Source organism: Muntiacus reevesi, chromosome 20 (genome assembly GCF_963930625.1).
Source record: "Muntiacus reevesi chromosome 20, mMunRee1.1, whole genome shotgun sequence".
NCBI lineage: Eukaryota > Metazoa > Chordata > Mammalia > Artiodactyla > Cervidae > Muntiacus > Muntiacus reevesi.
The window spans coordinates 31674889-31733954 of record NC_089268.1 but is presented as its reverse complement, the minus strand read 5'-3'; the positions used below and the strand labels follow the sequence as shown (position 1 = coordinate 31733954).

The 59066-nt window shown below is 42.0% G+C and overlaps 11 protein-coding genes and 2 non-coding genes across 13 annotated transcripts; 3 read left to right on the top strand and 10 right to left on the bottom strand.

The window, feature by feature from the left end:
* Positions 1 to 1262: 1262 nt before the first annotated feature.
* On the bottom strand, positions 1263 to 1661 carry LOC136151126 (histone H2A type 1-D). Its single transcript, XM_065912058.1, has one exon. It carries the CDS (start codon positions 1653 to 1655, stop codon positions 1263 to 1265), a length of 393 nt encoding a protein of 130 aa, XP_065768130.1. The 5' UTR covers positions 1656 to 1661.
* Positions 1662 to 1873: 212 nt separating this feature from the next.
* Positions 1874 to 5875, top strand: H2BC15 (H2B clustered histone 15). The gene is made up of 2 exons (XM_065912063.1): positions 1874 to 2371; positions 5181 to 5875. The coding sequence occupies exon 1, from the start codon at positions 1968 to 1970 to the stop codon at positions 2346 to 2348; it is 381 nt and encodes a 126-aa protein (XP_065768135.1). The 5' UTR covers positions 1874 to 1967; the 3' UTR covers positions 2349 to 2371; positions 5181 to 5875.
* A 4978-nt stretch (positions 5876 to 10853) lies between these two features.
* LOC136151134 (histone H2B type 1-C/E/F/G/I) lies at positions 10854 to 11249 on the bottom strand. The gene has a single exon (XM_065912065.1). It carries the CDS (start codon positions 11232 to 11234, stop codon positions 10854 to 10856), a length of 381 nt encoding a protein of 126 aa, XP_065768137.1. The 5' UTR covers positions 11235 to 11249.
* A 291-nt stretch (positions 11250 to 11540) lies between these two features.
* Positions 11541 to 11933, top strand: H2AC16 (H2A clustered histone 16). Its single transcript, XM_065912057.1, has one exon. The coding sequence runs from the start codon at positions 11541 to 11543 to the stop codon at positions 11931 to 11933; it is 393 nt and encodes a 130-aa protein (XP_065768129.1).
* A 490-nt stretch (positions 11934 to 12423) lies between these two features.
* On the bottom strand, positions 12424 to 13119 carry H1-5 (H1.5 linker histone, cluster member). Its single transcript, XM_065912049.1, has one exon. It carries the CDS (start codon positions 13117 to 13119, stop codon positions 12439 to 12441), a length of 681 nt encoding a protein of 226 aa, XP_065768121.1. The 3' UTR covers positions 12424 to 12438.
* A 2305-nt stretch (positions 13120 to 15424) lies between these two features.
* LOC136151122 (histone H3.1) lies at positions 15425 to 15835 on the bottom strand. Its single transcript, XM_065912054.1, has one exon. The coding sequence runs from the start codon at positions 15833 to 15835 to the stop codon at positions 15425 to 15427; it is 411 nt and encodes a 136-aa protein (XP_065768126.1).
* Positions 15836 to 17144: 1309 nt separating this feature from the next.
* H4C13 (H4 clustered histone 13) lies at positions 17145 to 17456 on the bottom strand. The gene has a single exon (XM_065912074.1). It carries the CDS (start codon positions 17454 to 17456, stop codon positions 17145 to 17147), a length of 312 nt encoding a protein of 103 aa, XP_065768146.1.
* Positions 17457 to 24157: 6701 nt separating this feature from the next.
* H3C12 (H3 clustered histone 12) lies at positions 24158 to 24578 on the bottom strand. Its single transcript, XM_065912053.1, has one exon. The coding sequence runs from the start codon at positions 24576 to 24578 to the stop codon at positions 24168 to 24170; it is 411 nt and encodes a 136-aa protein (XP_065768125.1). The 3' UTR covers positions 24158 to 24167.
* A 1307-nt stretch (positions 24579 to 25885) lies between these two features.
* Positions 25886 to 26278, bottom strand: H2AC17 (H2A clustered histone 17). The gene has a single exon (XM_065912060.1). The coding sequence runs from the start codon at positions 26276 to 26278 to the stop codon at positions 25886 to 25888; it is 393 nt and encodes a 130-aa protein (XP_065768132.1).
* A 295-nt stretch (positions 26279 to 26573) lies between these two features.
* Positions 26574 to 26954, top strand: LOC136151135 (histone H2B type 1-C/E/F/G/I). Its single transcript, XM_065912066.1, has one exon. It carries the CDS (start codon positions 26574 to 26576, stop codon positions 26952 to 26954), a length of 381 nt encoding a protein of 126 aa, XP_065768138.1.
* A 3512-nt stretch (positions 26955 to 30466) lies between these two features.
* Positions 30467 to 30538, bottom strand: TRNAM-CAU (transfer RNA methionine (anticodon CAU)). The gene has a single exon. It is a non-coding gene; the product is annotated as a tRNA-Met (tRNA).
* Positions 30539 to 30912: 374 nt separating this feature from the next.
* Positions 30913 to 30983, bottom strand: TRNAG-GCC (transfer RNA glycine (anticodon GCC)). The gene has a single exon. It is a non-coding gene; the product is annotated as a tRNA-Gly (tRNA).
* Positions 30984 to 48573: 17590 nt separating this feature from the next.
* LOC136151105 (olfactory receptor 2B2) lies at positions 48574 to 49918 on the bottom strand. The gene has a single exon (XM_065912038.1). The coding sequence runs from the start codon at positions 49916 to 49918 to the stop codon at positions 48977 to 48979; it is 942 nt and encodes a 313-aa protein (XP_065768110.1). The 3' UTR covers positions 48574 to 48976.
* Positions 49919 to 59066: the final 9148 nt, after the last annotated feature.

Here is a 59066-nt window from a genome sequence, read left to right as displayed (position 1 = left end):
CCTTGGAGCTGTATCATTTATTCTTGAGAGTTCTAGTTCTGAGATATAGATGTTTAAAATTTACAGACTCAAATAATGCACACGACTTTTTAAGAGGAAAAAACTGATTAGATTCACTGAAATCAGGATTCGATTCTTCCAACATCAAATAAATTTAAAAGAAAAAGGAAAAACTCCCGATTGTGATTGTTGTGGTCACTGTTATTAAAAAGAATATTATTTACATGTGATTGCAATGAGATTTAAATATAGGAAATAAAAATATTTCAGGAGACTCAGAAAACTTATTCCAGTGGACTAGGAGTGTGATAGTAATTCCTTTTATTAAAATGTATTCATAATGAAAATCAGATTAGCTGGTGTGGAGAATTGAAGGCCCTCTTAGTGGGCTTCCCTGGTGGCTCAGATGGTGAAGCATCTGCCCGCAATGCGGGAAACCAGGGTTCAGTCCCTGGGTCGAGAAGATCTCCTGGAGAAGGAAATGGCAGCCCACTCCAGTATTCTTGCCTGGAAAATCCCAAGGACAGAGGACCCTGGTAGGCTAGTTAATGGGGTCGCAAAGATTGGACACAACTGAGCTTTAGTTAGTCGATAGACTAACTCTAGTTAGACTCACTTTAGTGAGTTAGTAAAGTTACTCACTTTAGTTAGTATGACTTGATCTGACAGCAGGGTGACTGATGCTAGTGACAGCATTAGGACTCTAAGAATCTGGTTTGCTGATTTATCTTATAAATGTGATTTACGATGTCTACCTTGTCTATCTGTTAAGGCACATCCTCTTCCTAATGGGTGAATAATTCATGTCTTTTACTTCACCAGCATTGATGTAAACAGCCCACTATCAGGTGTAGTCTTTGCCTGAAGCTACTTGAAACAAGTAATTTACCTTGCTGAGTTACTATTCTATTCTCATTTAGGAGGGTGAGTAGTGCGCCCTAAGATTCAACTTAATTAGGAGAGCTAGGCCCGTCATACGGTCTTAAGATTTTGTCTCAGATAGCCACTTTACCCTGTAAAGAAATCACAGAAAGACGTTAATTTTGCTCTCATAGGTTTAACCTAAAACTTGAAAGCAAACATTTGACTTTTTAGAAGGCAATTTTAAGTGACTTTTAGCAAACTTCGTTACAGGATTACTTAACACCTTGCTATCCGAAACAATGGGGTTTTGAAAGTACAGGTCTTTCCTGATAAAGTGGGTGGCTCTGAAAAGAGCCTTTTGGTTTGGACAGATTTGAATTCTAAACAATGCCAGGCTTCTACTTGCCCTTGGCCTTGTGATGGCTCTCAGTCTTCTTGGGCAGCAGCACCGCCTGGATGTTGGGCAGGACGCCGCCCTGAGCGATGGTGACTTTGCCCAGCAGCTTGTTGAGCTCCTCGTCGTTGCGGATGGCCAGCTGCAGGTGGCGCGGGATGATGCGCGTCTTCTTGTTGTCCCGGGCCGCGTTGCCCGCCAGCTCCAGGATCTCGGCCGTCAGGTACTCCAGCACCGCCGCCAGGTACACCGGGGCCCCGGCCCCGACCCGCTCGGAGTAGTTGCCTTTGCGGAGCAGCCGGTGCACTCGGCCCACGGGGAACTGGAGCCCGGCCCGCGAGGAGCGAGTCTTGGCCTTTGCACGAGCCTTGCCTCCTTGCTTGCCACGACCAGACATGACGAAGGTGTACACTCACAAATGTGAAATATGAGTGCAGACAACCAGACCTGTCTTATAGTCTTTACTGGGCGCGAAAATGACGGTGGCCCATTGGCTAAAGCTGCAGTTCCACCTAATCCAATGAAACCGTGAGTTTGAAATACGCTTATTTTAATTGGACAAAACTACTATGTGACGTTTCCCGCATTCACCACCAATCAGACGCCTGGCATTACTCACTTCCTCCTTTAAGAAGCTGTGAAGGAAGTGGGTTCTTACAGCTTCTTTCTTCTGGTGGTTTTTGGGCCCTTTGGCAGTAAACTCCCGGCCATGCCTGAACCCTCTAAGTCCGCACCGGCCCCGAAGAAGGGTTCCAAGAAGGCGGTGACCAAGGCGCAGAAGAAGGACGGCAAGAAGCGCAAGCGCAGCCGCAAGGAGAGCTACTCCGTGTACGTGTACAAGGTGCTGAAGCAGGTCCACCCGGACACCGGCATCTCGTCCAAGGCCATGGGCATCATGAATTCATTCGTGAACGACATCTTCGAGCGCATCGCGGGCGAGGCGTCGCGCCTGGCGCATTACAACAAGCGCTCGACCATCACATCCAGGGAGATCCAGACGGCCGTGCGCCTGCTGCTGCCCGGGGAGCTGGCCAAACACGCGGTGTCCGAGGGCACCAAGGCCGTCACCAAGTACACCAGCTCCAAGTGAGCCGGCCCGCCCCGGAGTGATCGGTAAGCCTTGGCCTACACCCCAAAGGCTCTTTTCAGAGCCACTCAATCTTCTAAAGAGAACTGGCACTCACTTTATACAGTAGGTGTTTCTTAATATGCTGCAAAGTAATAAGTTCCAGAGAAATTTGTCACAGTTCTGGAAGCTAGAGGCCCAAGACTGCTGTTAACAGGGGTGGTTTCTTCATAGGCTTGTCTTTGGCTCCCAGGTGGCCATCTTTTCTGTCCTCACTAGGTATTCTTTCTGTTCACATTTCCTGTGATCTTGTTAGAAGTTGCTTCCTTTGTAATGTAGGTGGTGCTGCAGCAACGCTGGAGACGTTTTTGTTTATGCCGAGAAGGGTCAGGTTCATTATCAGACAAATGTAGTAAAGAAAGCAAAATACCGTTTGTCCCAAAGTAAAATCGACTCTCCTTTACGTTTGAAGTTGGCAAAAAGTTTCGTTGACCATGGCTTGTCCCCAGCATCCTTAATTTTAACGTGTGTGTGCCTGAGTAATGAGTTCCTTGGAACACAGTAAGAAAGTTACAAATCGTATTACTCACTTGTGTTTTCTTTGGGGAGCGCTGCTGGCTTTTTCCCCCTTTCCCTGAGTTTAAATGTGCCAAGTATTAAGGCAGAAGCAAAACAAACGGAAATGAGAATCTAATTTAAGTTAACGCACAGATCAGGCGGTTGCCACGTTTTGTCGATAGCCAATCCAGACGCTGCGCGCGCAGTTTGAAATTTACTAACGGTGTCGCTTGTGACTCCATCCTAACGGAGAGTTCTGGGCCAAGCGGCTTTATGGGAAGAACTCTGCCATTTTCTCTAAATCCTGGTTTCTTTTTTTCCAGCATGTCTCTGAGATTTACTTTTGCTGTATTAATTGAGATAAATTTTTTTTAAATAGAGAAGGACTGTTCCCCTATCCTCAATTCAGGAAGGTAAAATTCCATCTCTTCACTTTAGGCCCTTAGGAATGGCATATTTAAAATTATTTTGGTCTTTACCCGAAATCAAGGTGGCAATGCTCCCCCCCAAAAGTATGTTATTCTATCAAGTGACCACTTGATACAAAAATTACCATTTGTTCATATCGCGTATGAAAATGTATAGGTGACCTAACATTTAATTTGCAATATGCCAAGACATAAATGAGTAGCCATGAAAAGTTTAAGACTAAAGTCTTACTATGTGGAAAACTACTTCTTTGCTTAAGACCTCACATTCTTATTAGGTATTAATTAGGTAGCTATTTAATTAATTACTTAGGTATTAATTAATAGGTATAACCTACATCTTTGGAAACTTATTTTTTTCACACTAGGTGATTTATAATTTCAACTTTCTGACTTTTTATATTAGGCATATTAAAAAGAATAGTTTTAATGTAGGTTATATTAAAACAGACAAAATATTTCCCAGAGGATTTCCTCATGTGCTTAGAATGAAGAAAAATTTACATTAATTAAAGATCTTTTTTTTAACATGTTTTAATTCTTGAAAAATGACTTTATATCCTGTCTGCTTTAATTGTGAAAATAATGCAGAATATAAATTTGAGAGTATAGGCATGGCCCATTCATGCATAAAATGACAATGTTCACTATGAAGTTACACCTTAATACTAGGAATATGTATATGTGATGTGAATCTAGAGTTACATCTAACATATAGGTCAAATATATCAGTGTCTTTTACTTTTGAGAATGTGAGGTGACGCGGAATGGCAGAGAATAGCAAAGAGTGAAATTATCAGCTCAAGAAGAGTCTGATTTGAAAAAATTTTATTTTGTGAAAAGATTAAGAACTTTCAGTGAAAAGAGTAACAGGCCCTTAGCCTTTGAAAATACATTTTTTTAAGTTTGTTATTGCAGTGTTCTAAGTTCTCTAAGGCAGCCGGGCATCACACAAAGCAGTCTAACATAAATCATGGTCTGGAGATTTCCACCTCTATTCAGGAATCTAAAGTCCTTGAAGAGGAACTAATTACAAGTTTTGAGACAAAGGAAATCCTGATGGGTGTAAAATATGTATGCTGACTCAACACAAGGATGGTCTCTCATGTCTGGAGGAACAATAGAGTTAAGACGAGAGAGGCAAGAAAACCTGAAAGTAATGCTAACTTGAGATTTAAACTGAACAATTAATAGGCAACCACTGGAATAGTTTGGCATATAAAAAGCCATGAATCCATGATAATAAGCTATTGGAACAGATACTATATAATGAACTGAATAAGAAGTTTACATGATGTGTCATGTTGTCCCAAGTTCTTGTGCCCTGTCATGGAGATGAGTATTTTCTTCCCCAAAAGGTGACTGACTTTGCATTCTTAAGGTTTTAGTGTACTTACATTAGGGAAAACATTGGGGAAAATTTAACCTCCTGTGATGCTATAGGATCAAGTCTCAAAAAACATCTTCCTGAGAATCTCACTGATGATTTCACTAAAATTTCATTTCAGGAGAGCAAATTGCATTTTAATGATTTCCATTCTTGGAAATCCATCCAAGCTCTAATTCCCAAGGCAGTCTTAAATTATCCTGTGTATCAGCTTCTACCTTAGCCATCCCCAACACTGTGCATGCGTGCTCTGTCACTTCAGTCATGGAAATTGGATACATCTCAAAAAAGTGCACGCTGTATTTGAGTCAAATTTCTTGAACGTTAGGCATTTCATCTGGCTCTATATTTTTGCAGAGTTCACACTGAAGAGCTTAACACTCAGACACCTTCACCTCACTATCAAGGACACTTTTATCAAAGCTATCACCTCTGTGATCACATTTTTTTCCCTGAAACTTTGACTTATGCCTTGTTTTCCAGAACCACATCCATCATTTTGCGATCCTGCTGAAGCGATCAGCGCAATTAAACTCATCAGAGTACTCAGAGCAACGTCCACTGTGGATTCTTCACTTCTGTCATCCTGACAGTCCTCTGATACATTTTCATTGGATCCAAAATCTTGGTGGAGGAAAATCCCTGAACACCATCCTGACTTCTTAAGGTGGAATGCTTATAGGCTATGTGAGACTGTAGCTGTTGCTTCCTTCAAACCTAGTGTTAAATTTTGACAGTGGCCACACTGTGGAACATAGACTTCTAAAAGTCACAAACCATGACTTTGAATAGTTTTTCAGTTGTAATTTGATGGAGGTAAGAAATATAGAAGAATAGATGCCATTTATCTGTATCATGTGCTGCTGCTCTGTTTCAGACTTCAGTCCATCCTATGTAGGAAGGTGAAAGTTTACAATGATCCTTTAAGGCCACTCTCATTCCATATCTGTTTTCTAGATGAACAAACTAAAGCACAGAGAAGGGGAGTATTTTGTCTAAATAGCTAGAGGATCAATGACAGAGTCAGTTTTTAAGCCTCATGGTAGTGACCATCACTGTAAAAATGATGTATTTTGTGGTCTTTTGTTATCATTAAATTCCCTCAAAACAAATAAACAAATGGAGATGGGCCATTTGCATTTGTTTTAATAGTGAAAAAGTTGCCATTCTTTATTTGGGAGAAAAAAAAGTTTGTCCTTCTTGTTCCCAAGAACAAAAAAGAAAAAAAAGGACAGCTTATTATTTTTTTTCTTGGCAAACACTGGTCCAACTCTCTTTAGAGGTTCCTGTAGCCCTACTCCTATCATCATACAGTTAATAACTTTTGCCTTTCCTGTGGGAAACAAGCATGTATAGCAAAGTCTGCCTGTTGATTATAATATTGAAATAAAAAAAAAAAAAAACTGAAACCTGTTTCTAACTTTTCCAAAAGACAGTGTTTGAAAATTACAACTTAAATTCACATAGTGCTTGCACACAGACTGTATTTCATCTGTTGCAAATGTGTGCCAATTTGCTGTTACATCATGCTACCAAGGAGCAGAGAGAAACCTGCCCACTGAAACTGCTGTGAGAGACATGGAATTATACTTACGTCTTTTATCTGACCATCATTTCTGTCTTGAAAGCAGTAGCAATAATAAAATTGACAAGAGGTCCCTTCCTGAAGCAGCAGCCCAGCTGGGAAGACCCTTTATATTCATTTTCCTAGAGGGTCAGCAATTCAGATTTCCCCAAGTGAAAGGCTTAAACTTTCACTGTGGATGAGACCTGAATGCTGTTTAATTATTTGCAATGGATGCTATGTATCTACGTAATTATTTAAACATTAACCTATCCTTATTCTTAGTTTCTTTTGTCCTCATTCCAAAGGACCAAAACTAGGCCTAGTCCAGGGAAGGGAGTCATAAGGTCTTGATTTCTATGGGCTGTTTGACTTAAAGGAAGGCAGTTTTAATGGGGAAAAATCTTATCTTCTCCCCTATCAAAATGTAACCATATTTAGGGATAGAGTCTTTAATTAGGTAATTAAATTAAAATGAGGTCATTGGAGAGTGATTGGGTCCTGATCCAATATGACCAGTGTTCTCTTAAAAGAGGAAATTTGGACACAGACAGGCATAGAGGGAACATATGTGAAGACAGAGGGGGAAACATGGCCATCTGTGCTAAGGAGAGAGCCTAGAACCCATCCTTCCCTCATGGCCCTCAGAAGGAAGTAACCCTTTTGGCACTTTGATCTCAGACTTCTAGATTCCAGAAGAGTGAAAAAACAATTTTCTGTTTTTTCAACTACCCAGACGGGACTACCTTGTTAATGCCAGTGGTGAAAGTGAAGTTGCTCAGTCCTGTCCGACTCTGTGACCCCTTGGACTGCAGCTTACCAGGCTCCTCCGTCCAGGGGATTTTCCAGGCAAGCATACTGGAGTGGGTTGCAATTTCCTTCTCCAGGAGATCTTCCCTACCCAGGGATTGAGCCTGGGTCTCCCACATTGTAGGCAGACGCTTGAATGTCTAAGCCACCAGGACATCTGCCAGTAATAGTAACATAGCAGCCAGTAACATAAATATAATGCTACAATCCCAATCCTCTGTCTCTTTACCTGTAGACCAAAGATACTATTAGCACTTACCTCCTTAGGTTGAAAAGTTAACGCACAGTATCTAAAGATAATATGCACTTAACACATGGCAGCCAATAACTAACGTGACTTTTTTCCCCCTATATGCAAAAGCAAGATGTAAATGCCATATAATTTACTCCTTGAAGGCAGATCTTTGAGTAAAGAGCCATAACATAAACTCTGACGTTCAGCAATCCCCTAAATGACAAAATATTAGAGCAAATGAAATAAAAAAACTTACAGATGTATAAGGAGATAAAGCAAATGAAATATATGAGAATAAAATGCTTAAGATGGAAAAACTGAATAGAGTACCAAAGCAGGTCATTCTGATATGCTGAACTAATAAGAGTATACCTGAAAGCAACCTAAACAGGTAGAAGTGGAAGTCACAGGCAGAAGTAGCATAGGCCCCGGAAAACCATTTGAGACTGAAGTTATGCCAATACTTGCTAGCTGGGTATGTTGGATTTTACTTTAGTGAACCCATATGTATGATCAAGCCACACAAAAAATGGCTGTTCTCTTGCTCTGTACATTCCCTGCTTGAACAGCCCCTGCTTTACGTCATCCCACTCATAGGATAGGACTGACCTTTTTTTTTAATCATAGAGATTAAACTTCTCAAGTGCTTGTCCCCTGTTCCAACCAGTAATTGTTGTATTCTTAGAACAGAACACCTCTAGCATACTGGGTTAATAAAGAGAACCCTCGATGGTTGTTAACCAAAGGAATTGTGAAGGAGGTCATCTGTTTGTTTCCCTGTAGTTGAGAGCCCACATGACATCCATTCCCACTGTAACTGGTACACCTTGCCACCCTATCCCCATGAAGACTGCTGCCTTATCCTGTCTGCAGTTGGTACACATTGGGGAGTCATTCTAGAACTTTGCTTCAGACCTGTAAGATACCCTAGCCAATAAACTATTGATGTCTCTGTTGCTGTCTCCAGACATTTTCTTTGGTCTCAAGGTTGGGGGATTACAGGACTTGGAGGACTGCAGAGTACAGCCTAACATCGTGATTCTCCTGTAAAATGGAGATAATAATGTAGCCCCAGTTTTCTTAGGACCTTATGAGATGATAAACACTGCTTTCAAGTGTGTTCTTGGGAGCTGGATGAGATCCGCAAATGTTACTATGAAAGAGACATTACATAGATTTTTTTCTCTTTCAACAAAATAAGTAATTATTTAATTGGAGAAATTAAAAGTATAATAAATGTTTTACCACAGAGTGATCTTCTCTGGGTCATACAGTTAAATAGTACATTAATTAACTAGTATTTTTTTTCACAGCTGTACTAAGTACCATTGGGAGCATGGAAATTTATTGCTAAGTAGTATGTGGACTCTGGTATTTAAAATGTTGAAACAGAGTGAACATTGTGTTTTCTACTCTCTTTAAGTCTTTCTGATTAAGTAACGGGAAGTGTTAATTTGGTGCTGGTAGGTCTCCAAGGCCTAATACATATTAATCCTTGCTCGCTTCCCTGATCTTTCAATGTAATAACAAAGAACAATTTTCAGGCTCAAAGTGCATGCTCTTGTTCAATCACAGCTGACTCTGCAACCCCGTGAACTGCAGGCTGCCTGACTCCTCTATCCATGCAATTTTCCAGGCAAGAATAATGGAGTGAGTTGCCATTTCCTCCAGGAGATCTTCCCGACCCCGGGATCCAAACTCGAGTCTGAATTCTTATCACTGCACTACCTGGGAAGCCAAGCTAGTAGGCAGTAAATAGCATATAACTGAAGTTGAATAACGTATATGGGCTTCCCTGGTGGCTAAGTGGAATTGGCCTGCATCACAGGAAATACTGGTCCGATCCCTGGGTCAGGAAGATTCCCCTAAGAAGGAAATGGCAACCCACTCGTGTGCTTGCCTGGAAAATCCTATGGACAGAGAATCCTGGCGGCCTACAGTTCGTTTGGTCACAAAAGAGTGGCAAACAACTTAGCGAGTGGGAAACAACTTAGCAACTAAAGGACCACCACTGGGAGACTGAACCTTCCTCTGGGAGAAACAGTGGAAACAGTGGCTGACTTTATTTGGGGGGGCTCCAGAATCACTGCAGATGGTGATTGCAATCATGAGACTGGAAGATGTTTTTACTCCTTGGAATGAAAGATATGACCAACCTAGACAGCATATTAAAAAGCTGAGACATTACTTTGTCCTCAAAATTTCCGTCTAGTCAAGGCGACGGTTTTTCCAGTAGTCATGCATGGATGTGAGAATTGGACTATAAAGAAAGCTGAGTGCCAAAGAATTGATGCTTTTCAACTGTAGTGTTGGAGAAGACTACTGAGAGTCCCTTGGACTGGAAGGAGATCCAACCAGTCCATCCTAAAGCAGATCAATCCTGAGTGGTCACTGGAAGGAGTGATGCTGAAGCTGAAACTCCAATACTTTGGCCACCTGATACAAAGAGCTGACTCATTTAAAAAGACCCCGATGGTGGGAAAGATTGAGGGCAGGAAGAGAAGGGGACGACAGAGGATGAGATGGTTGGATGGCATCACCAACTCAATGGACATGGGTTTAGGTAGACTGGCAGTTGGTGATGGACAGGGAGGTCTGGCGTGCTGTGGTTCATGGGGTCGCAGAGTCGGATAAGACTGAGCGACTGAACTGAACTGGGAGAGAAAATGCCATCCTGCTACTCTCCTTCAGGTCTCAAAGACTGCCTTTTCATTTAGAATTTCTCCCTTATTACAAGGGGGAGAAAAGGTAAAGAAGAAATGAGTGAAATGAACTGTGGAGCTGACTCACAAAGAAACTGATATGTTCTAGATTTTTCCCTTATAGAATCTGACCATGTAAAAAAGTGAACAGAAGTGCCATTACCAAAAGGGGTGAAACATTTAAACTTAAGAACATGCAGCAGCATCAAACTATATGAAAAATCTAAAGGTAGGACAACCTACTTCTAAGCGTGCTCAGTCAATAAGTCATGTCCAACTCTTTGCGACCCCCATGGACTGTAGGCCACCAGGCTCCTCTATCCATAGGGTCCTCCAGGCAACAATACTGGAGTGGGGTGCCAAGCCCTTCTCCAGCAGGTCCTTCCGACCAAGGGATCAAAACCTCATCTCCCTGCATTGCAGGTAGATTCCTTGCCGCTGAGCCACTGGAGAATCCCAATACTGCTTTTATCTACTTCTAAAGGTAGAAGGCAATGGAACCCCACTCCAGTACTCTTGCCTGGAAAATCCCATAGATGGGTGAACCTGGTAGGCTGCAGTCCATGGGGTCGCTGAGTCGGACACAACTGAGCGACTTCCCTTTCATGCATTGGGAAAGGAAATGGCAACCCACTCCAGTGTCCTTGCCTGGAGAATCCCAGGGACGGAGGAGCCTGGTGGGCTTCTATCTATAGGGTCGCACAGAGTCGGACACGACTGAAGCGACTTAGCAGCAGCAGCAGCAGCAAAGTTAGATAAACTAAGTGCCAGTTCTCTTTGAAAACCGTGGGTGGCTCTGAAAAGAGCCGTTTTAAGTGTTGGAGCTTGACCAAGCAGCCAGTGGCTCACTTGGAGCTGGTGTACTTGGTGACGGCCTTGGTGCCCTCGGACACCGCGTGTTTGGCCAGCTCCCCGGGCAGCAGCAGGCGCACGGCCGTCTGGATCTCCCTGGATGTGATGGTCGAGCGCTTGTTGTAATGCGCCAGGCGCGACGCCTCGCCCGCGATGCGCTCGAAGATGTCGTTGACGAAGGAGTTCATGATGCCCATGGCCTTGGACGAGATGCCGGTGTCCGGGTGGACCTGCTTCAGCACCTTGTACACGTACACGGAGTAGCTCTCCTTGCGGCTGCGCTTGCGCTTCTTGCCGTCCTTCTTCTGCGCCTTGGTCACCGCCTTCTTGGAGCCCTTCTTCGGGGCCGGTGCGGACTTGGCTGGCTCAGGCATGACTGACAGGAATTACAAGATCGCAGAGAAAAATAGAGGCATCGCCCAGCGCGTCCATTTTATAATTCAATATGCAAATTAGATTTTGTACCGTTCTGTGTCTGATTGGTGAAAACTCGTAGTGACATCACTTTCAATTTTGTCCAATGAAAGCGCTCTCACTTAAAGGGCCTACAATTTACTCTGCAACTTTAACTGCAGCTTGACCCAATGGAATAGCTTCTTTTTCGCGCCCAACTACAGCTATAAAACTTGCAGTTTGCTTTCACTTTAACCTCTTCTGCTGTAGTCTTGAAGGGTTGTAGTATGTCTGGACGTGGTAAGCAGGGCGGCAAAGCTCGCGCCAAAGCCAAGACCCGCTCCTCGCGGGCCGGGCTCCAGTTCCCCGTAGGCCGAGTGCACCGGCTGCTCCGCAAAGGCAACTACGCCGAGCGGGTCGGAGCCGGGGCCCCGGTGTATCTGGCGGCGGTGCTGGAATACCTGACGGCCGAGATCCTGGAGCTGGCGGGCAACGCGGCCCGGGACAATAAGAAGACCCGCATCATCCCGCGCCACCTGCAGCTGGCCATCCGCAACGACGAGGAGCTCAACAAGCTGCTGGGCAAAGTCACCATCGCTCAGGGCGGCGTCCTGCCCAACATCCAGGCGGTGCTGCTGCCCAAGAAGACCGAGAGCCACCATAAGGCCAAGGGGAAGTAAGGCATCAAGAGCCACGCCTTCCAAACCAAAGGCTCTTTTAAGAGCCACCTACTTTTTCTGCTGAGGAGCTGGGACAGTAGTCTTCATTTAACTTACTTGTGGTTTCAAGATCACTAGCAGTAATCGCTTCAGTCGTGACCCCGTAGACGCCAAGAGGCTTCCCCTGTCTGGGATTCTCCAGGGAATCCTGGACACACTAGTTAGTGGGTCTTCGTAAGAAATTCGCACCGTCGTGTCCGACTCAGAGATCCCATGGACAAGGAGCCCACCAGGTTCCTCCGTCCATGAGATTTTAGGCAACAATATTGGAGAAGGGCTGTCAGTTTGCTGCTAAAAAGCCCTATGGACTTATACTCGGTAGGAGGAAATTGGGGGAAAAAAATATTTACAGAAGTGAAGAATGCTTTCTTGGCTACAGACTAGATCACAGTGCACAGCTGTTTCCAGAGATCTCTGGGTGGCTCTGAAAAGAGCCTTTGGGGTTTGCTTCTCAAGCGCCAACTTCCTACTTCTTCTTAGGAGCCGCCTTCTTCGCCTTTGCAGCTTTGGGTTTTGCTGCCTTAGGCTTGGAGGTTTTAGGTTTCGCTGCCTTTGGCTTAACTGCCTTGGGCTTCGCGGGGCTCTTAGCAGCCTTCTTTGGCTTTGCCGCGGTTTTGGCCTTCTTGGGGCTCTTGGCCACTTTTTTGACGCCAGAAGCCGCGGGCTTTTTCGCCTTCTTAGGCGTCTTCTTAACGGCTTTCTTCGCTCCCGCAGCCTTCTTGGGCTTCTTAGGAGTTGCCCCTGCGGGTTTCTTGGCTTTAGCAGCCCCCGCCTTCTTCGCCTTGGGCTTGGCTTCCCCGGCAGCCGCCTTCTTGTTGAGCTTGAAAGAGCCGGAAGCCCCGGTGCCCTTAGTCTGCACCAGAGTGCCCTTGCTCACCAGGCTCTTGAGACCCAGCTTGATGCGGCTGTTGTTCTTCTCCACATCGTAGCCGCCGGCTGCCAGCGCCTTCTTGAGCGCAGCCAAAGAAAGGCCATTGCGCTCTTTGGAGGCAGCGACAGCTTTAGTGATCAGCTCGGAAACTGGGGGCCCGGTAGCCTTGCGCTTCGCCGCCCCACCGCTCGCGGCCTTCTTGGTTGCTTTCTTCTTGGCAGGAGATTTTTCCACCGGCGCCGGGACGGCCGTCTCAGCAGGAGCGGTTTCCGACATGGCGAAAGGAGAACCTGCTAGAAGCAAAGAAACTCAAATTCCAAAGAGCAAGTTTTGCAATGCAGTCTTGCGCCGGCCCGGGCTTATATAAGTCGGTGCTGCCCTGTGATTGGTGGAGCGTCCGATCCACCGCCCTCAGGCAGTCGCCTGTCGTGGTTGGACTCCCAAACTTGTGTTTGTTAGTCCCCAAAATTTGATTAAATGTTAAAAACAGTGGTACAGAATTTGACTCTTTGAAGCTTCAAAGGAGGAAAACAACCTCCAAGTTCACATACTTGTTTGTGTTTTTATGAATCACGCGCAGTTAATGAAAGATATTTTTAAAAATCCCTTCAGCTTTTCCTATAGATCCACCGGACCTAAGGCATCGAGCTACATAGTTGCATATTGCAATAAAGTTTTAGTAAATATCAAGTGAATGCTTTTTAAAAGGCTTTGTCGACAAGTTCGGCCTTCGATTTTTGCAAGAGGAAAGACACTAGATTCCTTGGTTTTGCTTAAACTTTGCTTCGAACTGCAGCAAGTAACACAGGTGCATGTCGGCCAGTTGCCTACAGCCACAAATAAAGCATACAGATTTTACTTTAAAAACCGGTTTTGCCTTCCAAGGACTTTCCAGGTGCCAATATATTTAGAGAATGGGATTTCGCAGCTCGGACTAGTTCTGTGGTCAAAGTGACTTCTTCCATTAAGAGTAGAAATTGCTTTGGCTTCAGAATCCAATGACCTATCTTCAAATTCAAGCAGATTTAGTATGTTTTTGATTGAGATGCTTTTTCCCTTTAATTTGTAAGCAAATCCATTAAAGTAAGGAGAAAGAAATTTTTTTAACCCAGAGATGTATTTTAGAAAAAACCCTGAAATCTGTTAAAAAATATTCAGGGGCTTCCAGCAACACTGGAAAGGCTGTTTAGATGGCATGGGTCTCTCTCCGTCTTTCAGAAGCTGTTTTCCTCCTTTGGAGCTTCAGTACTTTCCACGGCTCTCCCTCAAACTCTAACTCCATCTCCACCAACATTTAACAAATTGAATGGTCAGGAACACCTTCTTTTGTAGGACCTCAGTGTGGATATTTCTGCATATTTAATGAGGATAGATTTGCATCTTTCAGTAAAATAATTGGCCTCTGACTATAAGCATGGATTGGATAGTAAGGGATTAAGTGGAGGTTATAAAATTTTAAGAAAATTTAGGAAAACATCAACATCCAAGGGACTGTGAGGTGAAATGGAGGGTGATGCTTGTTATTTATTGAGAGGGGGAAGCTTGGAGAGGATTTTGTCCATGGATGCAATGATGATTGGGATCTCTTATGCATTCCACAGTCAGTTCTTTCTTGTGAAAACCTGTAGGCTGACATGCTTCATGTCTTCAGGGGTTCCTGGAGTTGAAACTATAGCCTACTGTGGCCAAATCTAGACAGTGGCTTAGTTTTGTATGGCCAAGGTAAGTTTTTCTATTTTTAAGATGTGTCAGAGACTATGTTACCTGCAAAACCTAAAATATTTACTTTAAGGCTTTCACGGTCTTGAATTCCTCCTCAGATAGTTCATGTCATTCCTACAGGTCTGCCTTTTTCAGAATTATGCAAACCCAGATCTAAAGAAAAGGCGGTCTTAAGAAAACGTTCCAATCAAGCATTTCCCATTGTTTCAATCACAAAACTTTCAGAAAACTTAGGAAGGTTGGGGGGCGGGGGCGTCTGCTTTACAGAGGAGGGGCATAGTAGAGGTAACATTCACTGAGCATTTAGTGCCAGGTTCGTATGCCCTACGAACTAATTTATTGGCCACATTTTACAACTGTTCTGGGTGATTCCCAAAGAGAAGCTGAGTAATTGGGCAATTGGCTGCTGTGAAGCTCGAACCTCGACCACTATTTCTTCCTGCAACAGGGAGACCGGAGAGACACTATTTGGAGTCAAGTTGTATGGTACTGCTTGGCAAAAAGGTGGGGGGAAGGCGCTGCATTTGTCATTATAGAACTATCCGTAGAAAGCACCAGTTAACAAGGAATGGGCCACTTCAGTCACTTCCTTTAGCCAAGGATTAAATATCACTTTAAAAAATGCTTCCCCTAGAAACAGTTCAATAGACTGAGTAGGAGCCCAGGATATAGCCACTTCTGCAGAGTATTGACGTGGCACAGTACTGTGTCCACAATACGTTTCACTTAAAATTCACGGCGTTTTTCATGTTGGTAATATGTATACTGGACAATGAACAGCTCCTTTTTGCTGACAGTTGAGGGGCTCTTAAAAGAGCCTTTGGGGATAGGTATGTGTTAGTTGGAGGAGCCGTAAAACTTATGCTCTCTCCCCGCGGATGCGGCGGGCAAGCTGAATGTCCTTGGGCATGATGGTGACGCGCTTAGCGTGGATGGCGCACAGGTTAGTGTCCTCGAAGAGCCCCACCAGGTAGGCCTCGCACGCCTCCTGCAACGCCATCACGGCCGAGCTCTGGAAGCGCAGGTCGGTCTTGAAGTCCTGCGCGATCTCGCGCACCAGCCGCTGGAACGGCAGCTTGCGGATCAGCAGCTCGGTGGACTTCTGGTAGCGGCGGATCTCGCGCAGAGCTACCGTGCCGGGCCGGTAGCGGTGCGGCTTTTTCACGCCGCCGGTGGCCGGCGCGCTCTTGCGGGCCGCCTTGGTGGCCAGCTGCTTGCGCGGCGCCTTGCCGCCGGTGGACTTGCGAGCCGTCTGCTTAGTGCGAGCCATTGGTAAGTAGTGCCAACTACTTAACACTGATGGGAGCACTTGGTCGTCCCAGAATATATAGCGAACCTCGCGTTTTGATTGGACAATAGACTGCTGCCTCCCCGCCCTTCCACGCCCATTCTTTCTGGGTTTAGGACGCATTGTCCCGCCTCTACTTCGGACCCTAGGATTATGTGGTGAGGGAGGAAATATCTTGTTGGCTTTCAAAAAATAAAAAGCCTGCAGGATGTATCCAAATTCCTAAACTCATCTAGAGCAGGGGTCCCCAACCCCCGGGATCTAATTGGTGATCTGAGGTGGAACTGATGAAATAAAAGGAAGGATAAAGTGTGCTAGTCTCTCAGGAGTGTCCGGATCTGTGGTCCAATGGACTAGGCTACCAACCTCCTCTGTCCATGGGATTTTCCAGGCAAGAATACTCAAGTGGTTTGCCGTTTCCTACTCTAGAAAAAGTACACAATAAATTTTCGTCGCTCTTCGGTTACTTAGCCGTGTCCTACTCTTTGCGACCCCATGGACTACAGCATGCCAGGCTTCGCTGTTCTTCACTATCCTTTGGAGTTTGCTCAAACTCATCCGTTGTCAGTGATACATCCAAACATCTCATCTTCCATCGCTCCCTTCACCTCCTGCCTTCAATCTTTCTCAGTATCAGGATCTTTCCCGATGAGTGGGCTCTTCACATCACGGGGCCAAATTATTGGAGCTTCTAAATGAGCTTAAATCATCCCGAAACCATCCCCCTACCCAGGCGCGTGGAAAACTGTCTTCCACAAAACCGGTCGCTGCTGCCGAAAGGGTTGGGGACAGCTGGCCTAGAGAATCTCCAAGTGTCTTGTGTTTTATAGGATGTTATGACTGACAAGTTTGAGTAACATGAAAAGAGTGTTAGGTGGAGGATATGAAGTTAGTTTAAATCAATCCAGTCACCACGTTCTGTCCGAGGTCAGAAAGATTAAGAATCTAATAGCTTAGCAAAGCGAGGGTTGGTTACCTTTTCCCTTAAAACGACTTAATATTTTAGTTATTGCTAGCCATACTACTTGAGTTACTTTACCCTTGGAAGTGCGAGCAGATAGCACAAGGTTATTGTGCCTAGCTTACAGGAACACAGGAAACCATATCAAACTAAAATCTGCCACTGCAGGTGACAGAAATAAAGGACTGAAAGTTATGACCACACTCTATAACTGTACTTGAAAACTTAATGTTCCCCACAACCTAGCGACTTTAGCGCCTACAGCTCTTTTATAGAGTTAGTGGGTGGCCCTAAAAAGGGCCTTTAAGAAAATGACAGTTAAGTAGAAGTTTAACCTCCAAAACCATAAAGGGTACGTCCCTGGCGCTTAAGCGCATACACCACGTCCATGGCGGTGACAGTTTTGCGCTTGGCGTGCTCAGTGTAAGTGACAGCGTCCCGTATCACATTCTCCAGGAACACCTTCAGCACCCCACGAGTCTCTTCGTAGATGAGACCGGAGATTCGCTTTACACCACCACGACGAGCCAGACGACGAATGGCGGGCTTAGTGATCCCCTGGATATTGTCGCGCAGGACCTTGCGGTGGCGCTTAGCACCCCCTTTTCCGAGACCCTTACCACCTTTGCCACGACCAGACATATCTGCGAGTTGAGCTGCTACTGAGTCTTACCGCGCCAAGGCAGTGTTTTATATAGTGATGTTTCGGACCTGATTGGGAACCGCTCAGGCTAGCCGTGACGCCCCTGGGCGTGTCCAGACCCGAAGCCCCGCCCACATTTTCAGCAAAATGAAGAGAGGAGCTTAAAATACAGAGTCAAAAAAAGGGCCTAATAAAAATCCCTCCGTTCAGCTTCTACAAAACATTGTGTTGCCCTTGTCCACAACTGGAAAGCCATTCCTTTGTTTGTGTAGGCCTTGCTGTTCTTTTCTCTTTTTTTGCTCTGTTCGGCAATCATGCTCCGAGCGAGTTGTGGCTTCCGGAATGAATGGATCATCTGGAGAGCCGTGACTGTAGTCTTTTGGGGTTTTTTTTTGAAACCCCGTGGCTTGAGACTCTGACTATAAATAGCTTCAGGGTGGGCTTCCTCATCGTTCTCAGCGGTGGTCTCCCCTTTTCCTTACCTTTTACTCATCCTATCATCTTCCTTTCTCTTCCCTCGCTGCCACATTTTTGCTGGGAGAAGTGGCTTTTTCAAATTTTCTTCGTTTCACTTAGAAACAATTCAGGAAATTGAGGAAGCTCAGCTTTTACCCACCATTTCCTCTGGCGAGTCCATGAACAAGTGGAAATCCTTCTCAGGGACTCCTTTCCTGCCCTTACTCCACCCCTCCCCCGCCCCGCCATCACCACCTTCCTCTTTATCTCCTTTGTTGAACTGAGAAATCAAGTGCACCTAAAGTTCTGTGCTTTTAATAGTGTCTTTAATAAAGTGCTGAATGTAAAGACCAGGAACGATTTTATTTAAGGAATTTAAAAAATAAGAAACTTTCAAAGACTAAATGATAAGTGGTTTCCTTGACCCCTGGCTATTTGAAATGACCTTTCAGGCCCTGACTTGTCTGCCAGGTAGCAGATTTCATTTCTCCGGGAAAATGCCTTCTCTAACGATTAACGCATTTACTTTTTCTCTTTTTCCGAGCTTCAGTAATGTTTACCCTTTCTATTTCAAATGTGTGTGGTTGATTACTCCTTGAACAAATACCTAATATTCTCCAAGTACTTTATATATACTATATGTGCAAAAGACTGCATGCCCTTCTTCTATTAGTTAATCCATTCCTTACTGAGCTATTTCTCTGATTTTCTTCTTCTTCTTCCTGCTCCTATTTAGTAATGAAATCTGAGTGCTTAACCTTGAAGATGTTATTGGGTGGGTAATCTCAACAATCCTCTTCTCTTGCAACTATAGAAAAACCAGGTAGCTTCCTACCTCATTACCAGCAGTTGTTGAAGAGGGTGTTTGCTATGACCAGTGTGTTCTCTTGGCAAAATTCTGTTAGCCTCTGACCTGCTTTGTTTTGTACTCCAAGGCCAAATTTGCCTGTTACTCCAGGTATCTCTTGACTTCCTACTTTCACATTCCAGTCCCCTATAATGAAAAGGACATCTTTTTTGGGTGTTAGTTCTAGAAGGACTTGTAGGTCTTCATAGAACCGTTCAATTTCAGCTTCTTCAGCATTACTGGTCGAGGCATAGACTTGGATTACTATGATATTGAATGATTTTCCTTGGAAATGAAGAGAGATCATCCTGTCATTTTTCAAACTGCATCCAAGTACTGCATTGCAGACTCTTTTGTCAACTATGATGGCTACTCCATTTCTTCGAAGGGATTCTTGCCCACAGGAGTAGACATAATGGTCATCTGAGTTAAATTCACCCATTTGAGTCCATTTTAGTTCACTGATTCCTAAAATGGCTATGTTCACTTTTGCCATCTCCTGTTTGACCACTTCCAATTTGCCTCGATTCATGGACTTAACATTCCAGATCCCTATGCAATATTGCTCTTTACAACATCCACCTTTACTTCCATCACCAGTCACATCCACAACCAGGTGTTGTTTTTGTATTGGCTCCGTCTCTTCATTCTTTCTAGAATTATTTCTCCACTGATCTTCAGTAGCATATTGGGCACCTACTGACCTGGGGAGTTCACCTTTCAGTGTCCTATCTTTTTGCCTTTTCATACTGTTCATGGGGTTCTCAAGGCAAGAACACTGAAGTAGCTTGCTATTCCCTTTTCCAGTGGACCATGTTTTGTCAGAACTCTCCACTATGACTCGTCCATCTTGGGTGTCCCTACATGGCAAGGCTCATAGTTTCATTGAGTTAGACCAGGCTGTGGTCCATGTGATCAGATTGGTTAGTTTCCTGTTATTGTGGTTTTTCCCTTCTGTCTGCCCTCTGATACATAAGGATAAGAGGCTTATGGAAGCTTCCTGATGGGAGAGACTGACTGAGGGGGAAACTGGATTTTGTTGTGATGGGTGGGGCCATGCTCAGTAAATCTTTAATCCAATTTTCTGTTGATGGCAGGGCTGTGTTCCCTCCCTGTTGTTTGACCTGAGGACATGTTGCTCGACGACATGTTTCTCCTTCTTAACAAGAACCTTCTGACTAGTCTTATTGATTTAAGATGTATGTTGTGGGAGTGGGTCTGGTAAAAGTATATAAGGCCTTGATAAGACTAGCAAGTGGGGCACTCTCTGCCTGCTTCTGACGTCTATGTCAGAAGCATTCTCTGTCCTTTTTCACTGTAATAAAACTTCTGCCACACAAAAGCTCTGAGTGATCAAGCCTGGTCCCTGGTCCTGAAGCTAATTCTTCGGAGATCACAAATCTAGGATTGTTCACCATAAGCTATCATTATTGTTCTTGCATTGTTCTTCATTCAAAGTTAGTTTATTTACTAGTAATTAGTGCCTTTCTTAATTCTCATTTCTCCTGTCCTCCAGACACATATATATTTACACATAAACACACAAAGACACATGCAGACATACACTAATCCAAAACTAGCCCTTTGGAGTGTTTTCCACTCCATGAGCTTAACTTCTCAAATCTTTTCTTCCATTCCATAGAGTCTTCTCAACACAGTTGGCCTTTTACCAAGTCAGAATCTTAAATATGAGACAGGCAAGCACACAATTTTCCTTCTTCCTTGGTCCTGCTGTGAGGCTGCGCCATGACAGGCAGGCTAGATTAGGAGTAGGCCTGGTTTTCCAGGGTAACATGATTATCAGGCCACCTGGAGCCAGCCAATCAATATGCGCCGAGTAAGGAAAAGGGAATCTATCAGGGGAAAGCTGAAAAGCCCGCGAACGCCCAAGTTCGAAAAAAGCCCGCGAAGGTTTGAGCCAATAAGATTACTTTGCAAACATGTAACCAATCCGCTTAAGCCAGCTACCAACTGCTTATGCATACCTTATAAACTGGGTAACAGCTCGGGCTCAGCGCTTTCTGACCCTGCACCACTGCGTTTGTTGCGGCAGTAAGCCCTGACTCGAGTCAGCAATAAACTTCCCTTTTTTGCGAGTTACATTGTCTTAGAAGCCTTCTCTCTTCCCGCTCGGGGATTCGGACATCGGGCATAACACTACCCCAGAGCAATCACTTGCATCCTTGCTTTCATTCTCAAACATTCCTCAAGCATCTATGCCTCCATGTACTATTTCAGTTAAAGAAATTTGAGGATGTAGAATCTACTGGCTCCTTCACCTTATTACACCTTCTATTATTTATTTTTTGCCCTGCATTTTTTGGGATCTTATTCGCCTCAGCAGGGATCAAACCTGAGCCACAGAAGTGAAAGCACCAAACCTAACCACAGAGCTACTAGTGAAGTCCCCACTCTGCCCTGCTGTAGTCTGCTCATGACTTGAAGCCAGAAATGCAAAACCCTTTAGGAAACCCCTCACTTTCTCCCGAGGCTCTCTCAAGTCCTAAATGTATTCTCTAATATACACGGCTGTTCATGCCTAACCATCTCTCCTTGTTTTGCCTTACCTTGTTTCCAAAATTCTGTAATACAATGTGACCAATGATGGTCTTCATAGTCCTTTCTGTCTCCTGATGTAGTCACTTTTCATGCCTAAATATATCAGATAATTACTGCCAGAAACTCTGATTCCCTTTCATTCACTTCACCTTACTAGCATCTCCAGGGTTGGATGGATATTGAGAAAATTAAAATCAAGATAAACATTGGGGTCCCTGGAGCAGGAGTCCCCTGCTGTCTCACCCCCTTGGGTTTACAATAGGGTCAGAGGCTACGAATACAGTTCCTAAGCTTCCTAAGTTCCTAGCAACTAAGTTCCTAAGTTCCTAATCTTTAAAAGCAGACTGGTTTCTATAGACTGAGTGCTTCTATTTCCCCAAAATTCATATGCTGAAATCTAATCTCTAATGTGAGGGTATTTGGAGGGTAAGGTTTTGGGAAGGGGCTTAGGTTTTAACTACCTGGCCCTCATCAGTGGTATTTCATGCCTCTATAAAAGAGACCCCATTGACTCTTCCACGCATAGAGAAAATAGCCATCTATGAGTTAGGAAGAGGGCTCTTACCAGACACTAAATCTGACAGCACCTTGATCTTGGACTTCCCAGCCTCCAGAGCTGCGAGAAACACATTTCTATTATTTATAAGCCACCTAGTCTGTAGTATTCTGATACAGTAGCCTGAGCAGGCCAAGACACTCATTTTCTGCAAGTCGTGTTTTTAAAAAGTACTCAGAGTTGGTGCCTTTGGTTTTAGTGGTTATTCTAATTTCTTTCTTTCTTTCTTTTTAAGAATTTTTGGACATTCCCTAAAACCACCTTTTCTACAACCAACCTTAGGCTTCTAATAGAGCATGTCCTCACTGAGCCATAGTACACTTCTTAACTTCAGATCTCAATCGGCATCCAAATCCCAGATATCCTTACTGAGGAATTGCAAAATGTTAAAGCAGCCTGACTTCTGCCTTTCCGCTTAAAGGAAAACAGGCTTTTCTACCTAGTTTTTTTTTTTTTTTTTTCCTTAAACAATTACTCTTACTTTATTTTCCTACAGATGTGGGAGGCTTATACAGATCTCATTTCCTTTGAGGGTTTGTTCAAAGAATCCCAAACTGAAATCTCTTGGCTTTGTCTTCCCAGCACTTGGCTACCTTCAGAAAAGACTGACTTATCTAGAGCTAGTGAAGGATTAATACGTATATTCTCTAAATCTGGGGAACTATCACCAAGTTCACAAATGAAAACACATGTGAAAATACTTTGGAAACTACCAAGTTTTATATAATTCCTGTCATTAGTATTATACCTATTCCCTATAGAATTCAAGAAGTATATTGGATGAAATGCGCAATGCAGGAGGTGGGAAGCACGAAGTAATTACCTGAGGCTATCTTGTGTCTATAGTGTTGCAAATCAGTGCTACATTCATTCAAATAGAATTTGATGAGCAACTGCTTGTGTCAGACTTTTTCTATTCTGGAGAGCCATCAGTGAACAGCAGTGAAAATTTTTTTGGCCTTATGATATGTATATGGTGAGAGAAAAAGGGCAAAATTTTACATTTAAAACAGTTTCACACAGAGTAGGAGAAATATCGTATGACATCCCTTATATGCAGAATCTAAAAAAGAAATGATAAAAGTGAACTTATTTAGGAAACAGACTCACAGACTTAGAGAATGAAGCAGGGGGAAAGGATAGAAAGGGAGTTTGGAATTGACATGTACCCACTGTTATATTTAAGATATTAATAGATAACCAACCAGGACCTACCTACTTTATAGTACAGGAAATTCTGCTCAATATTTTGTGGCAGCTTGGATGAGAGGGGACTTGGGGGGAGAATGGATATGTGAATATGAATGGTTGAGCCCCTTTGCTATCTACCTGAAACTATCACATTTGGCTATATAATCAGCTATACTTCAATATAAAATAAAAAGTTATAAAAAATAAAACAGGTTCACACAGACTTAGAATACTCTTCTGGTCCTAGAATTTCATAGGTGTGAGTGTGATGTCAGGTATGGGATAAGCCCACAAGTGGCCTGGAGGGCATTACTGCCTCAAACAGGCTCACTGTGGCTTCTACCTCCAGAAAGTCACCAGATGTTGATGGCATGCATGATGCCTGTCATGCATGAGTAGTCATTGGAAGGACTGATGTTGAAGCCGAAGCTCCAAAACTTTGGCCACCTGATGCTCTTGCCAGCTCGTTAGATAAGACCCCGATGCTGGGAAAGATTGAAGGCAGGAGGGGAAGGGGACGACAGAGGACGAAATGGTTGGATGGCATCACCGACTCAATGGACCTAAGTTTGAGCAAGCTCGGGGAGATGAAGGACACGGAAGCCCGTTGTGCTGCAGTCCATGGGGTAGTAGAGTCGGACAAGACTGAGCGACTGAACACTACCCCAGTGGATTGCTCCTCGTGCTTGTCTGTTAGGAGGTTCCTGAAAGCTGGCAAATAAAAGCCAGAGGACTAATTTGTTAATTTCCCAACATCAAACCTTGGAATGGCGGTGAATAATAAACAGCTTAGGACTTGATCATCCTGCAGGGTTAGCAGGTGCTACCGCTAAACAGTGAGAAATGCAGTTCTCAAAAGGCTTAGCTTGTTGAACACCCTGTAGCCAGCTTCGACCGGATTATTTTCTGGAGTTGTATAAAACAAATTTATTATCAGTTACGTTAAGAAGTCTGCCCACTATTGCTAGATCCTGGGCCACATTGCTTCACTTAACCTAGATATATATCCTTGTGTAACAGCTGTTCTTAGTGAAGACGGAAGTGGCTCTTAAAAGAGCCTTTGGGAGGAAGCTAAACGCCCCCAAGCCTGTTAAGGACAGTTTATGCCCTCTCCCCGCGGATGCGGCGAGCAAGCTGGATGTCCTTGGGCATGATAGTGACGCGCTTGGCGTGGATGGCGCACAGGTTGGTGTCCTCGAAGAGCCCCACCAGATAGGCCTCGCACGCCTCCTGCAGCGCCATCACGGCCGAGCTCTGGAAGCGCAGGTCGGTCTTGAAGTCCTGCGCGATCTCGCGCACCAGCCGCTGGAACGGCAGCTTGCGGATCAGCAGCTCCGTGGACTTCTGATAACGGCGGATCTCGCGCAGAGCTACCGTACCGGGCCGATACCGGTGCGGCTTTTTCACCCCGCCGGTGGCCGGCGCGCTCTTGCGGGCCGCCTTAGTGGCGAGCTGTTTGCGCGGCGCCTTGCCGCCGGTGGACTTGCGAGCGGTCTGCTTTGTGCGAGCCATAACTTCGAGAGCTGTGTCGCGGAAGAAGCAACTGAACGACCGCTTCCAGGACGAGACTTTATACAGATGATCCGATCCTGATTGGCCAGAATTTGCTGGAGTAACCTGATTGGTTAAAAATCGATCTTCATTTGGATCTTGCTGCTGCTGAGCTGCTAAATCACTTCAGTCGTGTCCGACTCTGTGCGACCCCATAGACAACTGCCCACCAGGCTCCCCCGTCCCTGGGATTCTCCTGGCAAGAATACTGGAGTGGGTTGCCATTTCCTTCTCCAATGCATGAAAGTGAAAAATGAAAGTGAAGTCGCTCAGTCGTCTCCGATTCTTAACGACCCCATGGACTGCAGCCCACCAGGTTCCTCCGTCCATGGGATTTTCCAGGCAAGAGTACTGGAGTGGGGTACCAGTGCCTGAAAAGGTTTTGTTTTCTCTCCTCTTACCTTGTGTTTGTATTTTCGCAGGGAAGAATTATGGCTGCACTGTATGTTGTCTGAGTTTTTGGTTTTCGACTGAAATATTGATTTCATCAGTAAAAAAGGAATTTGGTCCAGAATTTTTGTAAGTCAGGAACTAAGTTGTTCTAAAAGAAATGCATTTTCATTGGGGTCTTTTTCTCTTTTCAGATAATATGGGGGGAAATTACAACAAAGTGTTTGCTAGTCTCTAAAAAACTAGTTCCACTTCATAACTGAATCAAGATCTGCATTTAATGTTTGTATCAAGACCTAAAATAAAGCTTCAAAATAAGACTGGCTCACTGGTCCTGTGAAGACACAACTTTTGCCTAGCGTGGTGTAGGGAAGGGGGCGGGGGCCTTGCTGTGTGCTTGAATACTAGTAAGTGGTTATCTAACTTGATTAATTGATTTTGATGCAAATGGTTGGACTTCAATATGTAAACTGTGTACTGACCAGAAGGCCTGGAGCGACACCAAGTTTACACTGATCAAGTAATTAGGTGTTTTTTTTGTAAAGAGGTAACCCTGAAAAAAACATGAGAAGTTGTAACTATTGGATCATTGGGTTCTAATGATAAAGACCCAGAAACAAAATTGGTTTAACACTGGAACAAATAACCGTCAGATAAAAGCTGGCAGTGTCATGGTTTTACAATGGAGTAAACTAAGAATTGGTCTTTACCAGATGTTGATGTATGTTCAGTCAATATGGGGATTACATACTCCACGTACAGTACTGTAATCTTAGTCAGGCATGACAGGTTTCAAGAGTGCTCAGTTCTTCCACAGAAGTTATGGGTGGCTCTGAAAAGAGCCTTTGTTCTTAAAGGCTGGAGTATGAATTCAGACCTTATTTGCCTTTCGCTTTATGATGGCTCTCAGTCTTCTTGGGCAGCAACACCGCCTGGATGTTGGGCAGGACACCGCCCTGAGCGATGGTGACTTTGCCCAGCAGCTTGTTGAGCTCCTCGTCGTTGCGGATGGCCAGCTGCAGGTGGCGCGGGATGATGCGGGTCTTCTTGTTGTCCCGGGCCGCGTTGCCCGCCAGCTCCAGGATCTCGGCCGTCAGGTACTCCAGCACCGCCGCCAGGTACACCGGGGCCCCGGCCCCGACCCGCTCAGCATAGTTCCCCTTACGGAGAAGGCGGTGCACTCGGCCCACAGGGAACTGGAGCCCGGCCCGCGAGGAGCGGGTCTTAGCCTTAGCGCGAGCTTTGCCGCCTTGCTTACCACGTCCAGACATTGTGCAGTAGTCAGAAGCTACACCAGGAATGACTAAAGCGAAGGAACTCACAATTTATAGCCACAGTGCGCGCGAAAAAGCAGCCATTCCATTGGCCAAGGTTGTCTTCCCATTTTAACATGACAAACGCAAGTTCTTACAACGCGCACTCTTATTGGACAATGTTGGCGTAACGTCATCATTAGTATTCACCAATCAGACAGGTAAGTTTACTAAGACTTATTTGCATATGGGCTTGTGACTATAAAAGGGACTCCATCGTCTCTTTGTTTCTCGGAGACTAATTCCTGTCAGCATGCCTGAACCGGCCAAGTCCGCTCCTGCCCCGAAGAAGGGCTCCAAGAAGGCGGTGACCAAGGCGCAGAAGAAGGACGGCAAGAAGCGCAAGCGCAGCCGCAAGGAGAGCTACTCCGTGTACGTGTACAAGGTGCTGAAGCAGGTCCACCCGGACACCGGCATCTCGTCCAAGGCCATGGGCATCATGAACTCCTTCGTCAACGACATCTTCGAGCGCATCGCGGGCGAGGCGTCGCGCCTGGCGCATTACAACAAGCGCTCGACCATCACATCCAGGGAGATCCAGACGGCCGTGCGCCTGCTGCTGCCCGGGGAGTTGGCCAAACACGCGGTGTCCGAGGGCACCAAGGCCGTCACCAAGTACACCAGCTCCAAGTGAACCGGCTCGCAGCCCTACGTAACCCAAAGGCTCTTTTCAGAGCCACCTACACTTTCAGAGAAATAGCTGGTGCACTTGATTGTGGTTTGGTTTCACTCAGATTACGCAGCTGGTTTGACAACGGAAAACGCCATAAAAATTTTTACAGCTCTCAACAAGCAGTGTTGGATAAGCATTTAGGCAATGTGTTTTTGCTTGAAAATTTCCATGGACAGGAGCCTGGTAGGCTACAGTCCATGGGGTCGCAGAGTCGGACACTTATTTGGCGCCCACTGAAAAGGATTTTCAGTTTTGCCCTCAGCTACAGCAACCAAAAATTTTTTTTCAAAGCGAGTAACGCCCCCCATATCTGATTGGGCAGCAGTACTATTTGAAAAGCCCGCCGTGTGTTGCAATTGGCCTGATAATCTGCCAACAGTTTTGCGCGTTTTGTAGAGATTTTTTCGAAAGTAAATTGCTAGCTTTGTCTTGGAGAATGCACAAGGCTCGGAAGCCTAGAGCCATAAAACTGAAAGTTAACGGCTCTGTGTTCTGCAGTCGGATCCTGCGCGAAATTTGCCTCTTTGTTTCTATTTCCTATCCTCTACAGAATAGGTACTGCAACATTAGCCCTGTCTACGAAGATCTTAGGGTGAGTTTAAATGATTTATGTCATAGTGCTATGGGAATATTAAAGGTCCGGGAGGGTACTTAAAGAGAAAATGTTGAACAAGAAACCCAGCAGCTTGGGAAAGCCGCGTTCTTACAATGTTTAATCAGGATGCAACGGGAGGGAGACATCCAGGACTCTTGGCCGGGGGAGCAGCTTTCTGGTAGTGTCTTGAGTCCACAATTAAAAATCCCGAGAAAGAAGTCAGAGAACTAAGTATTAAAGAGAAGGGCATATTTATTTAACGCATGGGCTAATTAGGATTATTACGGAATGTAATTTCTCAAGGCATGATCGAAAGTCCTTCAATTCCCCATTCCTCTGCATTTTTCAGTGGTGCCTTAATTCTTTTCAGCTGGAATCATTAACATCTTCCGCTACCCTGGCATCCCCTTTCACCAACAAATGATTGCTTTTGTAATTTCCTTTTTCCCCCTCCCCATTAACAGCAAAATAAGCCCCTACACCCATATCCCCAATTAAGACTGCAACATTTTGTGTTTTTCCCTTTGTTGCTTCCCTTAAAGCTGGGGATATGGACCTATCTCAGATGAACAGTTTTGTCCCTGTCACAGGCAACAAGTCTGCAAGTCTTGCCAACGTGTCAATGAGTCCTGCAAAATATACGAGTTTGTCATTCACTCCTCTCTTTCCAGTACCTGCGCCCCGTCCTTAGGTCTTGGAAGCTGGTAAGAGCAGTCCCCTAATTTCATCCTGAACCCATCGACTTCCTATTCATCGCCTCTATTATTTGCTCTTTCTGAGATTTTTTTTCCTTCCACTGTTGAGATCTGAGGGAGAATTACCTTCAGTGGGTGATATAAGTATTGCCCTCTTCTGCCATCTTGTGGCAAGAATATAGGAGGACAGATTAAAGGCCTTGGGTTTTCCAGATTCAATTGAAATACTTCGACTTTTTACTGACAGTAAGTTGGAATAAGTAAAGTGATCATTTCTGTCTCCGTTTAATCACTGGATTTAAGTTAGCTTCCCCAGAAGTCACTTGTGGGCATGAGAGAGAGGAAGAGAGGTATTGTTTTGTGGCCTGGTCAGAGCTGTCCAAATAAAAAGAAGTCAAAAATCAAACATTCTGTACCCTAAAATAAATAAAACAAGAGGGTCACGGACACACTAGTTATGGTCTTCAAACCGTAAATATTTGAATATTTTCTGTAAATTTAAACACCTGACAAAATCCTGATTTTTGCTGGGAGGGAGCATGAATTTTCCACTTTGAGAAGATGCTCAATCTATGATTACAATATCCAAGAACAGTCCTAAAATTTATTCTTAAATAGAACCCAGAAGAAAACAGTGAATTATTTCATCTTTCTTGACAAATGTTTTCCTTTGGATTAATCACATGTGCCTCTGGTGATCTGTGAGATTATAAAACTTGCTACTGAGGATAGTATTTTAAGAACCATCTCAAATGGAAATTGTATTTGCCATGGGCATCAGTGTAAGCAGATTGAAAATGAAATGAGATTTCACCTGGCACCTGAAATGAATATAGTGATTCTATACAGTTATAGGACTTTAATGTGAAAAAAAATACAGTTGATAAAAGGGCTTTAATGATAGGATTTCTAAAGCCTCTGTTGCCAAGTTGACAAAAGAAGTTGCCTTTATATTTTATTATTAGTTAATTAATCTAGTTGTCTGTACCAGATCTTAGCTGAGGCCCCCAGGATCTTCAATCTTTGTTGCAACATGTGGGATCTCGCCCCCTGATCAGGGATGGAAGCCTGGCGCTGTGTTGGGAGCATGTTGTCTTAGCCAATGGACCACCAAGGAATTCACTTTAGAACCAAGTGAAAATCAAATATGACCCTTTGACCTTCCATTCCAGACATTTATGTAGATATTAGGTATTCTCATGTTTGGCTATAGATTGTTGAATAGAAATAGACATAATCAATGGTATTATGAAGAAAAGCCTTTCATGTAGATACTTTGTCAACACTTTTGAATAAGCATTGTGTTATTTAAATAAAAACTTCATAATATGACTTGTTCTCAGGCTCTTGGTAAATAATTATTCATCCAAAGAAAAAACGTGAAGTTGGGGGAACAGGAGATATGCATATCAAATTCACAATAGAGTTACCTAAGAAAAGGGATGTTAGGGTTGGGGATGTAGCTGAAGGGTGCTTCAATTTTGTGTTGTTTTCCTTAAATATAAAAGAAATTTGCAGTGAATATATCATAATGTTAAACAGTAGATAGATTTTGTGTGGTCATTTTTGTACCCTTGTAATTTTTTAAAAGGTGAAAAATAACAATGACTAGTGTTGTTTGGTGTATTAGAAATTGTAGCTATTCGTGTACTTAACAAACAAGCAGTGCCTAAGATGTGACAGGCCACGGTCTAGATACTACAGCAATCACAGGGGGACAAAATACTGAATGAATAAAGTAAAATATACCTTTATACTACATAGAGATGTGTTAAGAAGGAAAACAGAGCAGCGGGGAGAGATTTTTGAGAATTATTTTAAATAAATTCCAACTCCCTTTAACCAAATTTCTGAAACTGAAATTAACTATACGTGGTTTTATTTAACTCTAAATTTAAGTTCTTGTTTACAGTACTATAGTAGGTAAAGATGGGTTAACACTAATTCTCTGCTCTCTGAGATACGGCACCTGACATTAAAGCTTTTCTGATTTGTGAATTACTTTCGTCTCAAAATTGTCTTGGAATAAAAATTTACTCCTGGATTACCCACGTTTTCATTAGGTGTAGAAAGATGTGCAACAGGGTTGCTAAGACTACAGTCCTTCATTTCCTCGCACCGCCGCCTCCGCGCGCCCCCCACACCCCCCCCCCCCCCCCCCCCCCGGAAAAATACAAAACAGCTAGCAGAGGATGGTTTCGATCCATCGACCTCTGGGTTATGGGCCCAGCACGCTTCCGCTGCGCCACTCTGCTTAATACAATAGCAAGTGTTCAAAGTAATCCCTTTATAGATTTTACGTAAAGGGCTTTTTTTTTTTTTTTTTTTTCCTTCTTTTTTTAGGAACTGGGGACATTTTTCTTTCAAAGCCCATTCGTTGATTTTACTTATGCTACAAACAAAAGAATGAATCCAAAACAGATTGATTTTATATATTCTGAAGGCAGAAAATTGGGTGTTTCTGTTAAGAAAACAACCGGCCGCCAACCCGTCTGCCCCTTTCACCTAGCAGAAGTGATTGCGGGTCTTACGGTCACAAACTATATGAGCAGGTCAAAATGCGATAATAGAAAATGTCCGAGCTCAAAACCAGAGCATTTTCAAAGTTAGAAAAAGACGGAAATAGCCTTGCATTGGCCGGGAATCGAACCCGGGCCTCCCGCGTGGCAGGCGAGAATTCTACCACTGAACCACCAATGCTTACAGTGCTCGGGTTTGCTCATTTTCTAAATGACTTTTACTTTTTTTTCACTCGCTACATTGAAACTATATATTAGGTTTAGTTTTTTGTTTTTACTGAATAGAACTTTGTAATGTTCCCTCTTCCCTTCTCTTTAGGAAACCCTGTAAGGTACAGTTTCAGCGAGGCAGAAAAGGAAAGACGACCTCAACAGAAGTAGGTTACCTTTATTCAGGCAAGGAGGGGCGACAGTCGGCCTAACGACCAGGCTGAGCGCCGAAAGGGATCAGGGAGGCTTCATACTTAAAGGGAGATTTGTGGAAGCGATAAGGGAAACGTCAATCAAGTGGGATATTTTGAGTATTCTTTTGTTGAGATGACACTTGTAGTTGGGCAGGGGGTGATAAGTCTTCTGGGCGAGTGTAGGGGGTGGAAGGTTTCCGGACAGGGGGTGATAAGTCCCAGATAGATGTAACTGGCCTGGAGCATCAGGATGGAACTAAAGTTATGCTTTGTTTTCTCTGAAGTTAGATGATTCAGCAAGAGGCCTTTGAGACTGTTGTTCTCTTTTCTAGGCCCAAAAGACTCCTTCAAACCCTCCTTTCCACTGCAAGTTAAGAGCGTCCCTCTGTGACACCGGAGGCTGGTCTGGGTGTGAGTGACCCAGTCCTGGGCGTGCCCTGGCGGAGGGTGGCCCCTGTACCACCTTGAGAGGTGCGGAAAAAACTGTGTGTGTGTGTGTGTGTAACTCCTTCCAGTCAAATAGAGAATAAAAGTCTATTAAAGAGTGTTTGTGTGTGCAGCTCAGTCATGTCTGACTCTGCGACCCCATGAACTGTAGCCCACCAGGCTCCTCTGATTTTCCAGGCAAGAATACCCGAGTGGGTTGCCATGTTCTTCTCCAGGGGATCTTGCCAACACAAGGATCGAACTTGCATCTCTTGAGTCTCCGGAATTGGCAGACTGGTTCTCTACCGCCCACCTGAGAAGACTACTTAAAGGTTTATTTTCCTCAAAAATATACAATCGTAACTCTCATACAAGTGTAAAAATGAACCCTTTTGAAAAGACTTTAACTCCTTAATGAGATAACTGGTGAGGTGTTCTCAAAGGAGAATTCAAAGAGTGGACGCCATTTATAGATCAGTAATATTGAAAGTCAAGTCTAAATAAAGTCCAAACTGGCTTTTATACTGCTGAGGATTGGTGAGGAAGGTGGACTGGGGAGAAAATGTCCCCTCAAGAGATGGAATTAATTTGCATGTCTAAAAACAGCAATTGGACCATGAAAAAAAAGGCTGAGCCAGGAAGAATTGATGCTTTCAAAGTGTGATGCTGGAGAAGACTCATGAGACTCTGTTGGACTGCAAGGAGATAACAACAGTCAATCCTAAAAGAAAACAACCTTGAATACTCATTGGAAAGATCAATGCTAAAGTTGATGTTCCAATACTTTGGCCACCTGAAGCAAAGAGCCAACTCATTGGAGAAGACCCTGATGCTGGGAAAGAATAAAAGCAAAAGGAGAAGGGGGCGGCAGAGGAAGAGATAGTTAGATAGCATCACGGGCTCAAAGGACATGAAATTGAGCAAACTCCAGGAAATAGTGGAAGACAGAAGAGCCTGGCATGCAGCAGTCCATGGGGTTGCATACAATCAGACACGACTTAGCAACTGAACAAGACAGGAATTATTTTTTATTGCTGTCAGTTATCTACAATTTACAGTATTGTAAAATACCTCTCATTGAATCAGAATCAGATGACACTAAAATGTGTGCTATAATTTTCCTTTGAGGCATACATTTCCCTGACAATCCCTTCTTGTTTTAGGAAAATTCTGTGGACTCAGCACAAATAAAAGGACTAAACTCACAAGTTAAACTCTTTAAGAAGCTCTCCATTGCTCAAAGCCATGGGTGCTGGTCTGCTGTTTCTATCTCCCCTTAAAGTCTAGGGTGGGAGATTCTTACCATGTGGGTGCACACATTCCTGTAAGAACTGATGAAAGATCTGTATAAACTCCTTAAGAGCCTGTACACATACACACACTGAAATTCAGTTTCAGTTTGGGGCTTAGGATGACAGTCCCTGATTTGTCGTTCTGCTCCTGGAAGAAGCCCTTCCAGGGCCTGAAAGGGAACTCTTGTCTGACGCTCTGAAATGAATTATCAGAGGAGGTACAGGTGCTGACAAAGCAAAAGACTATTGGGAAGAGGTCCTGTGGTGGAGAGCAGGAGGGTAAGGGAACCCAGGAGAGCTGCTCTGCCAATCTCTGATTTATGGTGATGGGATTAGTTTCTGGGTTGTCTCTGTCCAATTGTTGTGGGATCTGGAGTCGCAAAGCACACCTCTCAGGACACTCCAGGACAGTGGAGTACAGTTTATTATGCCAGCGGGTCCAAGGGGAATCAGTTCCCAACAAGGACCCTGTTTCTGAGAGGCCAGGTTTTATGCCCCCCATTACATGTGTATCTGGTTACATATTAGCAACCTCTTTGTTGTATATGATTTTGGTCCTAGGAGACAAACAATTAAGGTTAAAGGGGGGGAACAATGATTATACATCAAGGGGGGATGTCTCCATGGTTAATTTAACAGGGGCAGCCTGACCTCAACTACAGTCTCCGTTTGTCATCTGTAGGGAAGGAAGTCTCCAGGAGACCTGGTTTTCACTAGCAACATTTTCCTCACTCTTGCGCAGGGTTCAGGCCCAGTTCACATCCTATCTTTAAGAAGGATGACAGACTTCAAGATGGAGTCTCTCCTGCTTTCCTCACACTGACCCCAACACAGTCATTGTGACTCAGGGTACTTCCTTGGGGCTCACGCATTGCTCAGCCAAGATGGATGCCAGCAAGAAAGAACTGGGAGGTGGTAGGACGGATGGCATCTCCTTTGACCTTTCTGAATTCCTCTGGTTGGTGGTGACTTGTTAATTCTGTGTAAGGCGGTCCTGACCTCCTGTTGTAAAATAGCTCCTGCAAACGGTTGCTATGGTGCCTGCAGGGTGATCGGTTTCAGTCAGTGTATCCTCTTATAGTTCCCAAGTGTCTTTTAACCTGGAAGGTGGTCTTCATTAAGTGCCATCCTTTCCATACTCCTCATTTATTCACTCCTGCCCCTACCTTCTTCAGAAACTCCCTCTCTTTTATAAAGGCCTCACTCTGGGGGTTCAGCTTAGATCAGGGGTGGAGGTGGCTGAGAGCTAATGTATAACGAGGTGTAGATCAACCTACATTCCTTAAAATCATGCCAAGGCCATACATGCCTGCCTTACACCTGTACCCACACACTGTATGATTAGGCTGCCTAAGATGGCTGTTCCTTTCCTCTCTGTACCTACATCCTCTGCTCCACCAGTGCCTGCTTCACCTACACCCTACTCACAGAACTGACTTTCCCTCTTAATCATAGATCTTAATCAGTAAGTGTCTATGTACTTGCCCTAGCTCCATCTACTCTCTTGTTTATCAAAGGGGTGGTGAAGGCAGTGCTCCTCAGCTGTTTTCCCTGGCAACACATGAGCCAACTGTAAGAACGCCGCGACAAAACAAAGAGAGCGCCAGAATATCAAAAGGCTTTTATTGGGCAATCGCTCCCGAGCCGAGCTCCCACGCGCGAGCAAGGGAAAAAACAAGAGTCTGCAATGTGCGGGGAGGCGGGGCGACATCTATATACCCTGGCGGATACAGAAGTGGCGGGACCAAGGTGCTGATTGGACCCCTAGGTCCCACGTCGGTTTTTTGATTGGCCGGAGTCTTGGCGCCTTCGCGTCCATCAGTCTGCCTGGCAACGGGCTGTTGATTGGTGGATGTCTGTCCCTGGGGCTTATCTGAGACCTTTGGGGGAGGGGGGAGGGGGGAGGGGGGAGGGGGGGCGCTTCTCTGTCAGCATTTTCTGGCTGGCGCCTTCCCGCCTGCGATCAGCGTGACCTTTCACCAACTAGACATCATTTCCCACTATGGTAATCTGGGTAAACTGGTAATCTCCCTCATCCCCTGAGAATGAAAGATATTTTCGTGTCTTGCACTCTGTCTGCCACACATCGTGGGGTGTTGCTCCAGGACCCTGCTTCAGATATGTAATATTTCCTCTACCTTTCTAAATTCTCGGTTTAGAAACCCCTGTAATAAAAAGAACAGACTAACAGGAGAAAAAGAGTAGTTTGACAATATGTATACCTCCTGTGTACATGGGAAATACTCAGGAAAACTGTGTACCTCCGAAATGACTCAAAGCTACCACTTCAAATACCTTCACCAGCTGAAGACAAAAGAAAGATTTGTGGGAGGGAGGCTAATTACGGGAGGTTTTCCAGCAAACACAGTTCAGTTCAGTTGCTCAGTTGTGTCTGACTCTTTGCGGCCCCATGGACTGCAGCACATAAGGCTTCTCTGTACATCACCGTCTCCTGGAGTTTGCTCAAACTCATGTCCATCGAGTCGGTGATGGCCATGCAACCATCTCATCCTCGTCCCCTTCTCCTTCTGCCTTCAGTCTTTCCCAGCATCAGGGTCTTTTCCTATGAGTCAGTTATTCACATCAGGTGGCCAAAGTATTGAAGCTTCAGCTTCAGCATTAGTCCTTACAAAGAATATTCAGGGCTGATTTCCTTTAGAATTAAGGAGAGGCACAGTTATTAGCAAAAGAAAAGAAAGTGCTGTCTTGGACCAGGACACACCCGATTTGTGGGTTGGGGGGTGGGGGTGGGAAGAGAACAGCAGGGGTCTTTATCATGCAGATTTTGTCTAGAGAGAGGGAGGAACAGAGAGGACCCAAGAGACTAGATTATCTCCTTAGTGCTGACCAGAAAATTCTGAACTGGTTGAATAAGATTCCTGGGGAAGGTTGAAACAGCAGTTAATTCAGAAATTACAGTCTAGGTTTAGTATCATGGACTTTAGCATGAGTGACACTATTTTGAGCCTGTAGGGACAATAGTACAAGGACAAAAGTAGAGACAGCACTCTGACCATAAGATCTGCAAATGTCTGAAGTGTTAGGCTATCAAAAAAAAAAAAAAACAAATCTAAACTTAGTAATGTGAAATAAATTCATATTTTATGCCAAGAGAAGAAAAATTTAATCATAAAAACTTTTCTCCACCCTTTGGCCTCCTCTCTCCCCTCCATTGTGCATTGTGCACCTGTGTTACACATCACCAAGCCTGCTCAACCATAAAAAGCAACATTCTCACAGCACCAAGACAACTCAGTTCTGGTCTGTGTGTGGGTTAGAAAAGAATTTCCAGACATGAGGCAGAATGAGAGAAAAATAAAATTTATTAGAGTGGGAGACGCTGTCAGAACACCGGGGAAGCTCAAGGAAGAATTGACGTTGAACAGGGATCTTTGTCCACTTTTATACCCAGGGTACAAGGAGTAGGATACCGATCTTGTGGGTCACTTGCTGATTGGATGAGGCAAGTATACTAGGTGGAGGTGGAGTAAGGTAAAAACCTTCTCCCTATAAGGTAGGAGGGGAGACAGCTTATACTGCTCAGGAGGACCTGAAATCTGTTAATAGTTACAACATGGGGAAGGGAAAGATGATAAAGGTCTGGTTTTTCTGTTCCTGCATTCCAAGACCCTCTTTGGCTTTATCTGCTCTTTCATCCTTGAGTCACCACAGACTCTTTAAAAGATAACATTATTTTTTAATCTTGTAAGAGGTCATGACTCAAGGGTTATTGTAAGGGATGACATGGGGAAACTTTTAGGGTGGCAAAACCTTTATATGGTGATGGGATCGAACTCTAAGCTTTCTCTAGGCTGAGGAGTCTAGGTTTGTCTCTGGCGAGTAAAACTCCTCCTGCCCTTCCTGCTTGTGTGGAAGAGGAGAGAATTTTTCTGTCTGCTTCCTGTCGATTGCCTTCAGCTCAAAATAATCCTTATGACAGCATGGTGTATTTTGGAGAAAGCATTCTCTGAACCCCTTCCTAGGGAAATGTCAAGAGCCAAGAAAAGAACCATAATTTTGACAAGAAAGAAGAAGTTGGTCTTGACTGATTTGATAGTAAGTTTTCTTATAAATCTGTAGTAATTAAACCAATAGAGGAATTAAACGTAAAGAGCACGGACAAGTTAACATATATCTATTAATAAGAAGTTGATGTGCGAGCAGGTGAAAGGGGAGGTCAGTACCAGGCTCCACCAGCAGGGTGTTACCAAGTAGAGCGTGGGTAGCAGACAAGACAAGGAAGGATGTTTGGTCCAAGGACGGATGTGAGAGGATCGGGGAACTAAATGAGATGGGCAGCCAATCAGAAGCACCAGGAGAGACCTACCAGTGTCACGTGGGTCGGAGCAAAAATGGGAACAAAACTGAGGCTGAACCAGAGCCAGCGTGGAGGACAAAGGCTTGTCTCACAGCGAGGATGGAAGGAAACCTTACGCCCCTAACCTGCTCCCAGCACGCCCTGACTGGTAACTCAAAGCAAAACCTCGCACTCTGACCATTGCAGCAACGACTGTTCAAGCCTTTAAGTTCTTTAGAATGACTGTTGGATCATCAAAGCAACTTTCTTCTGAAGGTGGATTTGAAGAGGCAGGAGAGGGACAGAGCACATCAGGAAAAGGGTGTGGAATTCTGCGGGGTGAGCATGAGGGTGGCCTTTGGATCTCACCTGCAGTTTTGGGTCCCTATGCTAGGTGACTCTGCTAGTCCTCTAACGACAAACCGGTCAGAGAAAAGAGTAATGCTCTTTGGACCATTCCTCAGGGGCACCTGAAAACAAATTTCTCAGAAAGAAGGCTCACTGAGGGATGGATGAAATCTAGCCTAATGTCCTTCATTTACAGGAGGAGATACTGAGACCCAGAGAAGGGAATTGATCCAGTGGCAATGGGTATTTCTCTTTAGGAGGTAATGTATATTGAAGGGTTTTTAAACATCATGATAGTTCACAAAATCAGACCATCTGCTGAGATCATTTCTGTTACATGCCACTACTTACTTCCCTGAGTACCCATAAAAGAACCTCCAAGGCCAGGATTCTTGTCCCAATGTTTTAGTTGAGGGAGCAGAGAAATTAGGGTTAGCCCTTCATCACTCAGATGACAATGAATGAAATCAGGAATTGAATACAGGAATATCTATACCTTATAAATACAAAATATATAATTACCATTCAACTTTATGGAAATCCAGGGTGTCTGAAGCCTGATACTGGGTACTGAGGACTGACAAAACGAATGATGAAGGGAAGAAAAATCCCAAATTTCAAGTAACTTAAGTGTTAGGAAAGAGATGCCTGGGAAGTGATGCCTAAGAATGCAATGCAGTAGTTTATGATAGTTCAAAGGACTGTGGGATACCCTCATGTGAGCAAGGGTAGAATCTTCACAGAGGAGGTGAAATCAATCTGAGGGACATTGAAGAACTTACCTATATGAAAGTGTGTTTGTAAGGATTTTGTTTGTCTTTGATGTCAGTAGAATCTGAGTGTATATTCCGTTTTGAATCAGAGAGCCCCCAACAGCATCCTCTTTGGTGATTATATCAGTGCAGCTTCTTCTGCAGGGTTTTACATTTTATATATTGGCAAATTTAAACCTTTAAAAAGTAGAATTTTATTGCTTGCATTTTCTTTCTCATGCAGTTAAATGTACTTCTTGTTTCTTAGAAAACAGTTTGAGAACATGGATCATATACTTTCTTTGCTCTTTTGTACGTTTTCTTTCTTTTTTGGGGGGGAGGTGTGTTAATTTTTTTATTATGTAACATATTGTATGCAGAAAAATGTCTTTTAAAAAGATAAAAAGTACTCCCCTCCAAATGACTGGAAATTCACCTCCCAGGTGATCAAGTGTTTGGAATTGATACTGTGCCATAACTACTTCCTGGGTATGGATTTGGTTTGAGTTCGTCTTTTTTTGTATTCGCTTTTGACATTTGACAACGTCTTTTAACTTTTCAAAAAATAATTTTTTTTTTCTCCTTAAAATTTAAATTTAGATTACAAATATAATCTCCAACTGACAATTCATTGTCAGGCTTTGAGGCTTTGGACCCTGGCTCCTGGATGAATCACTCAGAAAGGAGGAGAGAAGACTACTTGCTCAGAAGCAGGACGGAGCTGTGATCCTGAAAGAGCCTGCCCACAGCCAGCAACAGCAGCGCACCTCGGTAGAATTCCTCACAGCACATTCAGCAGAGAACTTCTCGACTTCCTGTTGAGCCCGCTGGACAAAAACCCCTGAATTTCCACTCACCTGGATCAAGACTGCAGTCTCCCAGAAAAGACCTCAAACAGTGAGGTTGAGTTTACTTTTCCTCTTTCAACAAGCCACACTACTAAGAACTGTGGTGCTGGAGAAGACTCTTGAGAGTCCCTTGGACTGCAAGGCGATCAAATCAGTCTATCCTAAAGGAAATGAACCCTGAATTTTCACTGGGAGCACTGGTGCTGAAGCTGAAGCTCCAATACTTGAGCCACCTGATGCGAGCAGCCAACTCACTGGAAAAGACCCTGAGGCAGGGAAAGGTTGAGGGCTAGAGGAGAAGGGGAAAACAGAATGAGATGGTTGGATGGCATCATCGACTCAACGGATATGAGTTTGAGCAAATTCTGGGATACAGTGAAGGACAGGGAAGCCTGGCACCCTGTAGTTCATGGGGTCACAAAGAGTTGGACACGACTGAGCAACTGAGCAACAAGAGAGTATTGTACACCGAATAAGCCTGTCAAGTCAGGTACTATGGGCTTGTGTTTCTCTTCAATTCTCGTATGCTTAAATATGAAATTTCCACAGTTGACAGGACACAGTTGACTGGGGGTCAGAGTTTGACTTTAGCTATAGATCTTTACTTTGGTGCTGTTATGTAAATCAGTCAACTCCTCCAAGCCTCAAATTTCTATAATATTTCCTCCAACTGGTGTGCTCTGTGATTCTTTTGAATTGCCCAAAGCATTTTGGATAGTGCCAGGCACTTGATAGCCCTCAGGAAAAATATCTATAGCCTTACTTGAGAAGTTTCTGAAATGGCCCACACATGTGGAGCCAGGTCTTGAAACTTAACTATATTGGTAAGAATCAACATATTCAGATGAACTTAAAGATCCTGGAGACTAGATTATTTTAAACTAGGTGAACTCTGTTTACAACATTAGTATTTAATAGTGAGAAAGAAATTTGAGCTGTTACCAATTTCTACCAGAGATGAATTATTTCAGTGATTTGTCAGGCAATGATTGCATACCTGCTCTTCATTTATCACTGTGTGATAAACAGTACAAAAGGATGAAAACGGCCCTTTCTCTATTCTCGAGGTAGTAGTTCATCATCTAGTGGATACTATAAGCAAGTTTTGTGCGTTACTCTTATTTGATCTTTACAACAATCCTGTGAAGTAAGTGGTATTGCTAATTTTACGTTCCTGAGGAGAAAACTGAGGCACCAAGGGTTAGATGAGTTGCCCCATAACACAAAATGGTAACTTGTAGAGTCTAGACTCACACTCAAAGCCTGGGCTGTAAAGTGTTTCCCCCGGCACAAGGGAATTAGTCTGTACCACTCATTCCAGGTGTTTTTAAATGCATAGCAATGGGTGGAGGCAACCCTCATCCTTTCCTACAATCAGATGGAAAATAGGAGGTCAAGACAACCATCTATAACTCTTGTGCAGTGACTTAGTGGGAAACGGGAGTAGTTATGTTTGTTCTTCAAGCAGTTATGTCAGATCCTTCTAAGGAAGAATGAAATATACTTACTCCACTAGAATTACTATCTCACATGAACTGTGAATTTCGCCAGGCCACTTTTAAAGTTTTTTGGGGTTTTTTTTTTTTTTTATGTAATTGGGGAAATTGTCTTAACTGCTGGGTTCTCTTAATATCACTGCTGTTTGGCCATTTTCTTCTCATCGTGCCTTTTTTTTTTTTTTAATCCTGATTGAGTTTGTACACTTCTATAAAAATGCTTTTCTTTTCTGTAGGAAAGAATACAAGATATAGTTTAAAAAGTAGGCACAGAATTTGACCATCAATTATAAAGGTCTTTCAGTTATACAAATCTTCTCCTATATTTATTACTGTGAATGGAGATTTAAAAATATAAATAGGAATATAAATCTTAATTACAAACTTTAGAAGAAATAGAATAGAAGCAAGAAACAAATCAAAGTAAATGACCTATTAGAAGAATAGGATCAGTAAAGCCACCTAAACACTGCTGATTCCCCACATTAGCAAAGATGCCCAAGATACAACTGTTTAGTAATTGAAAGATCTAAGCCATGCTGAGTGATCATTGGAATTAGGAACTCAGAAAACTGTAAAAGCATAACAACAGATCACATAGAAATTTTGATCCAAAAGGAACTTTCTGAGCTATCTTTAATTAGCTGAGTTTAGTAGTATCATTGGGGGGGGGGGGTATTATCCTATTTTGACATTTGATTAAATGAAATTCAAATTCCCCAAGATACTATGTTAGGAAATAAGGCATGTTTTCCATCTCTTACTGCAAAAACCTTGGGCATTGTACCTTAATTTGCCATGTCAGGATCTGTGAAAAGGAGGATAAATCTTGGGGCTATCTTAGCAGCTCCACCCATCTGCCCTTCCCTACAAAAGAGCATTCCTCTCCTTTGTTCTTTGGACTTGTCTGTAGTTTCCGGTAGATTCCATCCTGCCTAAATATTATTCTTTGCTGTTCCAGAATAAATCCATTTGTTGGTAAAATAACTGGCTGTTTTATTGTTTTAGATCAACAAAGTGCAGATGTTGCCATAGAATTCTAGTCCCCGTAGCCTAAGTTTTCCCAGACATTGTAGAGCAGAGCCGAACCGTCTCCTTTGTGCCCTGTCCAAAGTCACTCACAGAATCCATGAGCATAATAAAATGGATAGAATTTCATGCCGTTAAGTTTTTTACCCAGCAGTAGATGACTGAAACTTTTACCGGTTTTTGTGTACTACCTCTGCTTCAGCCTCTGATTTGTGAGCTGCTTGCGGGCAAAAACGTTTGTAATTCTCTTCACTGAGTATCTCTGTTAACTGACAAATAATGGCTCTCAATATGCCAGCAAATTTGGAAAACTTGCCAGAGGCCACAGGACTGGAAAAGGTCAGTTTTCATTCCAATCCCAAAGAAATGCATTGCCAAAGAATGCTCAAACTACCACACAATTGCACTCATCTCACACATGAGCAAAGTAAAGCTCAAAATTCCCCAAGCCAGCCTTCAACAGTACATGAACCAAGAACTTCCAGGTGCTCGGAAGGAACCCCTTCGGATAACCTGAAATACAGTATGCTCATCTTATTAAAACAGGGATTATCAAATCTTACAATAAACCATAAGATTAGAGTACTGTTGATATCCACTCCAGTATTCCTGCCAGGATAATCCCATGGACACAGGAGCCTGCCGGGCTACAGTCTATGGAGTCTCAAAGAGTCAGACACAACTGAGCGACTAAGCACACACAATATCCATTTTAGGGTTCTTTCCTGGATAAAATCAAATATAAACAAAAGAAGATCTTCGGATAGATTTTTCATACAAAATAAATCCCCTGTTCTTCACAGTTGTTGCTGTTGTTCAGACGCTGAGTCATGTCCGACCCTGAGACTGCAGCATGCCAGGCTTCCTTGTCCTTCCCTATCTCCCAGTTTGCTCAAACTTGTCCGTTGAGTCAGTGATGACATCCAGCCATCTCATCTTCTGTTACTCTTTTCTTCTGCCCTCAATCTTTCCGAGCATCACGGTGTTTTCCAGAGTCAGCTCTTTGCATTAGGTGGCCAAAGTATTGGAGCTTCAGCTTCAGCATCAGTTCTTCCAAAGAATATTCAGAAGTGATTTCCTATACGACTGATAGGTTTGATCTCCTTGTTGTCAAAGGGCCTCAAACCACAGTTCAAAAACATCAGTTCTTCAGTGATAAGCCTTCTTTGTGGTCCAACTCTCACACCTGTACATGACTACTGGAAAAACCATAGCTTTGACTATATTAACAGAGCATTTCAATTATGGGAATATTACCAAAACAGTCTGTGTCTCCAGATTGCCCCTTTTGTAACATTAGCATGTGACTCTGCTCTGAATACTGTCAAAATGAAGGAAACCTCATTTAAAATGCAGTACTTGGATGCAATCTCAAATACGACAGAATGATCTCTGTTCATTTCCAAGGCAAATCATTCAATATCACGGTAATCCAAGTCTATGCCCTGACCAGTAATGCTGAAGAAGCTGAAGTTGAACAGTTCTATGAAGACCTAAAAGACCTTCTAGAACTAACACCAAAAAAAGATGTTCTCTTCATTATAGGGGACTGGAATGCAAAAGTGGGAAGTCAAGAGAAGCAGGCAAATTTGGCCTTGGAGTACAAAATGAAGCAGGGCAAAGGCTAACAAAGTTTTGTCAAGAGAATGCACTGGTCATAGCAAACACCCTCTTCCAACAACATAAGAGAAGACTCTACACATGGACATCACCAGATGGTCAACACCGAAATTAGACTGATTATATTCTTTACAGCCAAAGATGGAGAAGCTCTATACAGTCAGCAAAAACAAGACTGGGATCTGACAGTGTCTAAGATCATGAACTCCTTATTGCCAAATTCAGACTTAAAATGAAGAAAGTAGAGAAAACCACTAGACTATTCAGGTATGACCTAAATCAAATCCCTTATGACTATAGAGTGGAAGTGACAAATAGATTCAAGGGATTAGATCTGATAGAGTGCCTGAAGAAGTATGGATGGAGGTTTGTGACATTGGACAGGAGGAATGATCAAGACCATCCCCAAAAAAGAGATGCAAAAAAGCAAAATGGTTGTCTGAGGAGGCCTTACAAACAGCTATGAAAAGAGAAGTGAAAGACAAAGAAGAAGAGGAAAGACATACCCATTTGAAAGCAGAGTTCCAAAGAATAGCAAGGAGAGATAAGAAAGCCTTCCTCAGTGATCAGTGCAAAGAAATAAAAACAATAGAATGGGAAAGAGTAGAGATTTCTTCAAGAAAATTAGAGATACCAAGGGAAATTTTCATGCGAAGATGGGCACAATAAAGGACAGAAATGGTATGGACCTAACAGAAGCAGAAGATATTAAGAAGAGGTGGCAAGAATACACAGAAGAACTATACAAAAAAGATCTTCATGACCCAGATAATCATGATGCTGTGATCACTCACCTAGAGGCAGACCTCCTGGAATGTGAAGTCAAGTGGGCCTTAGGAAGCAACACTATGAACAAAGCTAGTGAGGCTGATGGAATTCCGGCTGAACTATTTCAAATCCTGAAAGATGATGCTATGAAAGTGCTGCACTCAATATGCCAGCAAATTTGGAAAACTCAGCAGTGGCCACAGGACTGGAAAAGGTCAGTTTTCATTCCAATCCCAAAGAAGGGCAATGCCAAAGAATGTTTAAACTACTGCACAATTGCACTCATCTCACATGCTAGTAAAGTAATGCTCAAAATTCTCCAAGCCAGGCTTCAATAGTACATGGACCATGAAACTCCAGATGTTCAAGCTGGATTTAGAAAAGGCAGAAGAACCAGAGATCAAATTGCCAACATATGTTGAATTATCAAAAAAAGCAAGAGAGTTCCAGAAAACAATCTATTTCTGCTTTACTGACTATGCCAAAGCCCTCTGACTGTGTGGATGACAACAAATTGTGGAAAATTCTCAAGAGATGGAGTACCAGACCATCTGACCTGCCTCCTGAGAAATCTATATGCAGGTCAAGAAGCAACAGTTAAAACTGGATATGGAACAACAGACTGGTTCCAAATCAGAAGGGAGTATCTCAAGGCTGTATATTGTCACCCTGCTTATTTAACTTATATGCAGAGTACATCATGAGAAACAGCAGGCTGGATGAAGAACAAGATGGAATCAAGATTGCCGAGAGAAATATCAGTAACTTCTGATATTCAGATGACACCACCATTATGGCAGAAAGTGAAGAAAAACTAAAGAACCTCTTGATGAACGTGAAAAAGGAGACTAAAAAAGATGGCTTAAAGCTCCACATTCAGAAAATTAAGATCATGGCATTTGGTCCCATAACTTCATGACAAATAGATGGGGAAACAATAGAAACAGTGACAGACTTTATCTTTTGGGTCTCCAAAATCACTGCAGATGGTGACTGCAGCCATGAAATTAAAAGACTCTTGCTCCTTGGAAGAAAACTTATGACCAACCTAGACAGCTTATTAAAAAGCAGAGATATTACTTTGCCAACAGAGGTCCGTCTAGTCAAAGCTATGGTTTTTCCAGTAGTCATGTATGGATGTGAGAGTTCGACTATAAAAAAAGCTGAGTCCTAAAGAATTGATGGTTTTGAACTGTGGTGTTGGAGAAGACTCTTCAGAGTCATTTGGACTGCAAGGAGATCCAACCAGTCCATCCTAAAGCAGATCAGTCCTGAATATTCATTGGAAGGACTGATGCTGAAGCTGAAACTCCAATACTTTGGCAACCTGATGCAAAGAGCTGACTCACTGGAAAAGACCCTGATGTTGGGAAAGATTGAAGGTGGGAGGAGAAAGGGATGAGAGAGGATGAGATGGTTGGATGGCATCACTGACTCAAAGGACATGAGTTTGAGTGGATTCTGGGAGTTGATGATGGACAGGATTTTAAAAGCACTCCAGGTGGTCTTGATGCAAGTTGAAGTTTTAAGATCCACCATGTTGTGTCAGAAAATTACACTAAGGCAGAAATGTACCTTGTTGATACATTTTGAATACCAGTATTCAAAGGAAACATGCTAATTGTATTTCTTAGTTATTGAACTGTTTCTGTATTTAGTAGAAGAAGTAATTGGTTCCCTGCAGTTCTGCTGCAGTCCATGGGGTTGCAAAGAGCAACTGAACTGAAAAGATATGTCCACCTCATAATCTCCAGAACTTCGGATGTTACCTTCAATAGCAAAAGATGTGACTACTCAAGGATATTGAGAAATTTATGCTAGGTTCTCTGGGTGGGTTCTACCTGCCATCACATGTTTCCTTATAAGAGAAAGGCAGAGGGAGCTTAGACTGAGGCACACAGAGAGGAGGAGATGTGAAAACAGAATCAGAGCTGAGAGTGATGGGGCCACAAGTCAAGGACACAAGACATGCCAGCAGCCGTTAGAAACCAAAAAAGACAAGGAACTGATCCTGCCAATTACCCCCTCCCCCGCCACAGCTTCCAGAGGGCGCATGACCTTACTGACACCTTGACATCAGACACTCGACCTCCAGAACTGTGAGAGAATAAATTTCACTGTATCCTTTATTTATATATTCTGTTACATTGAAAATTTTATTTTCAGGATGTTATTTTTTATATCTAACCAAATTCTCCCTGTTATTGACATAGCCACAGACTTCCTGGATCAGGAATGATCTTACCAGCCATGTAGTCCAACTTCCCTCCAGAATTGAAAATCCTGTCTCCACAGAGATATTTATTCATTTAATTTTTTTTTAACCAGTGTTGACTCCCATTCATTGAATCAGAGTAGCTTCCACCTAACTCTTCCCTTAGAAGCCACAAGAATCAATTTCTACATGACATTTTTCTAAAGGCTTGGTTATATCATTTTCTCTGTGTCTACTTTTGTTCTTTGGTCATTCACAGAAATGATTATAACATGTGATTTAGCTACAGAAAATTTCTAAAACAAATTTTAAAGAGGAAGAGCATAGGTAGACTAATTGACCCTATTTTATATAGATTTCTATTTTCCCACATTGCCAGAAATGTTTAACTATTTCATCATGGTATAATTCAAATTTTATTGTGAGTCCCTTTTAATATAATACCAACTTCATTTTTACCCATTAATGTGAATCCTATCCTTCACAGAACAGACAATACTCTACATGACTGTCCTTCAAATACGTGAAGAGAACTATTATATCAAACATTGACAAAGCATTTTCACTCCATGTTAAATAAACTTAGGCCTTCAGTAGTTCTTCAAGAGGCATGATGTTCTGATTCCTCAGTTCTCTAGTCATTATTCTGCAGAAGCATTTTGGTTTTACAATATTTGTATATCTCTAAATGTGAATCCTAGAAAGGAAGTCAGTGATTTGTATGTTTAATTAAAAACTGGTTTATACTGGCTTCTTAGCCCGAATTCCCTATTTGTGGTGATCAGGATGTCCTCCTACCTCCAAATGTGGGGAGTGTACCTTTCACATGAGAGATTTTTTCTCTGTTTTCCAGGGGACAGAGGAAGGTCAGAGTTTCCTTCTTGTAACTGCTGCTTCTCAAGCAACTTCAACTCAAAATAATACCATTGTGATATTTTAGGAGGTGGCCCACGCTAAGCGCCAGTACTAGCAAGACCTCTTTATTCATTTTAACCATTAGCACAGCAGTCCTTAAAGTGCGGTCCCAGATCTGCACCACCTGAGAACTAATTAGAAATGCAAATCCCGGCCCCTCCCTCCAGACCTCCTACTTTAGAAACTTTGGAGTGTAGGTGGGTTGACTCCCAGGGATCTTGGATTTTAAAAGCCCTCCAGGTGGTCTTGATGCAGGTTGAAGTTTTAAGATCCACCATGTTGTTTCAGAAAATTACACTGAGGCTGAAATGTACCTTGTTAGTACATTGTGAATCGGAGAAGGCAATGGCACCCCACTCCAGTACTCTTGCCTGGAAAATCCCTTGGACAGAGGAGCCTGATGGGCTACAGTCCATGGGGTCGCTAAGAGTCGACATGACTGAGCGACTTCACTTTCACTTTTCACTTTCTTGCATTGGAGAAGGAAAAGGCAACCCGCTCCAGTGTTCTTGCCTGGAGAATCCCAGGGATGGGGGAGCCTGGTGGGCTGCCGTCTATGAGGTCGCACAGAGTGGGACACGACTGAAGCGACTTAGCAGCAGCAGTACATTGTGAATACCGGTACTCAAAGGAAACATGCTAATTGTATTTCTCAGTTATTGAACTTTCTGTTTTTGTATTTAGTAGAAGAAGTAATTAGAAAAAGAAGCAGTTAAAATTACTACAGTGCAACTATTCATCAGTTCAGTTCAGTCACTCAGTCGTGTCCGACTGTGACCCCATGGACTGCAGCACGCCGGCTATTCATAAAATCAGCCAAAAACCGACTCACAGTGTGCAAATATTTTCCTCAGCACTTTGATGAGCTCTGAAGGCCATGTGGAAGATGTATAAATTATAATCTATGCTACCTAAGGGAGCTAACATAATAAGCTTTTCTTCTTGAACAAAGCAAGTGCATTAAACAAGCAATGAATATCGTTATATACTGTGCTAGTTTTATGATTTAGATTCTAATTGCTTTAGAGCTTACAAGGAGACAGATAACATAGATGGTAAGGGAATAATGAAAAAAAATTCCAATAAAGAGTGTGTGATTCAGGTCTAAAATGTAGCTACAAATTTATTTGGTAGATGAAATAGGATAAGATACTTTGATTTAGGATAAATGGAAAGTATAGACATGAGAGGAGATCCAGGTAAAACTGGAAGAAAAATCATTGTGGAACCCAAATATTGTGTTGATGTGGGAATAGTGTTAAAATTTAAGCTATTATCATTAACTTTATATCTACAAGGGAGGGGGTACTTTGTATGACTTTATGGGCTTCTGTTCTATCTCCTGTAATTAAGAAAATATTTGTGGTGTGTGTAAGCATATTTGAATGTGTATAAAAATGTTATGTTTCCTAAGTTTTAATTCTTGTCTCACAGAAGTTTAAGACTCTTTACCAAGTATAAAAACTAGTGCTGTAAAGCCTGAGACTTTAAATATTTTAAGCTTACACTATTTTAGGAGATCATAATGCACCAGTTCTCAGGACTTGTGCAATGACTATAGGTAGACAGTAGGAAATAAGTGTAGATTTTTGTCAATGACATTTTATTTGAAGAAGGTCATCATAACAGTTCTAAGAGTAGTCAGACTAAAGCAACTTGGACAGATTAAATTAAATTAATTATTATTAAATTAAATAATTTAATTTATTAACTTATTAAATAAGTAAACTTCAAGTTTTAACAAGACCTATCATTTGGGTATTCCTATTTCTTGATTAAGAAAATCCTTGCAATCAGCCTCTTAAATGCTCCCTTTACATCTTTGTTCCTAAGCGTGTATATAAGGGGGTTCAACATGGGTGTGAAGATTCCATAGAAAAGGGATACCATCTTTCCCCGGTCCTTGGAGGCAGGGGATGGTGGTTGCAGGTACATATAGATAGCAGTGCCATAAAAAAGTGACACCACTATCAAATGGGAGCCACATGTTCCAAATGCCTTTTGCCGACCTTCCACTGATTGTATTCTCAACACTGCTTGGACAATAAAAGCATATGATATCAGAATGAGTGTCACAGGTATTAGAAGGAATAGCACACTGATAAAGAATAGTTCGGCTTCATTTGCTGTTGTGTCTACACATGACAACCTGAGCAGGGCAGGGACTTCACAGAAGAAGTGATCCACTTCCTTGTGGCCACAGAGTGGCATCTGTAGGGTCAAGGTGGACTGCAAAACTGAGTTGCTGAAGCCACTAACCCACGATGCAGCTGCCAGCTGGAGGCAGAGCCTTTGGTGCATGATGATGGAGTAGTGGAGAGGCCGACAAATAGCTACAAACCTATCAAAGGACATGACAGCCAGGAGGAGGCATTCGGTGCAACCCAAAGCCAGGAAAATGAAAAGCTGTGCCACACAGCCGCCATAACTGATCACCTTCCTGAGGCTGCATATGTTTACCAGGATCTGTGGAACTGTACTTGTGGTGTAGCAAAGGTCCAAGAGTGAGAGGTTGGTAAGAAAAAAATACATGGGGGTATGGAGCTTGGAATCCAGACGGGACACAATAATTATTGCTAGATTGCCCATGATGGTCAAGATATAGGAAATCAGGAACACCACAAAGAGTGGAAGCTCCAGCCATGGTCGATCTGAGAAACCTAGGAGGATGAACTCTTGGGGGACACTCTCATTGATCCTATTCATGTTAAATGGTTCAGCTCTTGGTACTCTGGAATATAAAAAGTAAGTTAACAAGTGCATTTATGTACTGTCAGTTTTAAGCATTTTGCTAACAATTTGTATAAACTTACAGACTGAGGCTATTAATAATGTGAAAATATATTGACAAAAATATACATATTTATCTTTTCAAGTATTTCATGTGTTTCTATTTTAAGTGTATTAGCAAAATAAATTTAAAAATTTTTAAAGTAACATCAGTTTCCATATTCATATAACTTTATATTCTATATAAAACATCAAAATTTTTAAAAAAAAAATATCAAAATTTGAACTTTTGTTATTCTGTAAATTCATTGTTCTCACTTCTTTCTACCCTGGGTACCTTCTAATAGAGACACAGTTCTTGCCATTTGAAATCATGAGAGTGTGCTGTCACTTCAGTTGTATCCAACTCTTTGCAACCCTATGAATTGTAGCCCACGAGGGTCCTCTGTCCTTGAGATTGTCCAGTCAAGAATACTGGAGTGGGTTGCCATACCCTCCTCAGGGGATCTTCCCAATCCAGGGATCGAACCCCCATCTCCTACATCTCCTTCTTTGGCAGGTGAACTCTTTACCCCTAGTGCCATCTATTTCCTCTTAATGCCAGTGAGACACTCTGTGTAAAAATTGTGTAAATTAAAATTAATTAAAATTGTGTAAATATCACCCCCTCCAAAAAAAAAAGAACATGTAGAAAGTATCTAATAAAAAAAAAAGTATCTAATAATGGATACAACTGAGGACATATATATCTTTTATTTTAGAAGCTCAGAATTCATATAAGATTATTTAATGATACAGAACTGGACTTAGGCTCATAGGCTACCTTGCCTAATTAGTTACATTACACTGGGAATGTTTCTTATCCTCTGATCTTCAAGTTCTCACTTGTGAAGATAACACTGCTTTTTTATGTTGTCTTGATGAGAAACATATACACACATCGCTTAATCTAGATCCCGGCTCTTAGAAACAGAGCAGTGTGGATGAAAGAAGTTAGAGTGTTTCAAGGTCTCTGAGGTTGCTCAGAGAGGAGTTACTTATGGTTTATAAAACTATACATTTTCTAAGATTGCCAATGAAAGATGGCTCTGCCAGTTGAAAACTCACCTTCCTTTTTCCTCCTTAGCCTCCAAACTATCAACCCTCGAAGTAAGGATCTTAGTAACCACCTGCTGTGAAGTATATATGTGATTTTTCAATGAAAATTGGTTGGCATAGTGCCTGGCACATAGAAACATGGTTATCCAAGTATGATAGTGATGTGGGAACTCTGAAACACTTTGCCCAGTCACTTCAGTCATGTCCAACTCTTCGGGATCCCATGGGCTGTAGCCTGCCAGGCTCCTCTGTTCATGGAATTCTCCAGGCAACAATACAGGAGTGGGTTGCCATGCCCTCCTCCAGGAGATCTTCCCAACCCAGGGATCAAACCCACATCTCCTGTGTCTCCTGCATTGCAGGTGGATTCTTTACTTCTGAGCCACACAGGAAGCCCTCCTGAGATGCTTTAAGCAAAAGCTATTCAGCCCCCTGAATTTCCTAAAACTGCTGCTATGTCAGCTCCACCTGCTAAACTTGTATTCATCCTGAAGAAATCTTAACAGGGCACTCTAAATTAGTTTATTATTTTATCAATATCAGAATATAAATTTTTCATGATTATTCAGGTTCATTTGAATGTTAACAACGTGTATTTTAATTTTGTTCTACTTATTCTGGGACTACTGCTGCTGCTAAGTCGTTTCAGTTGTGTCCGATTCTGTGCGACCCCATAGATGGCAGCCCAACAGGCTCCCCCATCCCTGGGATCCTCCAGGCAAGAAAACTGGAGAGGGTGGCCATTTCCTTCTCCATCTCCACTACTAGTCCCCTAAAAATTGCCTTGCTCTCATTTGGCAAAAACTTTGAGAAACATAATCATAGATATAGACATAAAATGATGTTCAAATGTATCTCTAAATGAAAAAACATAGTTACTGAACATTTGTATAGCATGATTCTATCAATTTTAAAAATAGTATTTTATACATACATACATAAAGATACTAATACATAAAGTAAAAATTACCTTGAAGAATACAGAAGAAAGAGTCACTCCTAAGAAATGGGGATGGTGGAGAGTAAGCAAAATTATTTATAAATTTACCTGTTTTTATTCTAATTTTTAAAAAGCAGATATTACTCTTTTCACATAAAAAAAAATATCTTCACTTAAAATTCCACAGGCAGAAGAGTCTGGTGGGCTACAGTTATGGGGCCACAAAAAGTCGGACACAACTGAGGGACTGAGCGTACACACATACACAACTAACTTACTAACTTTAACTCTCAGACCGGCATTGTTTTAGTTTAATACTTTGATCCCCATTAGGGTGCAGATCTTTGCAAGAAAATTAATTTTTTAAACTATTGATGTTTTTTAAAAACTATGTCTGAATCTGCAAGGATTGTTTTCTAGGGGATGGATTGTATGGGGGCATTTTATATTTTATTGGCAAAAAAAAAAATGTTGCAAAGGAATGGAGGAATCAGGTAAAACAGGATAAATGGCATCAGTAGAGAGATTTCACACAACCCATAATTTCCTTGAGTTGCACAATGTTGAACAGATCCCCTCTAGTCCACGTGACTGGGGTGAATGACACTCCCCAGTTTACCCAAGACTGATGAGTTATCTCCTACTGTGCTTATAGTTTGGTAATAGAGACACTTTACTTCTCAATATTCCTGTTCAGATAAGGTGCAGTATTTCTCTAAATGTAATAATGAAGAGTGACCCAATTCTTATATTATTGCTCAGGAGGTATCTCGTCATGGAGGACATTGCGTGTATTTCCTCCTCTCACATGGACAATGTCCTTTCCTGACTGATCCTAGATAGGATGTTACTTCCTGGAACTCAGTCAAGAAAGTCCTCTCTATGGAAGATTACAGAAGAGGGAATCAGTTAATTTTATTTAATCAACTGATCCCTCTCCCTCTGAGATTCACTACTTACAAACATGATAAACTGTTTCTGCATCAATATGATATATTAGTTCACATATCTTGTCATATATAATAGCCTCTCATGTTTTCTAATGAGAGCACAGTAAGAGGGAAAATATCTATCACTCTAGCAGAAAGCACTGGAGCAGAATAAGATATAAAGATGATGGAGCCAGAAAGTAATGAGGAGAGGAAATAGGAGATTTCAGAGCATTGAATTCTTGTATTCTGCTTTACTTTTTTCTTTTTGGTCCTTTCACCCATCTTTCAAGCACACAGTAACCTCAAATATTTATCCATTCTGGAAAGTATATCTTTAGATTAAGTGGTTGTGGTATCATTTTTGCATTTTAGAAGTTTTAAGTAATTTGAATTCTGATTCAAATCTCCAGTGTTAGGACTGAAATGTTCATTAACAAAATAAAAGAACAAAAACCTAGGAAGTTCTTATCTGCTTCTCTGAGATTGTATCAGACAGGCTCCTGAGTATTACCTGTGGACATCTGCTCTAATTGCTTGCAATTATGGCTATTTCCTGAAAGACCACTGAGAAGATTCCTCTGCTTTTGAGTAAACATACATTGCCAGAATCTCAAGATGACGTTCATCTCATTTTGAGTAGCATTCAAGAGGGCAGCAGAAGAAAACATTTGAATTATGAGAGATATCAAGGGGATCAGAAAGGGAGTATAACTGGGTTAATACAGAGGTTACTGGAAGTTGGTAGAAGGAGAGAAGTTTAAAAAGCTGCTGATGAGATATTAATAAATTTTCTCTGTGATGTATCAATCTTATGTCTATCAACTCTCTACTAAATTCTCTTATCCTATATCTGACTTTGAATGTTCAAAAAGATGAAGTTCAACAGAGTCTTGGAAGCATCATTTTAAGCTACACTATGGAAGGAGCCTTGAGACAATAGAAGTAACAAGAACTTTAACCCCTAAATAGCCAGTAAATCATTGTAAAATGGAACAAGTTAATAAATAGCTCTGGATATCAGTTTTACCTTCAGTAAGACTATGGGCATGATATTTTCCTTTTAGCACAAAAATTGTTTACTGTTACATTTTCAAATTATTTCATATCCCTATGAGGTAGGCTTCCAAATACCACATAGATACCATATTCTTGCAGGAGTAAAAAGATGAATGTGCTTATGTTAGTCAAAGTATGATAGTGATGTGAGAACTCGAAGCACTTTGCCCAGTCGCTTCAGTCCTGTCCAACTCTTTGCCACCCAATGGACTGTACCCACCAGGCTCCTTTGTCCCTGGGGATTCTCCAGGCAAGTATACTGAAGTGGGTTGCCATGCCCTCCTCCAGGGGATCTTTCTAACCCAGGGCTTGAACCCAGGTCTCCCGCAGTGTAGATGGATTCTTTACCATCTGAGCCACCAGAGAAGCCCAAAAGGATGAATGATAGGACTAATTTTTCACACGGCTAATACACTGTAAATTGGCTCATCAATACGAGGAAGTTTGTCAAAAATTTTTTCCCCTTTATTAAAGATTAAATTTTCAGGAAGAAACTGAATTTATATTTTTAGAGAAATTACTTTCCTCAGGTCCTGGAGCTAGTAAATAACAGACTAAAGATTAGAACTGAAGACTGACCTGTTCTAAAGTTCTTATTTCCCATAGACTTTACAGATATGTTCAAAATATATTTGTATAAAAAATGTTTGAACATATTTGTACATAATATATAATATAATGTATATGTACATATGTAATTTATACTTAAAATATATGATATAAAATATAAACTATATTGCACATAAAATATATACTTACACATGATATAGAAAAAAGGTTTTAGAAGCTGAAGCTGGATAAAATCAGATTTTTCCTAACAGATAAGTTGTTGGTTTTTGCTGAGATCTGAAATATAAACAGTCCATGAAATGCATGCTTAGAATACTCAAATTTTAGTATCATTTTATTTAGTAATTTTTTGAAATATATTCTACTTACCTCCATCTTAAACATTGGTGATAGATCAATTTTATGTCCACAAAGACTTGAGTTCAAAATAGGGCTAATTTAAAGCACACAGATAAACTGTCATCTTCATATGCTATTTAGTTGTATAACTGATTTGATGAAATTCATTCAGCTTCTTTTAGTTACACTCACAATGTAGCAAATCATGATGTCTCCATTCAGAGTTAACTGGAAGATAAGAATGAAGTATTACAGATGATCTGAATGGTGTTCTAGCATCACTTGTAATTAGTGCGCCAATCGCTATTTTCAGATTTTTTTTTCCAGCTAGTTTTCAAAATGGATGATCAATATTGGTATTTGCTTTGGTCTCTGGCAGAAATCTCAAACACTGAATTGCAAAATCTTCCCCCATAGTTTATAGCAATTAACCACATACCCAGTGGGAAGAGAGAAGGAGGAGAGCTTTATGAAGAGCTCTTTCATCTTTGATTTGCTCAGCAAACCCTTTCTCCAGGGACTGAATCCTCAACTTTCTCTAGGACAAATTGACAGTGGGGACTAAAATATCCTTCAAAGACAGTTTGGACTTTCTGCTATTGAATTGGAATTTGTTTTCTAGTCTAAAGTTACTTACTTATTTCTCTCAGGAAGGAATTTTTATTCCATGTGTAAATTTCCTGAGAACCTATCTCAGGTTATGCTACCAACCCTTTGATTTGTGTATGAGAAAATAGACCTCAATTTATTTTATCTTATGAAAATTGCTTAACTTGGTTTATGACACATTTTACGTAAAGCAGTTTTAAAGAATTTATGTAGAACCAATATATTCTACATTTTTTATAAAGTTTTGAAATTTCCAGGTTTAGTAACAAGTTCTTCTTCAACTCACAATTATATAGATTGTCTTGTAAGATTTAAATGTTTTCTATTATAGTATTTATTCTGGCCAAAATATTATATTTTTATTTTTATTATTCAAGTTTTTTTCAATTTCTTTTCCAGATGAGTAGATTTAAAAGACATATATTTATAATTCTGAAAAAAGATTATGATTTTAACAAACATGGGTAAAACCCACAAATATCCCAATAGGAAAGCAATTATATGAATAGATAATTTGTTGTTGTTTTTCAGTCACCAAGTTGTGTCCGACTCTTTGCGATTTAGAATAGCAAATCCAAATAAACAAGACATATAAGAAAATGTGGCCAAATTCTCAAACAGAGAAAGAAATATTAAAATAATGATGATAAAGCTCTTCATACTCACCAGACTGGAAGCAAAAGAAGAACTGAATTTTATTGCCAATGAGAATGAAGGAAAAGTGTTAACTCACAGGTTACTGGTGGAAATTCAAATTGTCACAAGTTTTCCTGGGGAAAATATGGCAGTGGCTTCTAAAAACTACATAAACTCTCAATCTAGTGCTGTTGTTTGTAGGAATCATTCCCCTAGAAAGGACAAATGAACAATAATGTTTAACGCAGAAATGTTTTAATGACCAATGACGAAGAAAAATATAGGGTCCTTTGATAAGAAATTTACTAGATAATTAATATATTCACAGAATAGAAAATGTTCATTCATTGAAACAAGGAATTATAGCACTAACACATGGCTTGGAGATGTTCTCCTGAGGTTTTGCTCAATGAGGAAATCAAAAATGCTGAAACAAATACATAACATGGTCTTACTTTTATAAAACAATAATTTAAGACACTGAAATATGATTTTATTATGTATTGTGTGTCTGTATGAGATTACATGAAAAAATATCTAGTTTTTTTTAAGAGTAATAAGAATGACTAACTCTTAATATTATTATGTAATTAACATTAGGTTGAATAATCTGTAAAGGGGCAGAGGGTAATATCTAGAAGAAGGTGGGGCATGAAGTAAAGCTAGAAAAGAAACAAATTGAGACTTTGTGTATATTTAAAAGTTTTTAAAATTAATGACACTGGTTACTTCTCTATACAAGAGTAGGAGTAAGGTTAAGGATGGTTAGGGGACAAATTGAACTAGGGTATGAATTGTCTTTATAGTTTTTTTTTTCTTTTTAACAGATTGCATTTCAGTGAACAAAAACCACAATTTAAGAAGAAAGTAAAGAAAGGACTAAAGAAAATATGAATAAAGGTAAATACCTATTCTGCAGAATGGACCAAGTATACACAAACTGAAATTATTTCAGAATTCTTTAAATTTAGAAAGTATCAAGTAATGCACACTTATCCAAGATCTTGGAAATAAGGAAGGCTCTATTGAGATTATTATTATCCAGACACCAATGCTGAGTCCTTTGAAAGGCTTGTTTCACTAGGTAGTCATAAGTGCCCTGTGAGACAGTCATCCATTATTTCCAAAGATACATAGATATAGAAATAGAGGCTTAGAGAGGTTAAAATAAAATGTGTTAGGAAATTGGTTACAGAAGTGGAAGTCCAACTTCTATTCTTTTATTTTTTTAACCTTCTGGCACTGTTACCAAAGAGTTATATGCCTCCCTTCTTACTGTAAGTAAAAGTGGGATCCAGCTGCTCCAATACTCAAAAAGTCAATATGGAGGCCAGGTGATGGAAAGGAAAGTTTGTTTTATTTTGGATATTGGCAACCAGTGCAGGGCAAGGAGTGGGCAGACTCCTCTCCAAAGGGCAACTTCCACCACTGACAATCAGTGGGCAAGAACTTCTATAGGCTGAGAAAGGGCCTACGTGCAGAAACAGCACAGCCATCTTGGAATGGGTCATCTGTGGTCTCACCAGCATCATCTTTACTTTTTAAAATATCATTAATCTTCAATGCCAGGGTATGTTTGTTTCCATTTCTTGAGGAATTGTGGCAGCTTCTGTCATGGCCATAACATGTAGTGAACTCTCCACCTGGTGGGAGTTTCGGTATCTATAAGATAGCTCCCAGGATATGGTTCAGAATATTGTCTATAGCACTTAAGAAGGAACTAAAGGTCTTTGACTATGCTTAATGACCAAACCATCATTTGGTCTCTTTTGTTTTCCTTCCTTTCTGTGTGTTCTCACTTCTCTGAATAAATTTATTCTTTGGCTGAAGTTTTTCCACAGACAAGAGGCAGGCAGAGAACCCAGTAGACAAAGAGCATAGAGTCCTGCTGCTTTTCATTACCACCAAGAATCATTTTTAAGAGATCAGTTTAATTAGTGTAGCTCTCTTCTTTTGCTTGGAAAGAACCTCTAGAAGAAGCTTATTTGGTATGTTACTCTTTGACTATCTGACTTTTTATTTTTTATTTTTACTTTTTCATTTATTTTTTTTAGTTGGAGGCTAATTACTTTACAATATTGTAGTGGTTTTTGTCATACATTGACATGAATCAGCCAGGGATTTACATGTGTTCCCCATCCCAATCCCCCCTCCCGCCTCCTTCCCCATCCGATCCCTCTGGGTCTTCCCAGTGCACCAGCCCTGAGCACTTGTCTCATGCATCCAACCTGGGCTGGTGATCTGTTTCACCCTTGATAGTATACTTGTTTAAATGCTATGGGAAATGTACTGCATATTGGAATAAAAGCCTGCAATGGTAAGGTAGGCAGGGAACGGAAGTCTGCAGTAGAAAGGTAAGCATTGCTGTTTTCTGTAAGAGAAATGTTGCAAAAGCCTGGAGATAATGGCTTACCTAGGAGGAAATGGGGGTAGAGATACATTCAAACTCTACACTAAAGTTTAAAATAAACTTTTAGGGTCTTCTCTGATGATCCAGTGGTTAAAACTCTGTGTTTCCAAGGCAGAGAGCAAAAGTTTGATCCCTGGTTAGGGAACTGAGATCCCACATGCTACATGACACAGCTAAAAGATGAATAAATAAAATGAAATTTTAGCATTAGAGTCTCGAGAGAGTGGTAGTATTCCAAGAAATAAAAGGGAATGCTGAAGCTTGCTCCAAATAAGGACATTCATCACAGCGATTTCCTTGCCTAAATCCATTTGGCCAAAAGTGAAAGTGAAGTCGCACAATCGTGTCTGACTCTTTGTGACCCCATGGACTGTAGCCTACCAGGCTCCTTCGTCTATGGGATTTTCCAGACAAGAATACTGGAGTGGGTTGCCATTTCCTTCTCCAAAAGAAACACATATTAGTACACATCTTCTTTATCCATTCATTTGTTGATGAACACTTAGATTGCTTCCATATCTTGGCTATTATAAA

What these genes read in the sequence shown, in the direction of transcription:
- H3C12 (XM_065912053.1), bottom strand. Translation starts at nt 24,578, where the DNA reads ATGGCTCGCACAAAGCAGACCGCTCGCAAGTCCACCGGCGGCAAGGCG.
- LOC136151134 (XM_065912065.1), bottom strand. Translation starts at nt 11,234, where the DNA reads ATGCCTGAGCCAGCCAAGTCCGCACCGGCCCCGAAGAAGGGCTCCAAG.
- LOC136151126 (XM_065912058.1), bottom strand. Translation starts at nt 1,655, where the DNA reads ATGTCTGGTCGTGGCAAGCAAGGAGGCAAGGCTCGTGCAAAGGCCAAG.
- LOC136151105 (XM_065912038.1), bottom strand. Translation starts at nt 49,918, where the DNA reads ATGAATAGGATCAATGAGAGTGTCCCCCAAGAGTTCATCCTCCTAGGT.
- H2BC15 (XM_065912063.1), top strand. Translation starts at nt 1,968, where the DNA reads ATGCCTGAACCCTCTAAGTCCGCACCGGCCCCGAAGAAGGGTTCCAAG.
- H4C13 (XM_065912074.1), bottom strand. Translation starts at nt 17,456, where the DNA reads ATGTCTGGTCGTGGCAAAGGTGGTAAGGGTCTCGGAAAAGGGGGTGCT.
- H2AC16 (XM_065912057.1), top strand. Translation starts at nt 11,541, where the DNA reads ATGTCTGGACGTGGTAAGCAGGGCGGCAAAGCTCGCGCCAAAGCCAAG.
- LOC136151122 (XM_065912054.1), bottom strand. Translation starts at nt 15,835, where the DNA reads ATGGCTCGCACTAAGCAGACGGCTCGCAAGTCCACCGGCGGCAAGGCG.
- LOC136151135 (XM_065912066.1), top strand. Translation starts at nt 26,574, where the DNA reads ATGCCTGAACCGGCCAAGTCCGCTCCTGCCCCGAAGAAGGGCTCCAAG.
- H2AC17 (XM_065912060.1), bottom strand. Translation starts at nt 26,278, where the DNA reads ATGTCTGGACGTGGTAAGCAAGGCGGCAAAGCTCGCGCTAAGGCTAAG.
- H1-5 (XM_065912049.1), bottom strand. Translation starts at nt 13,119, where the DNA reads ATGTCGGAAACCGCTCCTGCTGAGACGGCCGTCCCGGCGCCGGTGGAA.